The 72,089-nt window shown below is 37.1% G+C and overlaps 6 protein-coding genes and 1 pseudogene across 6 annotated transcripts in view; 2 read left to right on the top strand and 5 right to left on the bottom strand.

Moving 5' to 3' along the window:
• Nucleotides 1-22,132: 22,132 nt before the first annotated feature.
• LOC110856491 lies at nt 22,133-23,627 on the bottom strand. The gene is made up of 2 exons (XM_022104971.1): nt 22,455-23,627; nt 22,133-22,303 (listed from the first exon to the last, which is right to left on the bottom strand). The coding sequence occupies exons 1-2, from the start codon at nt 23,625-23,627 to the stop codon at nt 22,133-22,135; spliced, it is 1,344 nt and encodes a 447-aa protein (XP_021960663.1).
• Nucleotides 23,628-27,168: 3,541 nt separating this feature from the next.
• LOC110856510 (1-phosphatidylinositol phosphodiesterase) lies at nt 27,169-29,274 on the bottom strand. Its single transcript, XM_022104991.2, has 3 exons — nt 28,519-29,274; nt 27,366-27,951; nt 27,169-27,293 (listed from the first exon to the last, which is right to left on the bottom strand). Coding segments are annotated over exons 1-3 (960 nt in total). The 5' UTR covers nt 28,891-29,274; the 3' UTR covers nt 27,169-27,291.
• A 1,551-nt stretch (nt 29,275-30,825) lies between these two features.
• On the top strand, nt 30,826-34,023 carry LOC110856490 (annotated as a pseudogene).
• A 14,563-nt stretch (nt 34,024-48,586) lies between these two features.
• LOC110856489 lies at nt 48,587-50,938 on the bottom strand. The gene is made up of 2 exons (XM_022104968.1): nt 49,850-50,938; nt 48,587-48,796 (listed from the first exon to the last, which is right to left on the bottom strand). The coding sequence occupies exons 1-2, from the start codon at nt 50,936-50,938 to the stop codon at nt 48,587-48,589; spliced, it is 1,299 nt and encodes a 432-aa protein (XP_021960660.1).
• Nucleotides 50,939-51,675: 737 nt separating this feature from the next.
• LOC110856488 lies at nt 51,676-54,033 on the bottom strand. The gene has a single exon (XM_022104967.1). The coding sequence runs from the start codon at nt 54,031-54,033 to the stop codon at nt 51,676-51,678; it is 2,358 nt and encodes a 785-aa protein (XP_021960659.1).
• A 13-nt stretch (nt 54,034-54,046) lies between these two features.
• Nucleotides 54,047-54,937, bottom strand: LOC110856487. The gene has a single exon (XM_022104966.1). The coding sequence runs from the start codon at nt 54,935-54,937 to the stop codon at nt 54,047-54,049; it is 891 nt and encodes a 296-aa protein (XP_021960658.1).
• A 14,382-nt stretch (nt 54,938-69,319) lies between these two features.
• LOC118437761 (ovochymase-2-like) overlaps nt 69,320-72,089 on the top strand; it is a 5,023-nt gene continuing 2,253 nt past the window's right edge. The window contains exons 1-6 of the mRNA XM_035857094.1: nt 69,320-69,401; nt 69,471-69,623; nt 69,729-69,911; nt 70,466-70,575; nt 70,638-70,808; nt 70,879-71,046. Of these exons, the coding sequence (XP_035712987.1) occupies nt 69,481-69,623; nt 69,729-69,911; nt 70,466-70,575; nt 70,638-70,808; nt 70,879-71,046 (775 nt within the window). The 5' untranslated portion in view covers nt 69,320-69,401; nt 69,471-69,480. The remainder of the gene's footprint in view (nt 69,402-69,470; nt 69,624-69,728; nt 69,912-70,465; nt 70,576-70,637; nt 70,809-70,878; nt 71,047-72,089) is intronic.

Genomic DNA, 72,089 nt, shown 5'->3' with positions numbered 1-72,089 from the left:
ATTTGCATTAAATTCTTCTATTTATAGGCAATAAACCACTATTGTTCCTGCTGTTATACTTAGCTTTCTCCTTAATTATAATGGCAAAAATACGACAAATAATATTAACCCACTTCACCCTCTTTGGATTTTTCGTTCGTCCATCACACTGTCTATGGGAGGTATCGAATATCTTTAAAAATTGTCACATAATATTTTTGACAGGTGAATATAAGGTTTCCTCAATCAATATGTATCGGCATATACCATATTTCCATGAATTACTCCGGTCAAATCCTTACTCGCCAATTGTCCATAATTCACTTCAAATGGACGAATCGGACATGCTACTTCTAAGCAGAGACATATCAAGCCTTGGACCATATTCCGCCTCAAGGCGAATACCCGCCATATTTCTTAATATTAACACCATAGAAAAATTAAAAAATTTAGAAATTTCTTACATTTTCGAGGACATGCTAACCAATACTATGTCTAATTTAAATCCCTCCTACATATTCTTGCATACGGATCAACCAACAAGTTCACTGAATTTTAATTTTTATCACAAGCAACGCGGAATAGCGAGTCTATTTTTATTCAGTTACAATCAACCAGGTAAATTATTCATTCCTTGCATTTCATGTGGCCAGGTAGAAATGGTGGATATTGACGAGACGGATAGTGATCTGACAAAAATCAACTCTATCTGGTTTACCTTAAATAGCAATTTCCACACAGAAATGGTGGCTTTTGATGGTGACATTCCGCATAGGAATACTCAGTGTGATGCGAAAAAATATGAACCCGAACTGTCAAGTAATTTTCAAATGTGTTCCTTTTTGTCCCTTTCTCTCAAGCATAACTTTACCCTAGTAAAACTTTCTCAGCATCAGTATGATTATTTTTATCAACTTGATCTTGACATAATTCTTTACCCGAACTTAATTAGGGATATGGGGAATGGCGTAATATCGCATTATGAAGTACGTTGGCTTAATATACAATTTATCTTTGTCACCCCATTTCCCACTGCGCTCACTGGAATACGCGCATTTGTGCTGCCCTTCGACGAAACTGTTTGGGGAATTCTATTAACCTTTTGTGTAATTATTTCGTTAATCATTGTAATTGGTGACACCAAAAGGCGTAAATTTGTGAAGTTTCTCATTGAATTTCTTAATGTAGCGTCGATTCTACTTGGACACGTGAATGGTGACAGTTTGACAATGTTCAAAAATAAGAAATGGGTTGCAGTACCAATTCTCACGGTCTGGTTTTTGGGAGGACGCTACATAACTATGGATAATTTATATGTGGGATCAATTTATTCTTTCTTAAGTGCAATCAAGCCACCCAAACTTCCTGATACACTCAAAACACTTGTAGATTCAGATAATCCAATTATCACATTGGACTTTTATTCGTATACTTGGAACCGTAGTACACGTATTTCCACACTGAAGTCATTAATCATACCAAGCTATACCGAATTATACAAAGACCAGGAGACTTTCGTCAAGCTATTGGAAAATTTGAATAAAAAACTTATCTTCACAGGTAGGTATTTCGACATGGTGGATGTAGTTTTAGGTAGAATAGAACAATCGAAGTCGCCACTGTTTCAGAATGGGTCGCTGGGATTTGACATTAGCAAAACATGGGCAATTATGGGCCAGGTGGAAACCGTAAAGGGTTTTACATCGGATATAAAATGGAGTGGAAAGAAGAAAATTAGCACTGCCAAGGATGGAACAACACCATTTAGTACTATATGGGTCACCTATGGGAGTACAAGCTTTTTTTTCCCAATATTGAAGAAAGGTTTTGGACAATTGTCAAGTTTCGGTTTAATTATGAGATGGGAAAAAATGAGTTACTTATATTCTCCATTAAAAACCATTTATTTACGTGATAACAAAAACTACAAAAAATATTTCTTCAAGGTCATGTCAAATGCGAAAGAACAAATAACATTCCACGAATCAGATCCTGTTTCTATGAAATCTGTAAACGAAGTATTTTTTCTTTGGGGAATGTGTCTACTTATTGGGATCGTTAGCATAATAATCGAGTGTAAGGGTCTTCACTGTCTAACAGTAAAATGCGACAGCTATCATATGGAGTTTAAAATTGTTTTTAGAACTAAAAAATATCCCGAATAGCGTAACCAAAATGTACTTGCATTAGTTTATCATAGTAATTAACTTATTTAATCATAGCCAACAGCCTTTGCACATCATCATGAATGATTACATAATATGGATAATCGTAAAATTGTAAAAATAAATTAAATTAATTTTTGGTCAGAACATGTCAAAATATTTGGCGACTTTATGCCAAGAAAGAAATTAAGTGTATTCGTTTACATATGTAAGTATAAAATGTTACTTCTGGAAATAAAGGTATGCATTGAAAAGCGTAATACTGAGGGTTAGGCGAGATTATAGTACCTGTCACTATTTGCCCATACGCTAAACAATGGCGCTAATTCCAAATATTCGAAACTTTTCTGGAAGCTTGGTTCAAGTTCCGCCGTAACCCGAAAGCTCAATTTCGAAATTTTGAAAACGGGTCCAAAATTTGACCCGAAAGAACTCCACACTGTTAAAACAGTTTGCCAAGCAATAATGACGTACAAAAAAATTCTAAACCAACTCCAGGATGAAAAGATTATCATTTCTAAAGGCCCATTGTCTAAAATAAAGGATTTAGTTGAAAAAAGGATCCAGGCAAGAAATTTGACGGCGCCCCACCCGTCGAACGCATGTTCACCGAACTGTAAGAAACCCGACGCTCGGAGAAAAATTGATGTGGACAAGGCAATTGATGTGCAATATAATATATATATATGACATTGGGGGACGTGGCTTATGTATCCCTTCCATGTTAAAACTATAACCACTCCTACTTTCCTATCCCACAATGTTAAGCAAACCCCGCCCCAAAATGGGGTAAGTTGAAACATGGGGAAAATGAGACACATGAGGCAAGTTGAGATTCCAAAAGATGCTGGGGCAAATTGAGACTGAGGCAAGTTGAGATTCCAAAAAAATGCTGGGGCAAATTGAGAGTAGGGTAAGTTGAGATTCCAAAATGCTGGGGTAAATTGAGACTAGGGTAAGTTGAGATTCCCAAAAAATGCTGCGGCAAATTGAGACTGGGGTAAGTTGAGAGTAGGGTATGTTGAGACTGAGGCATGTTGAGACTGAGGCAAGTTGAAACTTTGAGACTTTGGGTAAGGTTTGAGATTTGATGGATTTTGACAAATTCAGACAATATGAAACTTAACTGAATCGATGTAAATTGAGAACAGGGGGATATTTTGATATGCTGAGATATGATGTGCTTACTAAAATACACGCAACATAATTCACATTATTATTTTCCACATACAAATTTAGAAACATTTTATTTGTTCGAAGGGTGCATATATAAATAAAAGAGCTTTATTTCTTTAAAATGTGAGGGCAAGAAATGTGGACCCAGAAAGGTGAAGGGAGAATGGTTCTCATGTCTACATATTTTATATTCCAATGTGAATTGTTGGAGTTTTTCTTGGAAATGAAAAAGACCCTTCTTCGTAAAAGGAATGCATGTTGTATAGAAAAATACCACCTCGCTTTACTGAAGATTCCAAACGTGCTGCAGTAGTAATGCATTTATTGTTAATTGTTAGAGTTTTTCTTGGAAATGAAAAGACCCTTCTTCCTAAAAGGAATGCATATTGAATAGAAAAGTGCCACCTCGGTTTACTGAATATTCCAAACGGGCTGCAGTAGTAATGCATTTATTGTTAATTGTTAGAGTTTTTCTTGGAAATGAAAAAGACCCTTCTTCCTAAAAGGAATGCATATTGAATAGAAAAATTCCACCTCGCTTTACTGAATATTCCAAACGTGCTGCAGTAGTATTTATAATGCGACACTGTGAGTAAAACATGCAAAAAGACGCACCAGTTTTTAGATCAACTTCTGCTAGGCAAGTCACTCATCCCGAAAAACTACAATAAATTGTGAAAATTTCAAAATAAAACCTACTTACTAGCGAATTAGCAAACGGGGTGGGATGAAATTAATTTAGATATTTTTATTGAACTGAGCTGTAAAATGAAATTCAAGAAAGTGTAAAACTATCGTGAAACCTTTGAAATTTTGAACAATTGACATGTGAAATTTGAACAGTGTTGACTTAAAATTGTAAAATTTTATTCATCAAATCCGTACACGAGAGATGGGTAAGTAAAATTGTATTTCATTATGTTTGACTTAAATTTGATTAATCCAATAAAATTAAAATATCAAATGCAAGCAAAGAGAACACACAGATAGAGAGAGAGAGAAAGGGGAAAATGAGATGCACAAACATGGGGATCTCATAAAAATACTTAAAATTGCTTTGCTTATATCTCATTTAAATAAAATATTATCCGTTCAAAATTAACGCGTAAATAAGTCAATAACTCATGGTAGTGAGTCGTAGTTCGACATTTCAATAATATCTTGTTGGAAATGCCTTTTTTTCTTGAAGATCATCCAACAATTGCATGAAACCACTGCGACATTTTCAATGATGCTTTCAGCAACTGAAAAAGTATGGAATATAATTCAGCATGGCATGATAATTGGCAAAATTTTTTGTTGTAGTATGCATTCATTTATGGATTATTTACGGAAAATATGCAAAAGCAGGCACGATCCTCCTGTTGTTTCTGGTACTGGTGGTGGTGAAGTAGGTGGTGGAGTTGTGGATGTCGACAAAGTCGGCCTTATTGTAGTGCTCGTTGTCGTCGATGGACAGATTCCACCGGGAGGAATTATCCAGGTCACATTCGGAGACGGTGGAATGCCGCACATACCATTTCCTCCATCTCCTCCTGCGTAGAAGCATCCTTCTCGATTGCAAATCTCACAGCTACTTGTGGGAGGGCACTCAGCTAGTCTCGCTGTATTTTTATTATTCAGTTACATTAGTTAATACTTCAAATTATTATTATTATTCAATTACATTAGAAGATGCATACTACTTTAAATAGTAAATGATTACCTAATGCAGTAAATTCATTTTGCATGTTCAGCTTACAATTTCTGTAATAGAAATTCAATTTGAAACACTGGAGCGCTGTTCTATGATCACTTATATTCCAAGGTAACAGAATAGTTGCGGTGTCAGTCATTTCATTTAATATTGCAAGCCGGCAAAGGGTTCGATTTAGCTTCATTTCCAACGTCTCGTAATAATCAGTCTGGCAAAATAGTTGACCCGCATGGTGAGTCTTATTCACGAGCTTTGGAAATTTAGGGACAATAATATTCGGATTTGGGTCAATGCTTGGATTAAAGACTTTGGAAATCTTCTGCTCAGTATCCGTGACTGTATTGTTAGAAATGATTTGGGATGAAATCGTGTAATTTGTCAGAGGCTCAGCATAACTTGATGAATGGTAGTCTGCATTTGTGTTATTCTCTTCCTTTTCCTCCTCTGGAGGGGAATGAGCAGATGAAATGCGTTCCGTTTGTACAGATTCAGTGGGTGATGCAGATGAGGTCAATAAAATATCTGGAATTAATGTTGTGGCAGATGTACTCTCATTTATCTCTTCATCTCGAATCGCAATGAATGGCTGAATTGAGCTTGCTGTGGTGGTGGCTATTGTTGTCGACTCCACTTTTTGTACAGATTTGGTGGTTGGATTTAATTTTAGCTTCCTGCATTTTTCCAATTTCATAATAATGCTCACTATCTCAAATTCTTCCACTTTATTCGCATGCAAGCAAATGAAACTATTATCAACTAACTTTGGGTACACAAAGTCATGGCTCACACAGCTTTCATAGGATGAAAAGTGACAATTTGAAATGACGGAAGAAAAAAATGAGAAGAGGAAAAAGAATATTTTCAGATACATTTTTTCTTTGGTTTTTTATTTAATTTTATGAGGGTAAGGACTGAGGAACAAGGACAGAAGAAGACTGACATTCTTACCATACATAATATTGCCAATGCTTATTTTATAAAATTTACAGTACAGGCAGAGAAGAAATTCAACAACACAATACTTAAAAAGTATCAAATTTCATAGTTAAAGACTACCTAATTCTATTGATAAACGACATGTTGACATAAGTAAATACTATCCATGCATTTCTCTCTCTGACTCAGTTAATCTCTCTCTCTCTCTCTCTCTCTCTCCGTCTCTCTCTCTCGCTCTTAATCTCTCGGCCAAGAACAATTAATTTTTATTATTGTTGAATAATATTTTGGATGGAAAACTGCTGCAAGCTCTTTACGTTGTTTTCCATTTGCTTACGGAGTTTTTGATGCTGCTTCTTGATATTTTGGAACGTGAGAAAGAGACGCATTAGTCTGGGATTACTTTCATCAGAATTTTCTATAGTTAGCATAGCATCCTCTACTAGTCGCAATTTTTTGCTCAATACGCTGACCTGCTGAATATATTGCCTTTTGGTTTCATTTATCATAGCATTAATTAAAAGTTGTTGTCCTTTAATTAAAAAAGTTTGCAATTGAGAAATTATAAAAAAATTAATACCCCCAACGCCAGGGCCTGCTCCATCAAGCAATGCTATTACAGTAGTCTCTCTTTCATCAGAACTAAAGTTTAATACGGATGATCCATTTTTAAAGTCATCTAATAAGCCGACTCCAGTGTTTGAATTTTGTAAATCGGGAGAGAATAGACTACATTTTCCATCTAAATCATTTCCACCGCCAGCAAATTTACTGATAAATTGTTGTGCAGCATTGATATTTAACGTAAATTTGCCTGTAGAATCAACCTCATTAACAAATCCCCAATTTTGAAGTGGGAACTCTAAAAATGTTTGCTTGGGATGTGGATATTCAACTCCATTAATTGTTATCTTCTTTACCTCTGAGATCATAAATTCATCAAAATTATCTCTCTCTACCAGTGCGTCAATCGTTTCTCCACTTTCCTCTCTGGCATTGACTGCTGATGCTGATGATGATGATGATGGTAGTATTGCTAGTGGTTGTGGGACTTGTTTTACAGCTAAATCTGGGGAAAGTTTTTTGTGCAAAATTTTTATCTTGTTTGCCACATTTATCTTCCTCTCCAATCCAGGTGTCTTTTTCCTCTTGCTTGGTGGAGCAGATGGTGTTTCTGTATCCGATACTGCCTCCAAATCAACAACCTGATACGGCTTATTGGTCGACTTATCCACTTCATGATCTAAAAATAAAAATAAATAAACAAATCATCAAATAATTTTGTAAAAATACTAAATGGCATAAAATCCTTAATATCCTCATATCATTTTTTCAATATTCCACTTACTCTCTCCGAATCCATTCATTTTTTGAACAGGTAAATTACTGAAGGAAAAATTTGACTCATCACTGCTCTCCTCTGAAAGAAGCAAAGCGCTGGATGTAGAAGGAGTTGGACCCTTTTCTTTCGCGTGGACTGCAGCATTGCAATGTTTGTTAGTATTTTTGATAAACTTCTTTTTTGCCGGCACACTGGGCTTGGTTGCTTCAATATTTTGTGAACTTGGTTTCGCAGGTTTGAAGAAAGATTTCATAGTATCGGCCATTTTCTTCTCCTTCTGATTTTCTTCTGAGTCAGAAGAAATAATTCTCCTTCTTATTGCTTTCCTAATAGTAATTGGCTGTGCGACGGTGTCTTTCTCCATTGAAGATTGAGATGCTTGTTCTGGTGGTGGTGGTGGGGATGATGAATTTCTCAAGTTTTCAGTTAACTTTAGGAAATGCGTAACTGAAAAATAACATGGTGAATTCATTTTGGTTCTAACTTGCACTGAAATTCGTAGAATTTAATTTAGGATCAAAAATACTTACCACATTCCTGGATTGCATTCACATGCTCAGGATTATTTGGCAAATCCGACTCAAGTTCTTCTGTATCGTCAATGAGATCTGAGATGTCAGATCCACCATCCTCCTCTGAACTTTCTCCCTCACTTTCCCCCGCTTTTCCCTCTTCTTCTGCCTCTTTACTTATAAACCTGCTCATGACAACTTATTTCTCTGAGCCTCTAACTTATAATGATACTTAGTCATGCTTCAATTCACTATTTTCATAAACTGTCCACTCTTTTTTACCAAATCCTCCAATCTGTTGAGTTTTTGCTGTGTTCAGAAGTTTACAAAACCCATTTCCTAACATGTGCATTGGTGTATGATTATCCTTTATAAATAAACAAAATTCATGTAGGCCTGGCAAGATCAATTTTCTCAATTTTCCTGGGCGAACTGCCGCCGTAATTAGGTCAACAACATTACTTCCTATTATTATCTTCCCATTCGAGACAACCTCGCCAATGCTATTCCAGCTTAGACCTTTATATTTCAGCAGAGTGATCAAATTGTTTGCCATATTTTTATCGTTCTTGGTAAATAAAGGGAGAATTGTAAATATGCTATTATGTTCATTATCCACATGTGAACTCATTTCGTCCTCTGAGGCAAGTTGTCCCTCATTTTGTGGGGTTTCGTAATGGATCTGAGGCTTAGAATTCTCCATTCCCCCCATTTGTATTGAATTTGTATTATTATTATTACTGCTATTGCTAGTGATTCTATTTGTGCCATATAAATCACTCACTGATTGACTAGCCTGATGGTCAGCCCTTTCTTTCATCAGTTGAGCATAAACCTCTAAACTTACTGCTTTGAACACTCTTATATTTAATTCACTCATTTTAATTATCAAGTGATGAACAGAGCCGAGCTTGCGTAATCTTATTGACTACAATACAAATAATACACATAATTTTGTCGTGATTTTTAGAATAGAACTTTCTTAGTTTCACTACGTTCCATTTTTGTTTAAAAAAATTTTTAAGCACACTACGACATTTCCCAAAATCTTTCTCTTCTTTCTTAGTATACACAAGTTTTGGACAATTCTCTATTATCTCGAAGATACATTTTATTTGCTCTGCATTGGCTTCTTTAATAATTTTCTTCTCTTTTCTTGTTGTGTTCGCATCAAGAAGTTCACAGAGAAACTCTCTTTCCTGTTCTACTCGATTACCCATTGGAGAATATAATACAATCCGAATCGGGAAAGAGAGAGCTTCGAAATCTAAACCTGGGGTTCTGAAACTGACTCAAGTCAGCGAATAAATAGGAGAAAGGTCTTCTGGTCGATAGACTATATGCTTCTTTAAAGAATTTAGATTTTCCGTCTCCACACAACTGCCTTGCCAGCATTGCTGGACTACCTAAATCACGAATAAACTTGAAAACCACACCAAATAGTCTGCAGAGAGCAAAGAAAGTCTCATTTTAGGCACTCCAAATATTGAATGCAATACGATGCACACAGAAACTCGTTTATGATGACATGTTCTTGTGACTAAATTTGTGACACTTTCATTTAAAGTACCATTTAGTTGTAAATGCATATCGTCTAGAATAATTAAAGAATCAGGAAATATTAAATTCTCATCGTATGTGGAACTGAAATTTACAATTGGATATTGTTGTGCAAAAGATAAATAATCAGCATCATCAATCCCGTGAAAGTATGTGATTTTAGTTATTTTTTTGCTAATTATCTCATCCCTACGTCGGATTAAAGTTTTTAAAACTTCGGTCTTTCCTGACATCTAGAGTAATAACAGAAAATAAAGATTTTTATTTCTACAGACTTACTTTAAGAATAAATTACCTTTGGACCGCACAAAATTAATGTGAAAGGATGAAATAATGTAAATAACACTTCATCGCTTTTCAATTCCATGGCTCTCTTTACAACTCAAATACTACACTCATACACACGCTAGGATTTTATTCTGGCTCCTCCAACACCGTTTCTCTCCTCCCCTTCCCAATGGCAAAGTGTCCAAAAGCGAATGATTCAACCCCATGTGGAGGGAGGAGAAAGCGAGACTCACTGAGTGGAGTTAATCTCAGTCTTTCTTGCATCACGTTGAACATTTGCAAATCGATACTTTTCATGAGATGAACTACTACTCTATCAATTTTATCTTTAAACATTGTGTCTCTATACGTTTCAAAGGAGCAATCTTTCATGAAGCTTTTCCCTACTCCTTTTAGTTTTATAATTTCACGAATGCATTTCTCTTTCATTGTTTCAGCCATTTCTTGAGATTTTTCTATTTTTTCCTTTTCCTCATTTATCGAGACTTTAAGGGCATAAGCCTTCTTTTTCAAAAAAATCCCAGCTTCGATGTTATCTTCACCCACCTCTGACTTCAACGTACCAGCTTTCCCAGGTTGATGAGGATTCCTTTTTTTATGTATGCATACTCACTGTTGTCATCGATCCAGCTCCAATCCATTATCTTCTCATCGTCTAGTTCTACTTGCTCCAGCATTTCATAAAATTCTTTCTGTGTTCCTTCAAAAGTCATACAAAAACTATCTGTGTCCGTATAATTTAATCTCAGCGACCCAGGACCTTCATTATTTGGACACTTTTTTTTCATTGCATAGTATAATTCATAAAATCTGCTCCTTGCCCTACTTAAAATATGACCTCCAACAATTGTGTGCGAATTTAGAATTTTGTTTCTTTTCTTTTCAATTAGTACCATTCCTTTGTTCAGAATAGTAAAAGTTTTAAAGTTGGGAGATTTAATTTCTCTCTCTGCTGAAACATGATCGAAAACAAAATTAAAATTTCTATAGCGTCTTGTATTCCTTAGAAAGCTTCCGAAGGTACCATTTGCAATTAATTTTAGTGTTTGGGCTTCGCTTTTTGTTGGCGCAGTCCTTTTGCCCTCATTCTTCTCTCTCATCCACGGCTCTACATAATCGGATTGATCAAATTCCCAAATCTCTAAAGGTTCAATTTCAAGCCCGTATTTAGCAGCTGTCTTGATAGAGGGGAGAAAATCGCAATAATCCTCTTTGTCATACAATGTTAATAAATACGCTTCTTTTCCGAAATATGAAGTCAATTGAGGGTTCTCTTTACACATTTTTTTCTGTAAATCAGAGGCTAGATATTTGTCGAGACATATCTTCTCTGGCAAAAATGGAAGGTCGTTATGCAAATTATGTAAGGAATTATTGTATTTTGCCCGGACTCTCAGCAAATACCCTTTCTCACCTTCTGTGTCAGTTTCCATTATTTTGAAGGCCATCACTTCCTCTTCACTAAGTTTACGAAGCCCACCGTGATACAATTTTTTCGTCTGCGCCCACAAATACATACTACTAACATCTAGGAATGCAATAGCTTTTAATGGCTTTTCTGGATTATAATTTAGTTCGCCTGGTTGATTTCGTTCGGTGTACCTTTGCGGGTTCGTGCAAATACCAGCTCGAATTGCTTTTGTAATCAAAATATGTGCATCAATATTTTTAACATACTCAAGTTTTTGTTTACTTGAGGCCATTGCACTCCTGAATGCAGCAGATGGTAAAGTAACAAATGCTAGACGGTCAAGCTTTAAGTGCTTGAATGAAAGTCGTCTATGTTCTTCTAAAGCATCTATGGTGGTGCCTACATCCAAAATATTGTAAATTCTCAAATAATCCTCAAGAGTTTTGCAATTAAAAATTTTGTAAATATCATTGGCTGCCTGATACATATCTGCACTTATATTCGCATTTTTTAATTTTGAATAAAACGCTTCAATCGGAGGCAAAGCATCTCTTTTTTCCTTGATGTTTTCTAAATTGAGAAATTCGTATGGTAGAGCTTGTTTAGAAATTAAAAGCATGTACTGTTCATCCGTAAGATCAGGGAGCATTTGCTTGGTTGCTTTGAATGGAGATAGATCTTTTTTTATATTCTCGATGAGCACACCTAATGCAAAGGGCATTAAATTTAAGCTGTCAATAAATCTCAGCTTTTTCCCCACAGTAAGCTGCAAAAAATTTTGACTGGATTTTGCAAGAACCTCTATATCAGTGATGCCTGCTTTATAACAACCTGTTATCACAAATCTGCTATCAAACTTGCTAAAATTATGAAATAATATCGTTAGCTTGTCTTTATATTTATTGAAGAAGTTGCAATAAAAATGAGCAGGGCCAAGATATGCGCCAGGTAGTAGTTTCTTTCCATTAAGTGGGTCAATCGTAGGGTAGCCTCCATGGTAGTGGTGTCGAACGACTTTTCTCTTGTTCTCTTTCCTCTTCATTGCCTTTCTTTCCCGTACTCCTCCTCCTCCTCCTCCTCCTCCTCTTCCATCTGTAGGGTTAAGAGATCTTCAGCCGTTAATTTTCTCAATTCCTCTTCTGTCAACATGTATTCTAGGTCTTCATCTTTCTTCTTTTTAAAAGGCTCTTTACATATTACACAGTTGGGGTATGAAATGTAGTGAAGCCAATCTTGTATAGACATTTTAATGCTGAATCGAAATTTATGGATTTTTCTTAAATATTCACCTCCAATTTCCATCATTTCTTCAATAAAGTCCTACAGAAGTATATGTACTAGTTAATAAGTATATGTAGAAGTATTTGTTGCAAATGCATAAATAAGTTAAGTCAGCTTACTTTGTCGCAATTCTCACCGACAAGAAATCTAGTTTTTTCAACTTTTCCACTTTCTACTAATCCATATGCGATGGAGAGAGGATAATGTTGGCCGTAAATTTTTTCATTTCTCTCTCTCAAAAGCTTACCTAGATAAGTTTCAAAGTCGGCTACGACGTAAGTAGGAAATTCACAACTGTCTCCACAGATTTTGTACGAAGCATATTTGTTCTTTGGGAATACCTGTTAATTAATAAATAATAAATGAGGAGAGGAAGAGTTTAACATTGATTCGGTGCATATTAAATTGACCACTACAAATACTTACAACTCTATCTGCTTTCCTATCACCACAATTTTGTGTATGAGCCGTCCTCGCATCTGCACTGTAAAATCTGCATAAGCATCGTTTGCAAAAATAGAGTCGACAGGTTGCTGATTTCGGTCGCAAAAATTGGTCGAAATTATGTATCAAAGCGCAGTGAAAAGCATCTTCTTCTGGAGAAGGTGAAAAGATGAGTAAATACATGTGGTGCTTTTTCTCCTCCCTGCTGATGAACCATGGATATACAGCCTTGTCCTTCTCATCATGAAGATATAGGTTAACACTGAACTGATTATTTAGGTCACTTTTCAAAAACTTCTCGATCTGAAAATCCTACTTCAATGGATAAGTTACCCGTTTGTTCTAACCTTGGATGAGGGTCTGCTGACGTTGAATGTATGTTAAAAACAATAAAAAAATTCCCATCTGTATAAAAATTTCTATCCACACCTATACTTATTTTCTTATCTATCTTTCTTACTTATATTCTTATTTTCCAAATTTAAACCTTTTATCAGAGATTGGTACGCCAGCAAATAAATATTTGATGCGACACTCAAATTTAGTTGACGATATTCGTAGCTCAAGTTATCAACCGTACATGAAATTTTACTTAATTTGAAGTCAACAAAGTTGTATGCATTTTGTTTAGTTTTACCAACAAATCCGTCTGCAGTTGTGAATGCTATTACTATTAGCGATGGAAGTTTAGCATTAGAAAATATATTTTCCAGTACGGTAGTAGTAGTTGCTTTTGAAATGGATAATGCTTTAATTTGCATCAGCGTATACGGATACATTGCACATTTTCCAGCTTGTAAATACTTGTCATGCAGTTCTAGAATTTGAGAATTGTGCAGTATTTTCTTGCAATAAAGTACCGCTTGAGTAAATTCTATTGAATATTTTTTATCTTCATTTGGGGACCACAAAACAAACTCCAAAGGTGCGAGTTTTAGTCTAATTCTAGGACTCACATTGCTTAATAACCATTTAGGATTTAAACAGAAATCCTCCATAAGATCTGAGATTAATTCAAGTTCGTTTCTTAAAAACGTTTTCCTACTAACATAACCCGCATTTGCAGAACCCATAAGCCCAGCATTTACATCCTTTATGTATAATGCAGATTTTAAAATGTCTTTTTTATATTGCTCTGAATAACTAAGTTGGGCTAAAATGTATGAACATACATTGTAATAATTTTTACTAGATACAAGAGTGTCCTGAAGGTAGAGTTCAAATACAGAAAACAAGCTTTGTCCTAGAAAGTTGACACAGGAGATATCTTCATCAACAGGAAGTGGCTTCCCATCCAACAATACTTTCACTTTCAGATAAAGAAAGCTCTCTCGTAATGAAATGTACAGTTTGTCGAGTCCTGGTACCTGAAAAATTCAAGTAAAAATTTGCACGTAAGCATATAGCTCACAACTTCTCAGATCGTAAATACTTTACCATAAATTCAAGTGGATTGCCTCCAGATAAATTGGTGATAGAAAAGTATGGAACAAAAGATGCATTGGCAATGGAGACGTAAGTAATTCCACCGTCAAATAAATTAAGTCCACTAGTGATCCCGGCCTTCAGATGAGATTCACTCATTTTTTATTACTTTTTTCCCCTTCTTCTTTTGCTTCTTCTTTCCCTTGCCTATTTGATAAATTGAAAACTTATTTTATTTTGGAGTTGAGCTAAGATTAAAATTCACTCACGATTCTTTCTCCCAAAACCAAATTGAGCTTTTGTTCTCGGCTGCTTTTTCTTCCCACGTTTCTTTGTGACAGTTTTAGTTTTCTCCCGTTTCACGCTTTTCTTCCTCTTTTTGGGAGCATAAGTAGTAGACCCACCAGTTTGCTTCCTTTTTTTTAGTATTTTTCGGTTTTTGCAGCGTTTGAAACACTTTGGCTTGCTCTTCTCCAAAAGGTAGCATGTAATTTGCCCCCGGATCCAAAAGTCCTTCTGCCTCCATCATCTTCCAAATACCTCCCCGCTACTGCGAAAAATAAGGAGAACCACCAGGTTATAAGATTAAATTGCTTTCACGTGAAGAACACATGTAACACCGTAATTTGGGTCAAGCTCAAGCAACTCAAAGTTTTCGTCCATCACTTTCACTCGAATTGCATCTATCTCTGTCTCTAGACCAAAATACTGAATCGGATTGAATTCAAGATTAACAATAGTAGAAGGAATGAATGTGTTGGGCAGCGTCTTTAGAATTTTCAAGAATCGTTCTCCAAAGATTTGTGGTTTCATCACATCACATCCAATAAGAATGAGATTACTTTTCCGTTGAAAGTCCACATTTGTTAAAATGGTTTCAGTCTCTTCGATTTTATCGGAAGAAATTCCTAGAAGTTCCTTTAATCTCGGTGAAAATGAAATGGTCGTTTCCTCTTTTGTAAGTTTTATTGTGATTTGGTTGGATTTAGCAGTAAATAAAACCGGGACTTTATTCTCCTCGATAAGTTCATTGGATTCACTTACAAATGACGGAATGAATGGTTCACTAATGTCGCTTGCTAATGAAAACGTGCTTTTCAGCTTTTCTGTTCCATTTCCTTTGTACTCTACGTGAATTAAATATTTGCTTGAATGTGAAGAAAATACTGCTGGATTTAGTTTGAAAATTATTTGAGAGAGTCCAACTTCGTAGCTAGCTTTAGGGAAGATTAGTGTTTTGTAAAGTTGTGTGATGAAATCAGAAATTGTTCCTTGAATTCTATCCTGGAGAAACGACGAACTCGATAAAGCCAGGGTGAGCGACTCATCTATCACTTTCTCCATTGTCACCCGCGTATGGTATCAGCTCATTGCCATAAAATGCACCTAAAAGGAGAGAGGAAATGCCGGAAAGGGAAAGTGAATGCAAAGCGTAAAATAGTAATCGTATGTACCTAAAATCTCGTCTCCCTTCTCGCCTTGCAAATAATATGTTGGTGGCTGAGATTTTATGACCTTTTTCAGTAAAGAAACTCGAACTTTCTGCCCCAAGTAGTACTCTGGCTTTTTAAATTTGCGTTTGACAATTAAATCTTTGTAAAGATATTTCCAGACTTCATATTGACTCTGGCAGTGATTAGAGGTAAAACTTTGACGTATTTGTGATTTCCTTGATGTGTAAAATATCTGCTCAGTTTGCTCATAAGCGTTTGAATGACTCTTTCGGCTAAATTGGCGTGTGAGTAAGTAGTGAACCAAGTAATTCCCTTACTTTTTAGATAGTTCTGTACAGGCCTACCTAAAATAAGATATTTAACATATTATTTATTTATTTTCTAATCTCCTACGATCTACCTGTAAACTCGCTTCCTGCGTCAGAATTAGCATATTTTACCAACGGATTAAAATTTTTTAACGTCTTCTTTAGTGCTGTTAAAACAGATTTATTTGTTTTGTCCTTTAATGGTACGGTAAATAATTTTCTGGAGAAAGAATCAATACATACAAATATATATCTGTATCCATTGTTTTCTTTTGCATATTTTTGCAAATCCTAGAAAATAGTTAATAATTTAATATACGTGATCCCATTTCTTTATGGCACGCACCTACCAGTAGATCAAAAGAAATTTGATAACCTAAAAAATGCACAATGGTCCTCCTTCTTGCAAATTTATTCCTTGTGAATTTATGCAAATAATAGGCTGGAAGTTTGTAGAGAGCTTCCTTTACTTCTGCTTTTGGTTCTGTCAATTTTCTGTTTTTATAAAACGATTGCAAGCCTGAAAAAGCTGCTAGAATAGATGGAATATAAATTGTCTAATGCATATTAGAATGATGGAAAAGATGATATAATTACCAGAAAATTTTGGATTTAGATAGAGCTTCTTTATTTTAGACATTAGGTATAATTGGTGGAGATGGAGACGGTTCTGCTCTGCGTATGAATCTTTGGTAAAATCGGTGAAAATAAGTATTTCCTTCAGGCAAAGTGAGACAGACACATTAGTTTTATTCAACGTACATTACCAGACAAAATGCATGCATTACAAATACCTGTTTCAGTCTTTACTAATATGATCGCAATTACAAAAATTATTTCACAATTCCACAATTTCGGTACACAAATACGTAGAAAATTTTTCAACTGTTACATAAGTTTTATCTTTAGCGCAGAACACTTTATTTTTATCAAATATTTTTGTAATTTTTTTGTCCTCCAGATACACACAATCAACACTTTCACAAACATCATATAATATTAGCGAATAGTTATTAATTGATGAAGAGTTTAAAAAACAAGTATACTCATAAAGAGGAGGCAACCACGTTGATTTAATAAAGGTACCATTACGTATGTCAAGACATGAAATGCAATCTCGCTCTATATACGAAAAATTTAAACTAGAGACTTTTTGAAGAAAGAGAAGTTCAACGATGAGCAGAATCAGCAAACACATCTTGGGAGACGTCATGTTCAGTTGGGAGATGAGACAAGAGAGAAAGGTAGATAGAATCAAACTTACCAATCGCGATCGCTTCGTTTCCTTTTCATCGTGACAGGAATTGGCGAATTTCCCTGCTCTTCCTCACTTTCTTCTTCTTCTTCCTCTCCTTGCTCCAAAACCTGAGGATCATCACCTTCCTCATCCTCATCTTTGTCCTCCTGTTTAAAACGAAATTTTAGCTAACTGAAGAACCATAGAGAGAAACAGAGGAAGTGAAAGTGCACAAAGAAAGTGAAATGAGAAAAAAATACCCTCTTTTTTTCCTTTCCTTCTTCTTCCTCCTCTTCCTCCTCCTCGTCGATAAAATCCTCGACGGTTTCTTTTCCCGTGCCACTGCTCTCTCCAATGGAGACATTATCTGCATAATTCTTCTTCTTTGCCTTCTGTTTCTTTAGTAATGCAACGAACTCGTCTTCCTCGTAGTCATCCTGGTGTTCCAAAATGTGATCATACATTTCCTGGTAGATTCCTCCAAGTGTGGAGACTAACCATTGAAATTCGTACACTGAAATCCAAATGCATTGATCTTGTGTAGGTCCTACACGCTTATGCAGACCCAGATACCAAGTGCCTTTGTCCATTGAGCAAATGGAGATGGAGAGTGATCCAACCGATACAGCATTCCATGACGGAGTTTTTTTCGCTTGTTGCTGCTTGATCTTGACAAACACGTTCTCAAGCACGGGTGGGTCCTTCAGCAAGACACCTGCCTCGTCGACTACTCGTCTATCATGTGGGATTCCGTAGCTTGAGAAGTTGAACGGTGTAAATATAAATTTGTCCACCTCACTGGAAAATTTCGTGGAAGCAATTTTCGTCAAGTAAAACTTTGCTGCCTGGGCAATCCCTGGGATGAATGCCTGAGTTGATGAGGCTAAAAAGTGATGAATGTCTATAAAAGACATTCACCCTTTGGCATGCACTTTTCCCATTTAGCTTAAATAGATCCACCGTTGTGAAGCCTTCGGTGTAGAACAGCTTGATCCCATTAATGTGCGCAAATGGCTTCCTAAATACTAGAAACATTTGCTTTCGCACCGCCGAAAGAGTATACTTCATTTGAACTTCATTGTTGGTAGGAGGGAGTTTGATTCCCAAGAGTGGTGCTGCCGCTATTTCAAATGCAGGTGGAGTAATATGGTGATCATCATTGTACTGCATAATGGGAAAGTTTTTCTTCTTTTTAACTTCTACTTGTTCTTCTTCTTCCTCTTCCATTTGGTGGTTCACTTTTAGTTTCCCAGCTTTCGTTTCACCTTCCTCTACGTCTTCTTCAAATTCTTCTCCTTCTCCCCCTTCTTTTTCTTTCATGATCACCTTCAACTTCAGTACATCTAGGTTGTTGGATCTGGAAGTGGTAGTCAATGGGACGTCACTCTCCTCCTGTATCCAGAGCCGTTTTTGCGAATTCACAAATTCAGTGGGTTGGCACTTGGTTGGCACTTTCTTCATACGTTTCGTCGCTTTCTCCTCTCCACCATTATCTCTTTTCACAGGTGCTGATGCTGATGACATGTTGATGATGATGATGATGACAACAAGGTCTGCGTGTAGTTGTGTATATGTGTGTGTGAGAGAGGAAGAGTGGTAGTGATTTGGTGTGTGATGCGTATAGAGGGTAAAAGCTTACTGATCGCTTTCAGTCAATGAACCTTATTCTTTAAGGGTGACCATCAATGGAGAGGGGGGGGGGGGAATAAAAAGTTCGAGTTTGAGTTCTTCAGCAAAGTTTAACAGGATATTGTACTAAACAAAACGCTTCCTTTCAGGAACCACTTTCTCCTGTATCCTATCCCAATACCTTCTCTCCAGATTTAATTGCTAGGAGGTTTAAAATTCACATTTCATTACAATTATAATGTAAATCTTCTCAAATTTGATTCAATGGATCATTTTTAATCTGAAATGTATGCGTATACCATATAGCATACCAAGTCTCATTTTACCTCTCAAGTATCATTGTCTTATTTTGCATCTAGAGGCTAGTCACACCTAAGTTTCAAGTTGCAGATTGTCTCGGGAGTCTCATCATGCCTCGGACTCAATTTACCCCAGCATTTTTTGGAATCTCAACTTACCCCAGTCTCAATTTACCCCTGCATTTTGGAATCTCAAGTTACCCCACTCTCAATTTGCCCCAGCATTTTTTTGGAATCTCAACTTGCCTCATGTGTCTCATTTTCCCCATGTTTCAACTTACCCCATTTTGGGGCGGGGTTTGCTTAACATTGTGGGATAGGAAAGTAGGAGTGGTTATAGTTTTAACATGGAAGGGATACATAAGCCACGTCCCCCAATGTCATATATGTATATTATATTGCACATCAGGCAATAATGTTTTTATCAATACAAAATCAACTGGCCACGAAGTGTCAGGTGCCTGGGCGTACACTGAACTGAATTATTCACCAAGATATGCACAACTTCAGCGAGGATCAGAAGACATGAGGTCGACGCGAAACTTTTTCTCTGACAACGTTCGGATTAGTTCGCAGCCAGTCTTTTTTTATATTCGGAATTTAAATTATTTTGCATAAAGATAAACTAGTTACGTCCGATTACGCGCCTGTAGTGCTTTAATTCTGATCTGAAACTTCAGATCGACACTTTTTTCAAATGGACATAACATTTTTTTAAATTTGATATAATTTGTATGAAATTTGCAAATTGAACAATCCTCTCAAGTTTAGTGGAGATATTTGCATAAAACGAGGAGAAAATGTACCCCCACGGCTGGCAAATTGTTCATCTTCCAAAGTTGCTGTGCATTTTTCTCGTTTTGGAAGCAAAAATATCTCCATCAAACCATCGCATTGGCAGATAGTGCCATCTTCAAAATTCATACTAATTATATCTATGATCGATTGACGCTAGTTTGGTTCAGATTTGTGAGCGTAAGTTGGGAGACCTCAATTGTAAGTATAATTAAGTATTATGAAAAGCTATAAATTATTAACTGTACTATATAAATTATGTAAACCAATTACATACATAGATGTATTCTCGGATTGATTTGGACATGTTCTGTGCGGTTCGAGCCTAAATAATGAGAAACCCTGGCCTCTGTCTGGGCCAAACAAACTCAATTCGAACCATGAAACCAGTATAACATAACTGTTAAAGTTAACAGTCACAGTTCTGGGACTGTTGTGTCTGAAGAGTAAATATGTAGGTTTACGTAGCTTATTTGGCTTACGTATTTTATCTACAAACTTCAATGTACACTAGGGTGCAATATTATTTGGGTAAGGGAACCTCAAAATTCAAATGACAATAGGTGAGTAAGGGAGCGTCCATAAATCACGTGATCGATTTTTGGACAATTTTGACCCCCTCCCCCCCCTTGGTGACCGTTGGTGATAATTTCGACCCCCCCACCGGTCACGTGACAGGAGATGATGCTTAAATCAACTTATGTTGTCCAGAATAACCATATTATTCCAGTGTTGTTTAAATCATTAATCAAATTTGAGCTACACAAATGTGTAAATAACCATTTAATGCGCCAGTTTGACATACATAAGAATTTTAAGTCGAAGCAAGTTTTTAAATATGCAAAATGAAAATCAAATCTATATAACGTGCGTGTGGTATGCCAAGTACCAAGAGAATTTATAACTCTCATGACATTTATTGTCATATCGTCGTACTAATTCATAAAAGACCTAAGTGCAGTCAGGGCCCGTGAGAGGGGCGGGCAAGCCGGGCAGTTGCCCGGGGCGCTGAGACGCCGAGGGGCGCCGAAAGGCGCCTACAAGTCTATGATATGATGCCAAGTTATTTATTAGCAATTTATAAGCGTAGTAAATACATTTTTGGACCTGATTGATGTAAAATTCATCTTTTGAATATTCCCTGAAGCAATGAGTGATATTTTCAGTTGCCTTTGAGTAAGCCATCACTGGTGTTTGTAGCTTAGATTTCTGTGGTTCTGTCATCAAACCTCCAAAGCTTATTCGGAATTTTGCTCTTGTGGGATTTTTGTACGTCTTGAGGCAAATTAAAATAAACTTGTTTTAACTGTTACGATAAAATTAATCAGTAATAATTAAATGTTCGGACTCAAATTTTGAACATTTTCATGCGTGACATGAATTTTTAAGACCATTGACATGTTCTCAAATCCTACTTAGATTCTTGAATAAATCGAATTTTTTATTAGTAGACATCTCTGCGGTTTTTGAGGATAATACTTGATTTATTGAAAAATTGCTAGCTTTCAGTGACCCACAGTCATCTTCATCAGGCATGTACAAAGATTTTGGAAATCACAATCATTGCTTATTTTTAAAAATATGATAATCTGTTATACATTTTGCTACTTGGTTACTGGACGTAATTTATAAAAAATTTAATAGTGTTGCGCACCATATCGGGTTGATGTTAATGCCTTTGGAAACGTTCATTTTGTTGTCCATTTTCTTTATGTAGAGGGATTCTTTAAATTTGCGAAAGAATTTCCGGTGTTCAGGAACTATGAGACGGAAGGATGTTGTGTCTAATTCGTGATTGTTTTCCAGCATGTGTAGTGCAACAGGAGAAGTTATACTGGCTCTTCTAATATCGTTTTGGTGTTCATTAATTCTTATCAAAAAGTCTCGTTCGGTCTCACCAATGTACACATGTGGACAAGAGTTGCATTTGATTTGGTACACTCCAGCTCTTGGTCTGTTCAGCTTCTGCTTAGCATTACATAAAATTGAACCCAGTTTCGGTCCGGGATAATATCCTATTTCCACGTCCATAGTTTTTCGTAAGTGGGATGCAATTTTTGACGTTACATCTCCAGCCCACGGAAGAATGATCCTTTTCTGTATGTCAACCGTTTTTTCCCGTTGATCTTGTTGACATTTTATCCGCACCCTGGTCAGACGGTTATTAATAAGAGATGAAGGATAATCATTTTTCTCTAGTATGATTTTGGTAAGTTTGATTTCATCATAAAGGTGTTCCACGTCTGAAAGTCGGATGGCTCTGGTAAGTAGTGTGTCGATGACACCAATCTTGTGAGCACGAGGGTGGAATGACCGGAAATTGGGATATTGGGATGTTTGAGTTGGTTTTCTGTAAATGTAATGGCCTAAAGAAAAGTCATTTTTAGGTTAAATTAAAATGTCAAGGAATGGTATTCTTTCATCAATTTCTTCCTCCATTGTGAAATGGATGGATGGATGAAAATTGTTGATCATTTGTAATATTTGGTCTTTTCTCCGTCTGATTATACACAATACGTCATCCACAAACCGTCTCCAAAAGTAGATGTGGGGGTTGCTTCTGATAAGTGTTAATTCCAGTTTTTGAAGGAAAAACTCTGCCATCACGGGGGAAAGAGGAGACCCCCTCGCTGTCCCATGGTTTTGTTTGTAATATTTCTCTTCTAATTGGAAATATGAAGCGGATGTACATAATCTTAGGAGTGATATGATATCTTCCACGGACAGTTTTGTTAATTCCGCGAGTTGTGGATATGATTCCAATCTTTCTTTGATGTAATCTATAGTCTCTGGTATTGGGACCATTGTGAAGAGAGAGGTAACATCGAAAGAAACTTTGATGTCACCTGGTCTTGATTTTAATTTCTTTAGATCCTTGACGAGTTCAGTAGAGTTTTTGATTGAGAATTCATTTTTTGAGGCGACTGGAGTTAGAATATTTGCTAAATATTTGGACAATTTATATGTTGGGGAGCATCTGTAATCCACAATTGGTCTTAACGGGATGTTGCACTTGTGGATTTTGGGAGCACCATAAATTATTGGAGCTCGAGGATTCTTTTCTATTAATTGTGGTAAAATATTTTCGGGCAGGATCTCATTTTCTTTCAAGATTTGACACTTTTCTGCAACGTTTTTCGCATGAAGTGGGGTTGGGTCATGGTTTAGCATGGTGTATGGACCAGACATGATCATTGCAGCCATTTTTTCTCTATACGTTTCTCTGTCCATGATGACCACGCAATTTCCTTTGTCCGCTTTAGTAATACATATTGTTTTGTCTTGAAGTAAGGATCTGATTGAATTATTTATCCACTTTTCCCATCTTTGTTGGATTTGTTCTTTTTTAATGTGTTTGGCCATTATTCTTGCTACTCCGGTTCTGATTTTGTTTTTGTCATTATCTGTCAGTTCCATATCCATCATTCGAAGTTCCAGGGTCGCTGCAGTGTCAATCATAATGTTTCCAACATTTTTTATGGGAAGAGAAAAGTTCAGTCCTAGGTTGAGTAATTTTTCTTCCAATGCAGAAAGAGGCCGGGATGACAAGTTTTTAATTGTTGGTTTCTGGAGTAAATCTTTATTATTTTGATATGCTGTGGTACAGACATTTTCGGCTCTTTTCTCCATAAGTCTATTGAACTTATTTTTCTGCGTGCTGGAAATTTTCAGATGAAGGGAGTTTCTCATATTGTTCATTAAGTTGCATAGCCAGTTCCATAATGTAGGGATTGACTCTCGAATGGTTGTTCTTAATTTCTTCATTTCTGATTGAATTTTCTTTTGCTTGGTGTAGTTTACATTGATAAGACAGTTTAATAAGTTTGACTCAGTTCGTTTTTGAAAACTTTGGATCTTATCATGAGGTCCGAATCTTATGGAGAAATCTTTGAGTAGTAGTCCGGTTGGGATAATGTCATATTTTTTTTTTGCAACGTCGTAGAAAAATAGTGTTGTTTGTTAAATGGACTTCTTGTTTGTAGAGTGACTCCAATTTCTTCATCTTTCCAATGACTTCTTCACTTGCTTCACCGCGAAGCCTTCTAAGTATATTGTAGAATTTGTTCCATCCTCCGACATAATTATTAGTAGACATCTCTGCGGTTTTCGAGGATAATACTTGATTTATTGAAAAATTGCTAGCTTTCAGTGACCCACAGTCATCTTCATCAGGCATGTACAAAGATTTTGGAAATCACAATCATTGCTTATTTTTAAAAATATGATAATCTGTTATACATTTTGCTACTTGGTTACTGGACGTAATTTATAACCTCGGTTCTTTTCGAAAGTTTCCTTTGAGTTTAATAAAGTAATACACTCGACCCCTTCATACAAAAGCACGTGCGCGAAAATTTAAATTGTTTTTCCCACACACAATGCGACTGTTTAAAATGAAAAATTCAGATTTAATTGGATGAATTTTATTTTATCAAGGTGCGAATTTTAAAAGGTTTTCCAGTTGTAAACTCGTGGTTTTCAAAAGCCTTGAGCTTTTCGAATTTTGCTGCGTGTTAGAAAGTTCGAAAGCATGTTTCTGTATAAAAAATTGAATCCTTGATTAATGAAAATCCAACCTTAGCGAAATTTTAAATTAAAGATATTTTTGCAAGTTTATGAAATATCTAAAAGCAAATTCCGGCGAACTTTTAAATTAAAAAAAATATTGCAGACGAATGTCTAATACCAATGTCAAGTAACCAATCAATTTTTCGAAATTTTCAAATTGGAAAAGTTCCAAAATTTAAAAAGCCACATGTTTTGGCTAGAAAGCAATTTAAAATGAAAATATCGGGCTCAAATTAGCGAATTCTGAAAGGAAAAAAAAATTGGGAATGCTTATTTTCCTACTGAAAAAAGTAAAATTGGTCCCATATGCATCTGGATTTTTAAATGTATATAAAAGATCTGCATTTAGATTTCTCTCGCTGTGCTCGTTAAAAAATCGAATTATTAGTTCTTTGACGATTTTAAAATATGATTACAGCCTTTAGCGCCTCGGAAAAATTATTTGCATAGAATATAAGAATCACATTAGATAAATATGAAGAAAATGTGAGAAAATTATGAGAAAAATATGAAAAAATATGAGAAAAATCAGGGGCGCTCAAATATATTTTGCCCTGGTAATTATTTGGGGTCGCACGGGCACTGAGTGCAGTCAATGCTAAATTCAGAAAACACCTAGGTGCAGTCGGTGTTTAATTCAGAAACGACCGATGTGCAGTCGATGCTCAATTAAGAAAAGACCTAAGTGCACAGAAAAAAAAGTAAAAAAAGACCTATGTGCAAGTATGTATTTACTTATGGCTAAATCTTGCCAAAATGATTTTTCATATATATCGCGCGATTTAGCCATAAGTAAATACATACTTGCACATAGGTCTTTTTTTACTTTTTTTCTGTGCACTTAGGTCTTTTCTGAATTGAGCATCGACTGCACTTCGGTCGTTTCTGAATAAAACACCGACTGCACTTAGGTCTTTTCTGAATTTAGCATCGACTGCACTTAGGTCTTTTATGAATTAGTACGACGATATACAAACGTTAGAAACTTTACTCTTGTCACGTGACATCTGACCATCTACCCCCCCCCCCACCGTGATAATTGGTGACAAATTTCAGACCCCCTCCCCCCTCTAATCGATCACGTGATTTATGGACGCTCCCTAACTGGAGTGAGATATGAGGTATTTTGAAATTTTCAAATTGCGTTGTCTTTCCATTTTCATTGACTTTCGAATGCTATATCATGAGGCCGAGTACCGCAATGATAATCTCTCCACCCCTTCTTCCGATGAACTTGCTAGTTTCAAATGTATCAAATTAAGTAGACCGTGACATGGTTAACTAAAGATGGGGAACAGTTTTTACTAATCACTTCAGTTTTTTATATACATTAGGGTTTTTAGAGAAAAAAAACGAATAATTTTGCTCTCTTTTTCCTGACTTTTTCACCGATATTTGGTTTATACAACAAGTCAACGCGGCATTAACAAAATTCCGTGTGGGTACACTCTTAGAAAAATTTTTACTTTTTTGAAAAGTAAGAGCACTTTTTACTCGAAATGAAGTAATGGGTACTAAATCCAGAGTAACGCGTACTTTATTGAAAGTAAAGTTTACTTTGGATTTAGTTCCCATTACTTCATTTCTAGTGAAAAGTGCTCTTACTTTTCAAAAAAGTAAAAATTTTTCTAAGAGTGTAACAAAACTTTGTATTAATTTCAAAATTCCGAATTAGCAACAGGACATATCAGGAATCCGTTGTAATCTTAAACAGAAACTCATTATTCATACTATAATTTAGATTTCGTTCAAATCTTGTCGTCAAATTTGTTGTAACTGTGGTCTCCAAATTTAAGGCTAAAATTCCAAACGTCGAAGAGTTACTTATTTATGTACATAATTTCGAATTATTAACAATATTTCAAGTTCGTTTAAAAAAATTGGAATAAGCAACGGATTCTATGTATCTGACGATTTCGCTCTATTATTAGACCTCTGGGTTACCTTAAATTGCGAACCAAAATTCAATAATTCGATCGTGGAATACTAATATCGAAAATGCAATTATTTTGCAAAGTTCAACATATTAGAAAATTGGGGTTATAAATCAAGGCAGCGGCCAAATTCTGGCACAAAATAATTTTTAAAATTATTTCCGGTGATATTTGACCAAAATTTGGACAAGTTTGAGTCAAAATCCAAAATTAGCAAAAAATTCGCACATTTTTGCTCGTATCGCGAAAACTGTCCATGCGCTACCCCAATATTATTTCAGATTCTTGATGTACAAAAAATTACGGAAATTTTAAGCCATCGGAAACTTGAAAATCGCTCCATTGCGAAAAAACACTATTTCATTGTATATATCTATCTTAAAAATTTGAACCTTTTCAAAAATATGCTTAAGATCACTGAAAAACTACTACGTAAATGGTACATAAACTACAAAAGAATTGAAATCGATATATTTGCCAGTTACTCACTTATTGTAATTTGAATTTTGTGGTACCCCTTACCCGAATAATATTGCTCCCTAGTGCATAATGTAAAATAGAAGGAATTTCTAAATATCCCGCTGTGTTTTAATATCTGTTAGAATTAGTAATGTTACATATTGACTAGCAAAGTCATGGACCACATAATCTCCTTAATTAATTAAGTAACATAAAATTTGTTAAGGACAGAAACATTACTCAATAAAAAAGTAATTGGCCGGAAAATGTATCCTTGTACGGTAATCTCCTTTCTGGCGAAACATTTTTGAAATTAAAACTTTTATTCATTTAAAATTCAAATTAATCAAAGTGTCAATTAATCCATCTCCAGGAAAATCAGAGTACACAATTCCTACAAATTTGATGTCATTATTTTTAATAAAATCATTCATTAACGTATTCATTCCTTCAAAGTAGTACATACAAATTCCTAGGAGACAATGCCTTCGGGGAAATTCGGGAGGGAACATCTTCTTCCCGAGGGGATCCGTAACTCCGGTAAATAATTGGTCCGAATTCGGTCCCGAGGTGGCCCGGCCGCTCGCCACGAAATAGGGAAAAACTCCGGTAGCGTCACCATTTCCGCTGAGATGGTTCACAAAGTAGGACGATCCCCTTGAATTATTCGCCTTGAGGGCCTGGTTTTTGACAAGTTTCCATTTCTTCGTCATTTCCAGGGGAGTTTTTAACTGGTAAAAATTCTGAGAGTCGAAAAGTTCCCGGGATTTGTAGGAAATTCCGTAAGAAGTAAAATTTTGTGGGGTGGAGGAAGTAGAATAATCGTCGAGAATTACGATTTTACCCCGAATTTCGGATAAATTTGGATTTGCAGAGGTGGGGATCCAAACGGATTGATTGACGGGGGCCACATAATTTTGGTAAATTTGCCAGAAACTTTTCGTATTTTGAGAGGAATCATATTCTTGTTTTATTTTGAGGAGGATGGTTTCATTGGGATTGGAGTGTAAGAAGGAGACCACGGTTTGGAGAACGGAGTCGAAGTAGGTTTTCTGAAATTTTAACATTATTAATTTATTTCACCTCAATTTACTCCGTTTTAAAGAAATATGTATACGCAAATAAAAATCTGAGAAATTATCTAGGAGTTTTGTTTACACGGGGAAAAAAATAAAAAATGAATGTACAAAAATTTATAGAATTTTGGATGCACAAACTTGACCCAGCCTTCTACAGAAATTTGACTTAACCGTTTACACAAAAACTTTATGCAGGATAATGATTTGGCCAGAAAATTGTTAAGGATTATGCACATTCCGTCCTGCAGAATCAAAGCGATGGAAATTTTTTTACGGGTTTTGTAAAGTCCAAAAAATGTGCAGAATGCATTATGCATAAATATTTTGCTAATTGGTTTCTACAGTGATTTCTACTCTGCTGTTTTTTTGCGACAGAAATGTATTTATGTAAATTAATTTCGGTTTTTCGACTTTAACAAAACTTTGCACTCTATTAAATTCGACACATTTGCATATACACTCGAAGTTCACCTAATATCAGCCTTGTTACAGATGAAAAATTGCAATTTATTTCATGTCAAGAATTTTGTATTCCGTTACCTGGAAGATGATACCATGATGAATCGGAAAACTGTCCCTGTACCACCGACACCGGATATCGATCGCTCTAATCCCAACTTTTAGCTGATCCTGTAAAAACAAGGATTGCGTTTGAGCCGCAAATCCGCCGTGTAGCGACATTGAATCATGACTTCCCGGAATTGTGATATCACTCAGACGAGAAGAATCTGGTAGTTTTGACATCCAAGTGGAACGATCCATGTTAGAGTAACTTTCATGATTGTACGCTTGAGATTCGGTTTTGCCAAAGAAATACAATGAGAGTAAAGTTATTATTATTTCCAAACTTATAAAGTATGTAGTTTTCATTTTGTTTATTTTGTAAATAACAAATTGGGTGAAAAATTGCATTTGAACTATATAAGAAGTAAAGACAAATAAATATGAGAGGTTATCTGGCAGAGGTTATCAAAATTGTAATTTGAAAAAATTAGAAATCATGTAAATTTCAGATAATTGATTTTATACGTAGACTAGACACAAAAGGCACTTAAAATATAATTTAAAAATATGTACGTATGTATTGCTCGCTCAAAAATATTGATGCAAAAATCTGAGACGTTATCTGGCCGAGTTTCCTTACATGGCTAAAGCAAATTAACTGTAACGAATTTTTGCTATTTTGTAACGAAGATTCGTATTTTAAGAAAAATATGTGTTTTTAGAAGTTAAGAAGTGGTTGAGCTATTAAGAAGACGCAACTGTGTGTCGAGAATATTACGATGCTAATTGAAAATTAAGGCAGAGATGTGAGTAGCAAGCACACAAACACGAGCGAAGAATGTGTTTCCATCTCATTAAAATTAATCACTTCTCAAAAAGGATTACAGGACGTCGTAAAATAATAATTCGGCTTGACCACACTCTAATAAATAAACGCTAAAATGTGCCAGTCGTAAATAGAATTTGAAACTAAGCAAAAAATTGATGCAGCATTATTTCAAAGTTATATTAAGTGTATTATTTGTGTAAATTATATTTATGTATGCATATTGATTTTTGGAAGCAGATTTAGTTAATAATATAATTCTGTTCGGTTTAGAGTTACCATGTTTACAAAAAGATGAATGGACGGACGGAAGAACAGACAAAACCTTCTCGTAAAATAGCCCTGAGCTTGTTACTAAATATTAAATTGGATTACAGTCGCCAAATTATTTAGGGTGCAAGTTAACATAAAGTATGTTGTAAACAGCAGAATAATTAAGAAAGAAGCTACGCTAATTGTTTTGCAAAGTGGAAAACATGCCATATAGATTGTAGATATTTTAGTCACCTGTGACGTGACTCACAGGTTGTGAGTCATCCTATTAACAGAATTAGTGCTTAAATGTAATTAAATGAAAAACGTAACGACACGTGCAAAACAAAATTTAAGACTGCACTTATGTAAAACAACTATATTCTCAATAATTTTTTGACGATATCGTTACCGGCGGAGGAAGTATGCAATTCTACCACTCGCGTAATAATTTATCACCGAATGGTAACATATATACAGAGGCTAAATCCTGCTCGACCCCCAATGTCAACGTTCAGGTAATAAAAATATTACCGATACCGGAGGTAATTTCTTACCCTCAGAAGACAATTTGTTACTATATTGTTACCACGCGGTAGAGTTGCATAGTATCTCCGCAGGTAACAATTTTGTCAAAAAATTATTGAGACTACGCTTAAGGCCATCAATATCCTAAATTTTTAAAGCTATGAAATACTTATTTGTAGTGGTAAGAATGCATGAAATTTTATTTTAATTCTGAAAAATTTAGCGTCCTTTATTTATTTTAAAATTAATTTAGAATGCAATTAAATTAATAACCTTTGCCTGTAGGATAAAAAATTATCAAAATCTCGGCAACATTGAATTAAGCAAGATTCAATGCCATATAGGTAAATAAATAAACTCCAGGGCACGACAACCCTGCTTTATGTTTCACATTGTTTAATAATACATAATCGTCAAGGTATTTAAGCAACCTGTTTACGTAGCATAAAGTGCATACAAAACGTAAAAAATATAATCAGAGGGCGGATATGTATTTACATACGAAATGAGAATTTATTTAATATTGGCAATAAAATGGGCAAATAAAGATTTATGAATTAATATTTATTTTTTCAAAATATGTTTCTATGAATTTAATTCTTATCGGGTCCAATTATCTTGTAAAACTCAAAATTCAGCTCAAATTGTTTAAGTATTTATAAAAAATGTATTTATGAAAATACCCAAAACACGTTATTTTTTAAATAATGGCAGAAATATTTTTGAATATTTACATATACTTCTGAAATCTAGAAATATGCAGCAATATTTACAAAAATTTCAAAAAACTTTTGAGTTGAGGAACACACCCACAAAATTTATGTAACGATCGGTCTACATCAAAGGCAGAAGTCGAAAATAAATATGTGCATATCCGTCCTCTGATAATAATAAATCTTTAAAAAAGCAAAAACCGATATTTAATGGTTGCATTGTTAAGGAAAGAAACACTTAATTAAAAATTACCAGTTTTATATCAGCCTTCACTTCTAAAGTAAAGCTACACTTGGACACATTCTCACCCAAAATTTTGCCAAGCAAAGATGCAGCCACACCCAATGATTTTACTGTGCGTTTCATATCTTGCACTCGTAGCAAGCGGTAAGGAATTAAAGAAAAAAGATGTGATTTTCAGAAATATTTAACCTCACGGTGACCATAATTTTTTAAGAAATCTCCCTTAAATTGAACTTGATTTCATAATTACCGATTAAACCAACTAGAGTTTTCTTAATTCCTTGCAAAACATTAAATTAGTTATTTGACGAAAAGCATGAAAACCCAGTTTTTAACGTTTCTTGATATTTGGAAAATTCCATAATTTAGGATGAAAAATGTATATAAAGGTTATATGTTTCTACCCTATTTTCCACAAAACTCCAAAAAATACTCATTCTATGACGTGTTCGGAAAGTGTTTTGGAGCCCGTTATGTGAAGAATTTAGTCACATTTTAACATTTCTTGGTAAGAGGAAAATTCCAAAATTGGGGAAGAAAAAATATATAAAAATTACATTTTTTCAACCTACTTTTCCACAAAGTACAAAAAAATACACATTGTTTTATTACATGTTTTGAAGCCCGTTATCTGTTTGACGAATTTGGTCACAATGAGATTAATAAATAAGTTGGCATACTTTTTTTATTTTTAAACAACTATGTAAACAGCTGAAGAAAATGGGGAAGAAAATCGGTTTTCCGAACTGACCGGCACAGCCCTTCGCCGAATCGTGGGAGGCAGTAAAGCCCGACAAGGCGAATTTCCCTGGATCGTCTCGATGCACTTGGATGGCGAACATTACTGCGCGGGGACAATTATTAGCGAGAATTTCATCCTTGGCGCGGTTAGTTGAAAATGGATATAAAATATTTGATGGAAAATGCCCGATTTGTTCTTTACCTTACGTCATAAAGAAATTAATTTTCATCTTTGCGCTAAATACATAAATTTATTTAAAGAAATTTATTCGCTCGAGAAAATTGCAAGTGCACAATATGCGTGCTAAAACTGAGTTTGATGGGGAGCAAAAAAATCTCTGCCAAACTTTCCCACTTTTTCCAAAATAAACTAGTAATTTTTTAAAGATTGTTTTGTGGAACTACAAATTTCATGAAAGTATTTATGTCAAGACTCGTGAAATTATGTATTGTCACTTTATAATTTTGCACTTAAACATATAGAGATGAGCTAAGAACTCCAGTTGCCCCATGAGTTCAACTGAGCTGAGCCCGGGATTTTTTCTACTCTAATTCGAATAAGCCTAGCGTTTTTAGCTTCTTGCGAAGCGGGCTTGAGCTAAATAACCGAGCTTATAAAAAAACCTAATCGACTCAACGATCAATCGGAGTGAAGTGGATTTATAAATGGATGTATAAATTTTGGATGTAAATGTATAAGTGTAAAAAAGTATAAATGTTGGATGTATAAATCGGTTGTGGAGCTACTACTCTCTAAGCAAATGATTACTGATTTACTTGCAGGCGCATTGCAAGTCCAAGAACATTAAGATAATCGTAGGAGAACACGTGCAAAGTGGTGACGACGGGACAGAGGTTACTGCCAAAGTGGCGGAAATTATTGCACATGAAGATTTCGACCCGTAAGTAATTATTCTGATCCATGTACATATGAAATGAAATAGTTTATTTGACGTAAGACGGGCTAATTAAACTAATTAGTAAGCTAATTAAACGGGGAAACCTGTTTTTTCTCCTTTCAGCGAGCTCTATGCGAACGATATCGCATTGTATCGATTAACGCATCCATTAAAGTTCACGAAGTTCATCAAGCCCGCCAAACTAGCCAAAAAGTCTACGAAGGCGGACAGGTTCATGATCGCTGCGGGTTGGGGAGCCACTCATGAGAACAATGCGGGATTGAGTGATATTCTTCTCAAGGTTAAGGTCACGTGGAGGACGGATTCAGTGTGTGAAAAGGCCTACGAACCGGCGCCAATGACGTACTCTGCGGTAAAGCAGATCTGCGTGGGTGCGGGAGGGAAGGACAGCTGTCAAGGGGACTCGGGCGGTCCGCTGCATAACGGGAAAAATACGGGGGACTATACTGTCTGTCGTGGGGATAGTTTCGTATGGTAAGGTCAACGGTGCAGGCATGCATTATTCTATATAAAAAAGCTGTTCTGAATTTTATTTCCAGTAAATTGTAAAAGATTAATGCGCTGAAAACTGTTTAGATAGCTTTCAGTTTACCTATTTTAAATTTCCGTTTCGTTTGCTTACCACGCGACAAATGTGCATATCTCGACGAAGGAATGAAATTGTTTCTTGGATATTTAATATTCAACTCGTCTTTATAAAACATAATATGTCGGATTTTATTCTCAGGTAAAGGCTGCGCTAACAAAGAGTTTCCCGGCGTCTATACGAAAATTTCTGCCTACGCGGATTGGATTGAGAAGCACATGAAAAAAGGCGGGCATCACGGTAATGGAGGCGGCAGTGGCGGACATACGAGCAGCCACAGCGGCGGCGAGCATCCTGGCGGCCACGGCGGCGGGGGGCATACTGGCGGCCACGGTGGCGGGGGCGGCGGAGGGAAGGGCCACTCAGTCTACGTTAATCTTGAGGGAGATGGGGAAGAGGTGGATTTCGTGGAGGGGAAGGGAGAAGGAGAGAAAACGGCGGAAGAAGAGACCATAAATGGCGAAGAGGGTGGACCAACGACAGAAACTGCGGGTGAGGAGGCTGTAACGGTGGTCGAAGACGAAGCTGCAACTGTGCCCGAGGAAAGTGCAACTGTTGGTGACGAAAGTGCTGCTGCGGGGGAGGAAGGCGCCACTGAGGTTGTGGAGAGCTCAACCGTGGGCGAGGAAGATGCAACCCCAGTTTATATCGGTTCAAATGCGGGTGAAGAAGCAGCAAATGCGGGTGAGGGAAGTGCAACCGAAGAATGACTACTGGCGAAGGAGACGCGCCAACTGGCGAAGAAGGTGTAACAACAGGTGACGAAATAATAACAGATGGAATTGAGAGTTAAACTATGGGCGAGGAAGGTTCAAATACAGGCGAAGAAAGTGCGCCTACTGGCGAAGAAGGTGTGACAACGGGTGACGAAATAATAACAGAAGGAGTTGAAAGCTCAACTGTAGGGGAAGAAGCTGCAAATACAGGCGAGGAAAGTGTAACGACTGGAGGGGAGGATGCCACTGCGGGTGTGGAGAGTTGTAGAACTGTAGGCGACGACATTATAACTGCGGGGGAAGAAAATGCAACCGTGGGACAAGTAGGGGCAGGGCATGAAGGGGAGAACAATGAGGGGCAGAATGACATTGCGGGTGACACCAGAACACGCATCGATCTTCCAGACCAACATTCAAAGCATAAATAATTTGTCAGCATTAAAACAATTACTTATTTCTGAAATCTGAGATTGTAAAAATAAAGAATGAATCTATCTAATATAAGCGACCTTGTGTATGCCAATATTTCTATGAACGCTGGTGTTAAACAAATTGACACAAATAAATCCGCAATTATTGAATCTCCATTAGCGAGACGTATGTTCATACATACATACATAATCTAAAAACGAGATTAGGAAATATTTATCTAAATGATTTTGGAAACTTTATTAATTTTAATTTTTAATTTTAATTTTTAGCGTATTTCAATTTTTTTCGGACACAATTGGGCAATATAATTTTCAATTATGTAATTTACCAGGAATCAAATTCTCCCAATATTTTGGGTGGTACAGACTTAAACAATCCTCGATTTAAATACAGTCAAAATAAAATAAAATATTTATAAGTTTATTCTACTTAAGTACACATTTGAACAATGGAGTAATTACCACCAAAGACAATGCACGATTCACTGTATCACAACATACAAACTTAGTTACTTAAGAACTAGCTTGGCATTATTAAAAAAGATTATATTTCGCGTGATGTCGCAATGCACTCTAAAAAACAAGGTTGCCCATTCAAAACGTATTTAAAAGTACTCAAAATTTTATGTAAAGGAATTCTATGTAATGTAATATTGCCTAAGCTTTGCCAAATCGAGAGTAACGTTAACTCAATAAATTGTAAAGTTCACTCTAAATTTTGCACGGTTTACCATATTTTAAAATTATGCCGTGATTTACAGAATTTTGATGGGGACTTTATTTTTAAGGGTGCGAAAGCAATATTTGTGTTTAATATTCCCAGTTTGGAGTTGAATCTGGTCATTCGTAGCTGAGAACACATGCATTTCTTATAAGAAACTGCTTTCTGACAACTGTTTAAATTTTAAAAACAATTATGACAACTTTTTAGGAATTAAGCCCTTTTTGACAAGATATTGATGATATTGGGACAATTTATGAACTTTCGCTGGGATTTGTATTGTAATAAAAAACCCTGTGTGTCCATTTGGAGGTGGAAATAAATTTGTATTCAAGTTGCAAAGTCCACATCCAGGATTTGTCATTGTTCCAGTTGCACGCCTTTATTTCATACCCTGTAAACAAGATAAGCTTATATTTGTTTGTAAACTTTGCAAAATTAAGTCAAATTTTTCATATAATAGGAATGTGGACTAAATTACCTCGTTTTATAAATAATTATATACTCCTTAAATTTATGAGAGACGAATGCTTTAATTTTGTATGTATGAACGACAAAATTTAATATATGACGAAGCATTTCTGCCGTTTTTACTTGATTTTAATATAGACACATATGTATTTTTGTGTGAAAACGTTACAAAGTTGCGAAATATTGAGCCAATTTACGCAGGCATTAATATCCGTCCGTATCGGAACCAAATTATTATTCAGACTTTCACAAAATACATAAGAAGCCCTCGATCTGAACCACTTGAATTTAATTTTGCTTCGAAATATGTATTTCAAAAATTTTGTAAAAGTTTTTAAGTTTACAGATTTAACTCAGTTACAAAACTCTGCGTGAATTGACTAATTTTATCAAATTGGAGGAACATATAAATGTAGGTATGTATGAATTAAAATGACGATTTTTTTCCAAAAGATGATCCTTCCTTGTTTTTGATTTTAGTAAAATAGAAAGTTCACAAGGCATGGCGTGAAGACATACCCATTTCTGCCAGGACGTTAAGATGTCCGACGGCAATGTGGAGGATGAGATCGATATTGTTCATGTTTGACGTGTTGAACCGCGCCTCGTCCGTCGGCCTGATGGCGATCGACATGTCGTTATTCTTCAACCGGAAACGGGCACTTGATGCCGAAACGTATCCAAGTCGATGGGAAGGAGTCCGTGGATCGTGACAAACCAGCCGGGCGGAGACGTCGAGTAGGACAGCCTGAAAAAAATTTGTAGTGGTCCAAAATGAAACTATTTGCATACATATGTAAATTACCGATGGTTTTCGAAATTAAGTATTTTATTCCTGGTTTTGGTTTATTTTTTTAAAAAACTGTGAATCAAAGTAGTGTTCCTTCCAAAAACTAAAGGCATAGGCCCGAAATGTTTTCTAAAAGGTTAAGATCTGTTGATTTATTAATCTGCCTTATAACCTCTAAGATATTTTGTATACTTTTTTTAACAAATATTAGCTTGTAAGTTATAAATTGATTCATAATTTAAAATTTTTTGAAATGATTTGTGTATTTATAAAATAAGCAACAATTGGATTTTCGTAATTTTGTAAACCTTTCCAGCATTTCGGGTCTATGCGTAAAGGATGGTATGGAATTAGCGAGAGTTATCTATTTACAACGATAACGTTATTAATGTGATACATAATCCCTGTATATGATAAGCTTTACCAGGATTACCGAGGTAAAATGACCGATATGTTCCATACCATTTCGCGTCGATTTCATCAAATTAAATAGAAGAAATTGCAAGTGATATTATGGATACAAAAATAAATGTAACATAACATTTTTTTAATTATGTCCAACCACACCCCCTGTAAAAATATAGGAAGAAAATAAGAAAAAATGAGAAAGCCAATGTACATCCTGTCCCGTGCAGTTCATTCCCACTGTTTCCATTAGGGAGAACCCAATGGGAAACAGTGTTGGGAAAATGGGAAGGATTCCCCATCACTTTTCTCAAATACGAACCCATTGATTCCCATTCGAAATTTCCGCAGAAAAATTCCACTTCGGCATATATGATATCGGTGAACAGTATCCAGTATGATAATATAATATATGAAAACCATCAAAATTCCCTTTGGATATCTTAAAATAAATCCCAGAACAAAAACAAAATATCGACTATTAAAAATTCAATGTATTTATTTATACAAGAATCCAATTAATAAATTTTATACTATTCTTAATTCTCCTCTACCAAGTTGAGATACTCCTCAACTCTCGTTTCTGAATCATCGGAATTCGAACAACTGAATTCCGGCGACGTGATCGTAGAATTTCCAGCCAGACCTGTGAGACGATTCATCTTCTTTCTGGCATCCCCAGGAATATTGTGAAGCTTCTTTTCAAAAGTTAACCACTCAACAGTATTTGGCTTCAGGTCGAAAATTTCCGTTGTGTAATCTATAAAAAAACAGTACATTTTCTTTTAGGTTTTTTCATGTTTTTTTAACCATATAGATCAATAATATGATGAATATCAAGCTCACCCTTTAATGGTTTAAATCGGATAGGGTCGATACATCTTCGAACGTTGTTCCGATTTCAAAATAGCTTTCGTCCTCCCAACATACGACATTGGGTCATGTCACCGCAGGTATATTTCAAAGAATAGAAAATTGACCAGAGCGAGTAATTTAGGCTGACCAAAGAGAAACTAAAATAGCATGACGAGGAGTGAATTCCAAATATGCCGCTCAGTATTTATCGGGGATGCTTGATATACGTGGGTGTTTTATTATTAATTTTCAAAATGTATGTTCCACACTGTTTCTGACCAAACTTTTGATGAAATAACAGACTTCAAATACTTTTAGAATGCTGTGATTTTTTTCAGTTCTGTAGGTTAACATTAACACTAGCAATAATTTACGACTTGACTTCATTATCATCCGAAAACCGTTTTCCCCTGATGTTTTTCTTTAAGTTTCGAAACGAATAATAATCACTAAGGGTCAAGTCCGGACTGAACGGGGTGTGGTTTGTGCAGGTAAAGCGATTTTCGTCTGCACTAACCCTCGCAAAAAGCCAGGTATGAGGTGGCGCGTTGTCGTCTAAAAAAAGGCCAACTCTTTATTTTGACCCCACGTTTCTTTTCAACCGGAGGACCCAGCGCCTTCGGGGTTCCTGCATACACGGCCCCATTTATTGCAGTATTACCAGCAATAAATTTTATAAGGAGGGGACCTTTGGTATCCTTGAAAATGGTCATCATCATTTTTTTGTCAGATTTTTGCACTTTTCAATTCACGGGCGGTGGCAACCCCTCGTGCTTCCATGAGGGAATTATTATTTGGTCACCGGGTCATAATCGTAAACCCAAGTACCATATGCAACTAATAAAATATTGAGCAGGTTCAAGTCTTCATTTAATAGGTTAAAATTGGCATTGCAAAAGTCGACTCGATCCTGTTTTTGAGATGCTGAAAGCAATTTTGGTACCCAACGGACGGAAACCATTTTCATACCTAAGTCTTCAGTTAACATGGAACAAATTGCTGGTTTTGGAACACCCATCTCATCTGCTAAATAGGACAGTTTCAATCGCGGATCTCTCATTATTTGTTCCTCTAGTTTCCGGAGCCTTTCTGTGGAAGAAACGGATTTTGAGCGTCCTGGCGACTTTTTGCCCGAGACCTCGTTTCGCCATCAATTTTAAGGATTCAACCATAAATCTGCGACACGTATTGCCGATCCAGCATTAAAAATTAAATCACACTACGATATTTAATTTGCAAATCTAGCATTTTTTCCGTCGAGGTAAAGTTTGCCGATTTATTGCTAGTGTTGACGTTAACCCACAGAGCTGAAAAAAATCACAGCCTCCCAAATGTATTTGAAGTTTGTTATTTCATCAAAATTTTGGTCAGAAACAGTGCGGAACATACCTTTTGAAAATTAATAATAAAACACCTACGTATTTCATGCCTTTTCGTCTAAATCCAATATGATTAATTCAGATGGGATATTGAGTTTTGTAATGCAAGTATGTTCCAATCAGATCCCGTTAACGTTAGCAATTCCATTGGGGACCTAGCAGTCATTTTCCTGTATAAAAATTTCCAATTGGATTTTTTACATGAAATGCATATATGCATCACATCTTATTGGAAATATACTGTAATCATAAGGGATCCGTAAGGATCCATCTACTGTTCAGATTCCCCAATGGATCCCAAGTCTCAGAAACGCACGGGGTAGGACAAGAGTTAGACCTATACTTGCATTTCGTCTTATTAATTCTAAAACGACGTAAGTGCAGCCATGTGTTAACTTGAAAACGACGTAAGTTCAGTCGTGTGTTAATTCGAAAAAGACGTAGGTGCAGTCGTGTGTTAATTTGAAAAAGACGTAAGTACACAATAAAATCTGGTAAAAGGACGTAAGTGCAATTATAACTTTAACAACTGGTCAGTTTTTGTTCAAAATTACTTCGTAAGTTTAAATACATATTCATATATTAATAATGGAATGTGCAACATATTTATGCATTAAAGTAACTCTTTGGAGTTTGCCAAAAATTAAATTATATATATTTGAATATACATATATAGAACTATTGGTTGTGAAATTTCAAAATTAACAAGTAATTTTATTAAATTGTCAAATAAATATTATAAACAATTATTACAAATCTAGTACATATGCACACATATGTACTTGCACTGCGTATTCTAACTTTATGAAATGACAGTACAAAATTAATTACGCGTTGACAAACTTTTATAATACTGCTGGAATTCTTCTGGAATCACATGTAGCAGGTCCTAAAGGTCATCGTATTTTCGTTTTGGGATTGGTATGGTAGTCGAGATAGGTATAGAGTATTATTCTTCAGAGTGGCAAGATAGAATGAGGAAATCTCAATTATTTTATTTTTAAATAATTCAGATTCGGCAATCTTGGTTGCCTTTGTTGTATCGCATTCTCAGCATTTTTGCGCTACTTGTGTACCCTGCGTTGCCGCAGTTTATTCGCAGTTGGAATTATTGACGAAAGTGAAAGATTTACTTCAATAAATATAATACATACATATATTTTAACTTACGAAGTAATTTTGAACAAAAACTGACCAGTTGTTAAAGTTATAATTGCACTTACGTCCTTTTACAAGATTTTATTGTGTACTTACGTCTTTTTCAAATTAACACACGACTGCACTTACGTCTTTTTCGAATTAACACACGACTGCACTTACGTCGTTTTCGAATTAACACACGACTGCACTTACGTCGTTTTCAAGTTAACACATGGCTGCACTTACGTCGTTTTAGAATTAATACGACGATTTGCCATTTGACTTCCCCCTTGAATACGAACATTTTGATGCATCAAGAGTTTCAAAATTCGAAAATTGGCGGTTTTTTGACATACACACAAATCTTTAAAAATCCCATGGTCCCAGCGTTTCTCTTCGGGCTACTAAAGGCCAGATTGTTCTACTTGGGAAGAGCTACATTTTCAGCTTCTGTTGCCCGAAGGGATACGCTGGGACCATGAGATTTTTGGGGTCAAAGTTTCTGAGGGAGTGGCTTATACGGCAAGTGCCGTAACAAACGTAGGCCAATGATATACACACATTTAAGTTTTTTGTATTCTGATAAGCCAACATTTAAGTAACCCAGTATAGTTCATTAAATGAAACGCATGATTGAGTGAGCGCGACAAAGTGCGACGGATACGACACTGACGCGCGACGGTCGTGGCGGATACCTACCAGAACCCGTGTTTAACACTTGCTCTCGAGAAATATGGAAAATGCTTTTATGGAACACTTGGTCTGGTTTTCTTCTAACACACAATAAGTGACATGCTTTATGCAAGGCCCACTCTCCCAAGAAAAAAAAATGTGATATAAACCCGCTCGCATTGAGGAATCATCCTTTCTTTAAAGCTTTTTCGCATCTCAAAACCTGTGCAATTACAGAAAGTGGATTCACGCAGACCTTGGTATCATTATAAAGTTTGTAAACTTATCAATTTCAAACTCATGCATATTTAGAACAAAAATTAGTTCATAAGTTTATGGAAACTTAAATTATTTGATCTCTTTCCGTTGTAAAAGTTTGTAAAATTAAGCTACAAAAGGCACGAATTTTCCAAGGTTTTAACGGCGGCGTGAATTGTCTCCATGAGTTTTTGTGGATTACAATCATCCAAAAAGATGCGTGACCTTGATTAAGAAACTAAACTTGCGTAAATTCGTAAAATGCAACAGGTTTGAGGACGATACAGGATATGTAGATGTCGGCATTGCGAAATGGTCAAAAAACAAAATTTTCTCATAATATTTAACGTTGAAAGGTAAACTTTGTAGGACAGAAAAGGTCGCATTCTTCATGCACTACCCCCTCCAGATACATACATACTACGTATTCAAAACTACTTATACATTGAAGAAACTTACGACAACGTGCAGATCCTCATTATGAAGATGAAATTGCACAATTTATAATATGTACACTTTATTCGTCTTGTTACGTAACTGCGTGGAAGTGTTTTGCCCAGTTTTATATGCAAATCGAAGTTGTAAATTTACTAGAAATTTCGAAGACCGTGTATGTAGTTCCGCCGCCGTGGAGAAAGTGAGTGAGCGAGGGCAGAGAAAGTGGGTTCGAGTAAACTAGACTACAACGCTCACTTGTTGAACTTCATGGGTAACGAAGGAGGCCGAGATCAATACGGGCAGACGGACGCGTGTCATGTCCTCGCGGGTCGTGCAGAAGGGATGACGCCACTTTTGTATGGAACTTTGTTAATTGTCGCCATGGAAGTACATACACTGTAAATAATTTTGAGACAAATCGTCTCCCACGGAGGTACTATACTGCTCTATTTTTGGGTAATGATTACGGAGACCTTTGTCACCAACGGGAAAGAAGTCAAAAACTCGTGCACGAAACACACGTGACGTCCTAATTTAAAAAAAGCTGTGAGCATTTTTATTTGACCATATGATTTTTTTACATGAAAGTATTGCATTTTTTAATGGCGACGTCACGCGTGTTTGGTACACGAGTTTTTGGCTTATATCCCGTTGGTGACAAAACATCTCCGTAATCGTTACCCAAAAATAGAGCAGCATAGTACCTCCATCGGGTGACGATTTGTCTCCAAATTACTTAGAGTGTACATGGTGTACGTAAAATTTCTAAGCAGCCTGAAAAATCTATGTACGTCTTTATTGGCTCCTTTTCATGTTTGTATGTAGCGCTTTAAAGCAATTTTTGCAGGGGACACCTTGCCACCAGAAATCAGTGCGAAAAGAAAAAAAGTTGTGTGCGAGGGTAGGAAGATTTTTCCGCGTGCTAAGAAATTTTATGTGCACCTTGAAAATATTTATGTACATTTATTGATGATGATAAATAAGTATCCCAATGTGCCCCCGCATTCGCCACGAATTCTGTTTCAGGTCGGAATCGTCGTATTTAGTTCGTGAGAATTCGCCGACTTCATTCCGATCCAACATCAGAATTCAAATTTAATTCGAAATCCCGAAGTTGATACGACTCTTAATAACGAATTCGGGCCAAATGCTGATTTGGGGAGCAGAATTCGCCGACTTAGTAACGACATAAAACAGAATTAGGATTAAATGCGTAGTATCGCATTCATATCGAATTCGCTTAAGGGTTTCCTTTCAGATTCTGAATCGATTCGAGATATTCATATGCGTTTTGGCATCGGACATGAGAAGCCGGAACGAATTCGGCTGCACGCTTTACATCAGAATCCTCGTCGCTGAATCCGATCCGACTCTGTATCATCCTCCCCAGGAGAGAAGAGAACACGTGCATTAGTGGCATATCACTTTGATTCTTCCTCCATTCTTCCCTTGGCTGTAGTCTTATTTTTTGTCGATAAATTTAATTTTATAATGAGCAGCGAAATTAAAAAGTACTCCGTTGTCAATTTCCATGACGAAAATACAGTTGCGGCCGTGTGCTCATCGTGGTTAAATGAAGACAAATCCATCTGTTCGTGGCCAATTGGGCCAAACGCAGGGGACAAATTGCGTAAAAATCTTCCAGCAGATTTAGATGCGCCAAAATTCCCTTGTCAGTGGCTCATGTCTTATAGTAAGTAATTTGATAACAATTTAATATCGAATATAAATTGTAATGACAAAAAAATTATAAATTACACAATAATACAATAACCATGCATTTGGCTTTGTGAGCAGATTTGGGGATTCAATACTTTTATATTAACCTTTAGAGATATAATTTCAATTATTGAAACATTTGTCGGTTCGCAGAAACAACTCATAAAAAACAGAGAAATACGCGAAAAGGGCAATCCGCAGCTAAATCTACTCCCTGTACAAAATATTCCGAGTCGACCAGTTCTGACGAGAGCAGCTTGTCGTCTGAAGAATGTGAAACATTACCGGTCACATCATTTATCCCGACCAGTGAGCAATTTTTATTCTGTTTCAGTACACATTAAATTGGGATAAATTTATATAATAACATTGTGGTAATGTTCCAGCACCCAGCATTAGTCTCAGCACAAATTCTCAAGTTCAGCCTTTGTCGGCCCTCCCACAATCTCATAATTCTTCCCAGGCGGAGGAGAATTTGTTTGATCAATCAGGCAATAACGAAACGACATTCTCCTATGTTGAGATTACGAATCCAGAAACTGTTGCAGAACTTGTGACACTGGTTCGAGATCTGAAGACTGAATCTCAAAGTAAGTAATTATTTCTACTACTCGTTTGTACTAATTTTTCCTAAACAGTGTCATTGAATAATGAGTACAATCTATGCCGTCTGTGTCCGTAGACTTACAGGCAGTGGTGGTGAAGGAGTTAGTAAAAATTAACGAAACATTGGTCGAGTTGCTTCGTCGAACTTCAACACTTGCTCCACGTGTACCACGCGTGCCCAGCTGGATCATCCAAAACTACCGGTTTGTAATAAAGAGGATTTTTACAAATTGAGTGACTGGCTTAAGCGGGATCAGTCGAACATTGAAGAATTGGTAGGTGAATCATAGGCAATTTATGAATACAACCCTAATTTTATTACTTACATAAGTGTCATTACTTTCAGAGTATTCAACTTGGTTATGTTGGGGGACGAGATTTAGACGATATCATCGCGAGACTGTTATCTGGCCTAATTTCCACAGAATTAGCACAGACCTGCAGTCACAGTGGGAAAGGAAAGAAGTCTGAATTTGGCCTTGTTGGTGTATTTTTGGATCTTGTGTATAGTAAGGGAGCATTTCACTTTTAGTGCCGCTACATCTTACATTCTTAACTCGTACAGTATAAATATATTTATAGGAAGTGTGCGGCATAACTCAGCTGAAGCAAGTACAACTAACGCCACCATCGACGTGAAGATCCGAACTTGGCTGAAAAACCAGAAGGACCCGAGGAAAATTGCCAACAAAACATGTCCAACATCTCGCAACGTTCAAGACAGCGGTCAAGACAACGGTACCGAGTAGCAATTTCTCATGCCTTGCTACAACAAATACGAGAACCAAGACTGGGTGACCGCAATGTAAATAGCTCCATACGTATAAGTAATTGCCCAGATAATAATAACGTAGTTACTAGTAGTAATAGCAGTAATAGTAATAATTTGTCACCACCCCAGACAAATTGTGTCCCAAATGAATTCTCTTGCGACACGTGGGTTAGTAATAATATTTCCCAGGATAATAGAGTTAGTTTAGAAATCGAACCAATTGGTTTTCCAATAGACATAGAGCTGCGTGAATGGACAGTTCGTCATAACATTAAGCACTCAGCTCTCAGGGATTAGTTATCCATTTTAAATAAAACCCACTCATTTAGTTTACCTATTGATCCACGGACTTTGATGAAAACTCCTAGAAAATTGAACATTTCAGTTGTTAGCGGTGGTGATTTTTATTATTTTGGCATTGTCTCCCACCTTGTAATCCACGTCAAATATGGTCTACAACAGACAGCCAAAACAGCAATTTATAATACTTTAAGGGCAGATAGTTCTAACCCAATAATAAGCATAACTGTAGGTATTGACGGTATTCCAATTTCTAAGAGTTCCAATAAGCAGTTTTGGCCAATTCTGGGTATCGTGGATCAATCGTGTGATCGCACGCCTTTTGTAATTGCACTCTACTATGCAGAACATAAGCCGACAAATTTAGATTTGTCACAACCATTTGTGGAAGAATGTAAAGCTTTAGAGCAGGATGGGATTATAATTTCAGGGAAACTATACACTTTTAGAATTTCTAGAATTCTTGCAGATGCACCTGCACGCAGTTACATTAAAGGAATAAAAAATCACAATAGTTATTTTTCCTGTGAAAGGTGTCATGAGGAGGGGGAATGGAATTACGTTGTTGAATACAGAGTTTAGAAAACGAACAAATGAAAATTTTGTACTTCAAACTGACACACAGCATCATAAGGAAATCTCCCCCCTCACAAAATTATGTATAGGTCTTGTTTCTCAAGTTCCGTTGGATTATTTACATTTAGTATGTCTGGGTGTGACAAGGAAACTTTTCCGAATGTGGGTGAAAGGTCGTATTCCTTTTAAACTTCCAGCTGGAAAAATCAGCAATTTCTGAACGCCTATCTAATTTTCGTGAACATTTTCCTTCGGATATTCCAAGAAAACCTCGATCGTTATTGCAAATTGACCATTTTAAGGGTACTGAGTTCCGAACCTTACTACTGTATACAGGAATAGTTGGGTAATGGCACTTCGAGATATTATTAAGCCAAGAGAGTATAGAAATTATTTGAGATTTCATGCAGCAATTTATATTCTTCTGTCGCCAAGAGCTGATAATAGTGAATGGAACCTTCAGGCAGCGGCTTTGTTAAAGAAGTTCGTTAAAGGGTGCATGAATCTATATGGGAACGAATTTATGGTTTACAATGTGCATGGGTTATTGCATATTAACGATGATGCATTATTGTTCGGTAGTTTAGACAATGCGAGTTGCTTTCCTTTTGAGAACTACATGCAGAAAATTAAAATTCTGTTGAGCTCACATAATTTCCAATTAGAACAAGTAGTTAAACGGATTATAGAAATGGATTTGGTACGACAAGATATGAATGCGATACAAAAAATATCTGAGAATAAAAAATTCTCCCCTAAATCTAGCTGTAAGAATGGAAATAACTGCTTCATGCTTAGGTCTGGTGGAATTGTAATTTTACAAAATTAAACTTATAGAAAGAATGATTCTGTCGAATATACATGTCAACAGATTTTAAATCTACACTCTGTCCAATATTATCCCTTCGATAGTTCTAATTTAAAAATTTACTTTTCATCCGGTTTATCAGAACCGGATAATATGGTACTTGAACCAGAAGATTTCTTGTTTAAATATATTAGATTACCTTATAACAGCGAGTTCTTGTTAGTTCCATTGTTACATTCAATAAAAATATAAATATTCATTAACGTGTGCACTGACTTTATATTTTATTAAAAAGCATCATCATAAAGCATATTTTAAGATACATAATTCACTAATCCGAAGAGCATCGGAATGGAGTCGGCTCCCGAATTCGTACTGAGTTCGAAGCCACGATGACGATCAGAATTAGCATTTCGAATTCGTTCCGAGTTCGAGAATTCGTTCCCTACGCAGGCGATTCGAATTCGGATTTCGAATTCGTACCAGGCACAACTAGGGCGACAAATCCGGAGTGCGTTCCGAATTTGGGCGACGACTTTAGAACGAATTCGTATCGAATGCGGAGGCACATTGGGATAATTGTATAAATTTGTGCAAGGCCCCTTCAAAGGGAAGCGTTGTCAAGCTTAGTCTAATTCTGAGCAGGAGACGACGAAATCAGATCAATCTTTATTATTTGAACAAGTTTTCCATGCGAAATCTCTCTGTCAACAGGTGAAGGATTGAGTGTAATCCGTAAGTCGTGCGGATGATTGGGTTTAGTTTGTCCAATGGGTATTGTACTTTGTTATAAACTAGGAATTTTGATAAGATTTTCATACAGAATTTGCATGATCCATCAAAGTAAAACTCGCATTGTCCCGATTGAATCAGGTATGTTTTAGAATGGATGGAAATATAAAAGGGAAATCTATGGAATAAAGCATATGCATGCATGAGATATATTATTAAAATGCATAAATGCGTACATACATCAAAATTTTTTAAATATTACTTTTTTATAAATAATTTTCCTGGGTTGAAATTCACCGATGTATCGAAACTGTAAACACTTAAATGTGCTAAACTGTCTTGATAAGGTATTTGGTTAATTTCGTAACTGGTGTCATAGGGGTATTGTTGACTCGATCAGAGCGAATTTTGCAATTTGTTCATTTTCATATTTTTTTGCAACATGTTTCAACAAAAGGACTGAAGTTGTGACATTGTTCTTCGTATTTTTGTTATTTGATTGCCTGTTTCCGTGAATATTTTCGAACATGTCTTCAAACTGGTATGGTGCCATCGTGTTAAATTTGTATGGTACCCACGTGTTAAATTTGTATGGTACCCTCGTGCTTAAGTTTGTATGGTAACATCGTGTTAAATTCGAATGGTATCCACGTGTTTAGTTCGCATGTACCCAGTGGGTACTACCCACGTGTCAAATTGGTATTCTACCCACATGTTTAACTCGTATTGTACCCTCGTGTTACATAAATATATCCAATGGTACCCTTGTATTTTTGTGCGATTACCCGTTCTGTGCTTCTATCTAAATGCATTACGTTGTCAACTTTTCCGGTTCCCAGATTTTTTTTAAACTCCGGTGTTTATGGGAGTTTAAATCCTGCGTGGTGTACACATACACAAATAGGAAAAAATAGAAGAATTATCATAAATGTGGCACGTATTTTTTTTACTTTATTGTCTATTTATTAGTAAAATATTGACAATTTATGACGTAACAGAATAAAATTTACACTGGGTGTAAAAACCAAGCTATCACCTACCCGGAGTATAGTGTCTTTACGTATATTTAATTGTGCTTTGCTCGATGGAATTAAAGAAAGTGACTTGAGTGAATATACGATTATTTTATCTACTTAAACTGGATTTTATTTCCAACAAATTACTAATTGTCAACACAATTCAGAGCTCTGCACTAACACGAGTTGATTGGCGACTAACTATAACGACAAATTAATCGTGGACATCAATAACAAAGAATTAACAATTCTTACTCTTGATTTCCTACCACGACGACTAAAATCCAAAATGTCTGACTTTGACAACGACTAAAACTCGACTGTGTAGAATTCTTCTACCTACTTACTTACTACGACTTATAACAAAGAACGACGCGCACTCAAAATCCCACTCTGACGTCACCATGGCAACCACCACCACGTCACGGGGCAATCTTACACGCATATTCAACAATTTACAAAAATACATAAAACAATTTCATAAATACATCATTTTACATTTAACACTGGGCTTTTACCACGGATTTTCATGGCGAGTGCTAAATCGCAGGGTTTGATTGTAACTCGACCGGCATGAATGGCACACAAATTGGTGTCTTCCAAAACAGAGACCTGATAAAACTCCCCAATTACTTGAAGAGCCTCCAGAGCAAATTTATTGAATGGATTAGCCGACGATCCAATCGAGGCCAAAATATCCTATAAAATTCAAATAGAGATGTAGTTACATATGTTTGATAAGCAAATTTGTCACGTCTTGACCATAACTGTTCAATTTCATTCATTTGACTAATTATGATTATTGAATTATAGTGAACAAAAATGAATTCCGCGTCATTTGAATGAAAAATACTGAACATTTCCGTCATTCAGATGAGTGAATGAAGGGATTTCTCACTCCTTTCATTTTTCAGCTTATGCTTATTAATATGTACATGCGGTGAAGTAGGAAATGAAGCTGGATGAAGCGAAATGAAATTAATTTAAAAGAGAAAGATTAAATTTGAATGAAAATAAGGAAGAAATCGGGACGACTTGGTTTTGAATGAAAACAAATTATTTGAACAGGTATGTATGGTTTCTAACGAAATTGTCAATATTTACAGAATAACGCAAAATTTCTCACCTTGCAAAGTTTTTCGAAAGGAATCTTGCTAAGTTCCCGCTTCGTTGGAAACTTGTCGGGTTTGCAGGAGAGCCCTTTGGTCGGGTCGGTAACGCCGAGGTGGGCGTGGAACCCTACTCCCAATCCGCGGAATTTCCAATGATGCCGGGCGGGCTTGGGTGATGTTGTGAACGATCGGTTCGTTTCTGATAAATGACCAATGAGATTGTTAACACAGGACTCAAGTACAATTATAAGGGGTTTATTATAATGCACAAATATCAAAATGACCCACAAATAATTGTTATTTAATACTTTAATTGTACTAAACTCACTAGACTTTTACTTCAACAGACAGACAAAAGAGAAGTGAGGCTACACTAGAAAGCTCCACTCCAACTCACGAATTCCACGAGGCGTTAATTACCACTTAAGACATAGATACCTCTCACGACTCTAAAACTAAGAAAGAACCAACATTTCTGACATTACTCCCACCTTTGACCTTAGAAGAAACATGAGAAGGTCAAATCAAACCTTGAACAGAAATTATATACAACAATAAGAAACTATTAGTAGGAATAAACATATTAACAAATGCCCAATCTCTCTGGGACTTTCACTTTCCTACCACTACGAGTAATCACTGCACTATCACTTTCACCAATTTTCTTGACAGTGTCTGGAACAGAAAGATGAATGCGTTGCTGGGTCGAGACATCCAAAGGGAATACACGCTGCACCGGTCGAGTTAACTCTCCATTCTTGGTCTTGAGCTTCACGACTCGAACAATTCCATCCGGTCCAGGACACGTCTCCATGACCTTCGCCAACGGCCACTCCACACGCTTCCTGTTCACAGCTTCCAACAGAACAATGTCACCCAACTTGATTTCAGGGCACCTTTTCGACTTTCCTCTTCCTTTTTGAACAAGAGCCCCCAAATACTCATCTCGAAACCGCTTCCGAATATCTTCTCGCAATTGTTGTCGGTAGCGATATCTCTTGTTGAAGAAGTTGGCCTCCAAATCATCAACTTCTGGTAGTCCATAACTTCTCATCTCATTCAAAAACAATGCGGGTGTGAGAGGGGCCAAATCCTCCGGATCATCAGACAGGTAGGTGAGAGGACGCGAATTGATGATTTCTTCACAATCACATAGCACGGTCATCAATTCTTCATAATCCAAACTTGCTCGTCCCAACACCTTCCGAAGTAGGACCTTCACCATCCCGACAACTCGCTCCCACCATCCACCCCACCACGGTCCTGCTGGCGGATTAAACTTCCACTTAATTTGATTGACTGATGTGGTGGTGGTAATCTCGTTCCAATCCAATTTTGCAAAAGCATTGTTTGCACCCTCAAAATTTGTCCCGTTGTCCGAGAAAATTACAGACGGACGACCACGATGGGATACAAATCTTCTTAAACTCTGAAGAAACGCCTCCGTTGACAACGACGTCACCAACTCCAAATGTACGGCTCGGTAGACGGCACAGGTAAATACGACGAACCAAGCCTTCTGTCCTCCTTTCAGATAAAGTGGTCCTCCCAAGTCGATACCAACAATTTCGAATACACCCGCATCTCGTACACGATCCAATGGGAGTGGCGCTTCCTGTGTGGTCACTTTCTTACTGGAAAATCTCTTACACTTCACACAGCCAGAGACAACCTTCTTCACTGCTTGTCTTGATTTCAGAATCCAAAATCTTTCTCTCAAAATGCTCATCAAGTATTGGATTCCACAATGATTTCTTGACTGATGCACATGCATAATTAGCATGTCGACTACTTGATGAGACGAAGGTAGTAATAAGGGGAGCTTGAATTCCATGGTGTCTGCTCTCCTCATAATTCGTGTCTCGACTCGTAACATTCCAAAGTCATCTTCAATCACATCCAATTGCTTGAGTACGAGGTCATTCTTACGGAAGGATGCACTTTGAATCAACTTGATCAATTTCAGCTCCGCATCCGCTTCCTCTTCACATGTCAGCGGTCCAGCAGGCTTAGGACTTGACTTAATGATCTACTTCCATCGAAGGATCCATGCCACCATCCTCACGGTTTTACGGTATGTTGAGAAATGGTCCAAATACCAAGGTCTTGTTGTTTCCAGAGCGAGGTGACTGACTACTGTCTTCTTCTTCTCCGCCATCACTACATTCAGATCACAATTCACTTCTGACCTCGGCCACTCTTCTGCAGGTTGTCTTAGTCAGACTGGTCCCTCCCACCATCTGAGGTCGACGAGTTTCGCTGCTCCGCACCCTCGAGATGGTAAGTCGGCAGGATTATGCACGCCAGGAACGTGCCTCCAGTCCGCCACGTTACTGTTCTTCCGTATCTCTAGGACTCGATTATTCACAAATGTTGCCCAATTCTCATTCTTATGAATCCAATATAACGAGCAACTTGAATCTGTCCAATAATTAATGGGGAGGTCTTCCGCCTCCAACATCGTCTTCACGGTGTTTCCCAACCCAAAAGTTCCAAACGAGGGATGGTCATCTTCTTTACTGAAGCCACGCGAGCTCTTGACATCACCAATTGCACATTAACTCCGTCGACTCCTTCACTTCTCATAAATACGCAAGAACTGTATTTGCTGGCATCTGAGAAGACATGAATACTTCGGCTAGTCGTCACATCTCGAAAAATACATCTGGGAATTTGAATCTTCTTTAACGCTGCTAATTCTGATCTCCACACGTCGAATCCTTTCTTCACTGAGTCAGGCACGCCCTCATCCCACCCGGTTTTCAGCATCCACAATTCCTGCAGTAATAATTTCGGCATTAGCGTGACGGGACTGCAGAAACCGAGAGGATCGTAAATAGAATTGGCGGCTGACAGAATCTTCCGTTTGGTAAGAACTCCGTCGAGTTCTTCATCTTTTACGTCAAGTGAGATGCAATCTGATTCTAAATTCCAGAATCCAAGCACTGGTGTGATCCGAACATCATCCGAATATTCTGGTTCTCCACTCCAAATCCAGCCTCTTAAATCAAATCTTCCTTGTTCCATTATAGCAGTGGATTTTCGCACAAATTTCTGCAACTCTTCTTTATCATCTAAGCTGGCGATACAGTTATCCACATACAAAGACTTCTTTAAAAGTTGAGCGACCTCACGATCTCCTTCTCCAGCACTATCCAAATGGTGGTTGATAGTTGACGCCAACAAGAACGGACTGGATGACACTCCAAAAACAACACGGCAGTGTCGAAATACCTCCACCTTCTTCGTTGCAAAGTCCTCCCACCATAGGATTCTTAGGAAATTCCGGTCCTCTCTTCTCACTGATATCTGCAGAAAAGCCTTCTTCACATCCGAGACTACTCCGTACCGTTTTGCTCTGAATCTCGTTAATACGGACGGAATCAGCTCGATTAGGTTCTCCCCTTTCTCCAAGCAATCATTTAATGAGGGGAAGTTGCTCGTCTTTGCAGACGCATCAAACACTGGGCGAGTGGGAGTGGTCGTACTACTCGGCTTAAACACGGGTCTGTGGGGCAGGTAGCTTCCTACACTTTCAATTTCATCTTCTGGTACCCGTTTAATTACGCCACTCTCCAGCCATTCATCAAAAATCTTCTGATATTCTTTCATCTTATTGGCACTTAATAGCTTGTTGGTCGCGGACTGAAGTCTCCGTTCTGCTAGCAGACGATTCTCTGAAACGGGCTTGTGACCCTCAATCCATGGCAAAGCGACCTCGTATCGATTCTGGCTATTAATCTTCACATTTTCGTTAAAGTGTGTTGAGGCTGATTCCATGAGTTCTTCTCTTGTTTTGGTTTCGCAGGGATCCTTAATTCCAATCACATCCAGCTTCCATAACGCCTGGATATCTAAGTCCCCAACATGCAGTGATGTAGCAATGAGTGAATTTCCATCTTGACCCATTTTCGTTGACTTGTTCTTCCCCATGAGTGTCCATCCTAATCTCGTCTCAATTGCTACTGATCCACTCGAAGTCCTATATAAATTTCCAGTCAACAAATCTCCAGCTACATCCGCACCAATTAACACATGAATGTCTCTCAGCTCATCATCCACGTCAACATCAGTCAGCTCAATACCTGCACCTTTTAACTCTTTTACCCATGGTCCTTGTGGTACTCTCGAAATCTTGCCACATATCTTCTCTTGATGTAAGACCATGATTTTGCAGTGAAACTGACGATCCTTACTTTGCAGAGCAATCTCAAATAACTTGTGGCGCTGCTCATCTGTCTGTTGTCCCCCAAATAAGGAATGCATAACCTTCTTCTCTCCAATCGGCTTGAATCCCAAAACTTGAACTGCTTTCTTGGACACGTACGACCTCTGCGACCCGGTATCAATCACGGCACGAACCGGTCTCTCTTCATTCTTCGCTTTGTTGCTGATTCGTATTTCCAGCGTCTGCAGCATTACGTCGTGATGACTGTAATTTGACATTGAGGTGTCCGCACTTGCACTCTCACTCGTAGCAGATTCCACTTTATTCTTTGGGTTCTCGGGGCACATTGTGGCCTGATGCAAACGCCCACACAAAAGACACTTCACTTTAGACTTGCACGATTTCGAAATATGTCCAACTCTCAAACAGATGAAACAGGCTCTCTTTTCTTGAACTTTCGTTTTCTTGCTATCGAGACTCATCTTTGCTGCTTGATAACAATCTTGACTATTGTGCTTCTTTTCACAAAATATGCATGTTTTCTGGGCAGGCGAATCTCCATTATACAACTCAGCTGCTGTAGAGACTGGATATGATTTCTCCGACCAATTCTTTTCTCTCTTTGAAGAAGCATTTCCAAATCCAGATTGCGCCATCTTGATTCGGACGTCACTTTCCACCTCGACTCCATTCTAGAAATTCCATCAAATGAGAAAGACGGTTCACCTGCTCTTCTTTGCTCTTCTGGCGACTTCTCTCCCAAATCCTCAGCATGTCCTCTGGTAATGACGACTCCACCAACGGGAACAACATGGCCGCATACTTATCACTAGTCACTCCTGATGACTCTAAAGCTCGTAACTGAGTTTCCAACTTATCGTACAGCACTGAAATAGAGACTCCTTTCTTTGACACATTGCCCAGCACTAGGCTCAACAAATCACGCACATAAACTTCGATAAGGATTTCATCACGTCCAAATCGACTTCTCAAACTTTCGATCACTTTAGGATAGTTCTCAGCAGTAGGAGGATAACTACCAACAATAGCTCTCGCTCTCGAATTATCCGTGGTGGCTTGACACAAGTACTGGAACTTTTCTTCTGGTGACATTGACTCGTTCTCATGAATACTCTTAAACTGTCCCCAGAAGCTTAGCCACTCTCTCGGATCCCCTCCATACTTCTTGAACTCCAACTTTGGTAGCCTTATCTTCGACTTGGATTTGCTGCTACCACTACTTGACGCCTCGGACGTTTCTTCTTCCTCCATCACTTCCTTCAGTCTGATATTGACATCCGTGAACTTTTCTTTATATTCGACAACCGACGCATATTCCGATGCAAATTCCTCTGCTGTGGTGTCCCCGGCCTTCAACAACGCCTCCTCGACCTCATCATTCACTTGTAGGAGCTTGCTATGATGACCCTCTAACCGCAACGCGAGCTGCTGTAGAATCGTCCCGTCTGGTTCTTCCTTATCAAGTTCCGTTGTCAACTCGGTGATGGCCTTCGTGAACGCCGTCCGAATCGGTCCTCGCTGAGTCTTGTACGCACTCATTGTCACTTATCCTTCGGTTTGATTAGTGCACTTATCACTTAAAGTCACTATCCTGTAGACTGCGCCAAATGTTGTGAACGATCGGTTCGTTTCTGATAAATGACCAATGAGATTGTTAACACAGGACTCAAGTACAATTATAAGGGGTTTATTATAATGCACAAATATCAAAATGACCCACAAATAATTGTTATTTAATACTTTAATTGTACTAAACTCACTAGACTTCTACTACAACAGACAGACAAAAGAGAAGTGAGGCTACACTAAAAGGCTCCACTCCAACTCACGAATTCCACGAGGCATTAATTCACATTTAAGACATAGATGCCTCCCACGACTCTAAAACTAAGAAATAACCAACATTTCTGACAGGTGACACTGGTCGCCGCGGGGGCACAATTTGCGGACGGAAGTTTGACCGCCGTTTGAAGTCGAACTGTTTCCTATTATGCATAAAATTTTAAGAAATTACATTAGTTAGGTCGTCCAAAAAATATTATACACGAAGTTTGCAACAATTCAAACGCTCAAAAAATTAATAATTTGACGAATAAAAATGATTATTATTTTGCTGGTAACAATGCGTTGGTATCAAGTGTAACCCTCCGATTTGGTTGAAATTTTGAAATTATGTCAATACAACCAACGTCTCTTCCGGCATTTTGTGCGCTGGTCAGAATTTACCAAAATTTTTTAGGTCAAAGTTGAAAAACGGGTGATTTTTACCAGGCGGAGTAACCAAACTCAACTTCCATTCTCTTCCCGTGCTAAAAATCGCATGTTTTTCAACTTTACGTTCAAAATGTTTGGCAAATTCTGACCATCGCACAAAATGCCGGAAGAAACGTTGGTTGTATTGACATAATTTCAAAATTTCAACCAAATCGGAGGGTTACACTTGACACCAACGCATTGTAATTATTTTTGCGATCAGTTACGTACCTTAGTCGGATCCATTGTGCGATTCAGCGTTTTAAATTAATGATTTGTAGATAAAGCGGGGAAATCTCCAGGAGCGGTGTCGAGACGATGCTGCGGGCTTGACTTCCAAATTGTCACTGGGGCGAGGATCGTACGAGAACGTTGCACAGTGGTCCGGATTACCTTATTTGTTTGCCAAAACCTCTAGCTCTCCAACCATTCCATTTTTTCGAATTCTGCCTTCGGGGATCGAGATATGAAGTTCCATGGGGCATAAGTAATGCAACTTTAATTAACCACCACCCCCTCTTGGGGGTGTGGTCACAGGTCAATATTTATTTTCTCGAATTACCCCATCAAGTGGGGTGTCATTTGAAAGGTCTAACCAAGCTCTAAACAACTCAGACTATTATTAGGTCATTATCGGCACACCCACCGTCAGGGGGTGTGGTCAAAATCCGAATTTGAAAGTTGTGTTTCGATCATTTTGAAGTTGTATTTTCATGAAATGACAATATTCTATAGTTTTATTAAGTATTTCTGCCCTCTAAATTAATTAACAAAGAAAATAGGGCCAAAATTATAAATTTAGTGATGCCTCCTCAGGGGGCCACCAATTCCTAAAATTCCCCCCACTTGTAATGAATTTTTTAGAATTGTGTGTTTTATCATATTTCCTTCCCCAAGGAATGTGCAAGATATTTTGAAGCGAATGTGTTATTTGGAACACTCGAAAATTTCATACGTGACAATGATTGGAGCACTCCAGATATTTTGCTTATGGCAATTTGCAATTATATAAATTCAAATTTCTCTGTCTATTTGCAATAGGTGCAGCTGGGTGGAGCAGTTTTTGTACCTGAGATATGGGGGATTAATAATATATTTACGGTTCCTCGAAATCCCGCAGGACTAGACAGGATTTTCAACTTGAAGTTTTTCCCATTTAGCCCAATGTTAAAGGCCAAGTTGAGGCATACGCCACGCTATAACCACTTGAACAATTCAAATGAAATTTTCCAAAATTCAACATCTATGTCAAAGGTACAAAAGACGGTACTTTGTTTTCGGATCTGTGAGGATAGGTTTTGGCCAGCAAATTGAGTATTCCGGACCAGCGTGCGTTGGTTGCATTAAAGAGCGGGAGGGGCTTGGCATGAGGCCAGACAAACAAACCGTCCTCAGGCCTGGCTCGTTTCCTACTGATTGGAAAATATGTACGCGTCCTAGATTGATTTGAATTTCAGTCTGCTCGTTATGCTAATCAAGTGGGCACGTGTTTTTGACGGGTAGAAATTCCATGACGCTTAAATATTTTCCAATCAATAGTTTCGTTCAAGCTGTCTCGCACATTTTTGGAAGATACGCGCAGGCGCAGCTGGAGACAGGAGTGTCTTTTGGGGGGCACATAATAGATATTTGGCCCTAGCGGGAGGATGCTAATAAAATTTTGGGGTATGTTGGACTGGACTACCTAGCGGTCAGCGGGAATAATGGCGAACATAATTGTTTGAGGAATTATGTATGTATTTATGTAATTGGTTCGCTCTATTGCTACATTTTTAATGAATATGTTTGTAAACATTCATCACATACAGGGTAAGGAAAACCCCGGGGTTTTACCTGGGTTATGCGGGTAGTCGGGGTACTCGGGGTAGTCGGGGTTTGGGGACCAACTGAGTCAGTGGCTCATGTACGTATTAAGTTTAGAAATTAATGAAAAAACTCAGTTTTTCAGGAATGTCGCAACAAAATTGCTTATTAATTGTATTTTAATAAGTAATTACTTTGTTGAATTGCTAGTAATACCCTGTTATCTTATTTTTTTAAATTTGAAAACCACGACTACCCGAGGGTATTACTCAAATTTGCTACCCAAAACCCACCAAAACCCGCAATACCCCAAAAACCCGGGGGTAGCATACCCGGATCACATATGTATGTAAATAAGTATATCTCGAATATATGTGTACGAGTTTTCACTTTCGCCAAATGTGAACAATAATTTCGCCATTTAGTACTTTCATGACAATTTTTTACCACACTGGCGAAAACAAAATTTTCGCCAAACTGGCTTTCGCCAAACTGACCGTCAATCGGATGACAGGTCCAAATTGTTCCAAGAGATTAATTTCAATTAAATAGATAATCATTACTTAATTTGTGTTCGTGTAATTACCAAGTTCTGATTGCCTTGTTTCTTCGAGGTTTAGTTCATTTCTTGCCTATTTACTTAACCCTTAACCTCTGCCATTGGGAGTTGGTTTTTCAAATTTTTTGATGGCTTTGTCATCCTTGGGTTTGCAAATTTTACAGTAAAGATTGTCCAGTAAAGATTGGCCAATGAATTTAACACCATTAGTCAGCAAGGGGGAGGGGGAGGGGGTTAAAATATGCTTAAAATCGATCACGTGATTTATGTACGCTCCCTACGTCGCACCTAGCATTTCTTGCAGTCAAAGTATGAAATTCCAAAAAAAAAATTCATGGTTACTCTGCATATCCACAATTTACATACCATATGTAAATTTACACATATATGCAAATATGTATCTATGTATGTATGCATACCTCATGTGAGACTGCATGTGCCTACATATGTAAATAAAATTCATGCGACGCAGCGGAGACAAAGCGTGGTGGTCGTACTTATGGCCCTTAAGGCACAAATTGGAACTTAACCTTCCCTTCCTTTCACTTTGCACGGATTTTGTTCGACGATATTTTGCGTGCTAATTAATAAACACGAATTAACATAATTACTCGAGTAGAGTCCTTCCAAATAGTGTTTGACAAGTACGTTCTTCATGTCTGACGGGGCAATAATTTCAAATGTGAGTGTTTTTTCTTGAACTTAAGAAATTATAAGCAAATTACTATATTAAAATAATGTAAATTGCATTATGTGGATAATTTTTTTCTACCAATATTTAAGGGAAATGAGTCGAACAATGGTTCCCTTGAGTACGTCGCTGACGAGACCGAGGCTCCCACCATCTTCATTTCAGTGGTAAAATTATTCAGTTAATTGTGACAAGCTGTCACTAATTACCAATTAACGTAGGACGCAATGAATCATCACTAAAATAAAGAATTTTAAATCGTTTTTTGCTCGGGGAATTTATTTTAAAGTTCTAGACGATAAATTGTGGAGCAGAGCGTTTCCAATTTTTGAGAAGTGTAAACTCCAAATTTTGACACTTCTTGAAGGAGAAGGCCTCAAGGTTAAGAAACCTTCAGAAAAATTGGAAGTCATCGAAACTTGCTTAAAAAGGTCAAATTTGAGTACAAATTTGTGGTTCATAATTTTAAAATAAATTTCCTGAGGCTTAAAAATGTCTTGACTTCGTAATGAGTCAAGGTGCTCTGAATAATCGCCACGTTAATCTAACGTTTTTCAGATTATTCGCCACCTCTGCAAATTTCTAAGCACTCCCCAAATTAAAGAATGTCGGCTAATTTGCTCCTCTTGGAATTTTGGAGCTACCCCCGCTCTCAAGGCGAGGACAAGGACGACTCTCCGCCTCTACCCGGGGGAAGCCTGGGGGGCCTGGAATATTTGGGGGGATGTGGTTGACAAGCTAAAATTCAGCGCGATCCACGTCCACCTAACGGTTCCTGCCCCCCATTCGTACAATTTACCCCCCGTGGATTTATCAATATTCCCCCTGATTAGCACAATTAGATCGATCAGTGTCAATTATCTGCCAGGGGAACAGTTCAACTGGGTGAGGGAATTGTGCAAAAATATTATCGTTGCTTCGGCAAGTAGTTTGCAAGACCTAAATTTTGAGTGGGAACAACCCGACCCAGATTTTCCCGGACTAGAAGGCACCCTTTTCGCGAAATTGCACAAATTGGGGTTAAATTTCAAGCGGAATAAGGTTCTCGGAAGGAGTGACGTGGTGGAGCGGATTGGTCGCGCGATTGCGGAATCCTGCCCGAAATTGGTTACTCTGGAGACCACGTGTGCACACTTGTGTGAGATGGGAAGGGTCGGGGTGATGCTGAATTTTCCGGGGTGAGGGGACCATTTTGTAATATTTGGGGTAAAGTAAAGGGGGATGAATTGAGGGGACTAAATGTTACGATAAATCTTATCGTGTTTACCAGAGGCGCGGGTACATTGCCCGTGGTAGTTTTAGTCTCGAAAAGTTTTTACCACTTTAAAGCTATTTAAAATTTCACGGATTTCTACAATTTTACCGCAGATTTCACAATTTCACTTTCTAAAAATGCACAACGTTCTACAATTTTATTACTTGTTACAATTTTGTAGCTTTTAACAATTTTACCAGGCTTTACAAGTTGTCAACTTTTTACGATTTTACCATTACCACTTGCTATAATTTCAAACCCTTTTACCATTTTACCACCAGCTACAATTCCACATAATTTAAAATTTTGCAATCTTTTACATATATAAGTACCACTGCTACGGTTACAAATCAACCAAAGCGATAAAAGTTACAACACTTCTGGTACATTAAATATTTACATATGTAGCTTTAGTTCCCCGATTATTTAGAGAGCGTATGTAAATTGTTAAATTTTTCCGTACAGGACCCTTCGCGGCTTCACTCTGACCGGGTCGCTGGACGCGCGCGGGATGGAGGCCCTCCTTCAAGTGCCCTTCGGTCTGAGACAACTCCTCCTTGTGGACAACCATCTCCACGTGGACGACCACGTGGCCACAAATTTCTACAAAGTCTTAGCCAGGCATTCCTCCACCCTGGAGGTATTGGGGATCTCGTTCTCCAATTTGGAAAATGTTCCCTGGAAATTTCCCGTATTTCCGGCCCTGAAAGATTTAAGACTGCACATTGTAATATTAGGCCAGGTCAAGTCCCAAAAGTCCTAGGGGGCGTAACTATGTATATGTATACATATTTGTAATTCATGGGAGGCAGGGAAAACACTTTTAAAAAAATTTGGGGACCACACCCCCTGTGGGGGTGGTTAGCCCCCCAGGGGGTGTGGCCCCAAAATGTTTATATTTTTACAATCAGCAACTCATATGGACTTTAGGTGCAAAATTTTGTGGACTTAAAAAACTATCTGACCAAAATATACCATTTTATATGCCAAAAAACATGGGTTTTCGGGCAACTTTGAGGGGGGGTGGCGCATTCGGTCGGGACTTCCCGACCTAGTTCTTCCGGTTCCTGATAGTCATAGTGGAGTTCTATAGGCACCATAAAAAAGTCCGTCGGGAACCACCGACCAAGGAAGTTATTAGGTGTCAAACTTCTCAAAAACCTGTTCTGCGATTTTACAGAAAACGGCAGTTGCTCTCAATGTTTAAGAGTTTCAGTCGCATATATAATTATTCTAAGCATGTACAAGCTTAAAGTGTTACATCACCCCAAAACGTTTGAAAACAGTTTGTTACAATTTCAGTGTGCAGGAAATAATTTTAAGCGTCATTTTGTTTAAGCCCACAGGGGAAATATGCCACGCCACCTATCCGTCCATACCGCTTTATGTTATTCAACGTATTCACAAGAAAGATTTAGGGTCAGACCCTACCGACTTGGTTTTGGTCTAAAAAAAGCTCCAGGATGTTCTTCGTCTACTCCCGGCTATAAACACTTTAAAAAGTTGCTGAAAATGTTTGAATTAATGTATCAAAGTTTTCAAAAAAAATAATTTGCATTTCGACCAACTTTTAAAAAATGTTTATGGCCGGGATTAGAAGAAGAATATTCTGAAGCTTATTTTCAGACGAAAACCAAGTCTGTGAAGCCAGTGGGTGTGGCGCTCAAAATTTTCTTGTGACCTAGGTCCTAGTTTTTATTTTTTAAACAGCTGGCATTTCAACAATTGTGGATGAATTTTATTCATTGTTTTTGAAAAAGGATCTGAATGAGTTACATTTTTCTAAGGCGAGACACCAAACGTAACCATGCACCCAAAAAAAATACGTGCATGGTTACGGCGAAGCCATAGTATGCAGTTAAGTGCCCACTTGAAAACAGTCAAACGGGATTGTGAGAGAACCATACGTCGTAGAGACATGATGTTTCGACCATGGGAGTAAATTCTTTGTAGTATTGCAGATTTATCTCTGGGCTTAATCGGTTCACACCTTCATGGTGTATTTCTCGTTTTAGTGACTTTTTTTCTGTATCTCAAAATATTCAGCTGAAAGTGAAAAATCGGCTCAGGGAAATCGAAAGGACTTAAAAAAATATTAAGATCATTATTTAGGGTCATGAAAATCAGGTGGAAAATGACGAAGTAATGGAGGTTTGAAATTTTTAAAATTCAGTTACATCCATGGCAACTTTTTTTAAGAAATTTTTTATATGTGTAAATGATGACCCGAACCAGGGCACGATTGCTCGACTTTTGGTATCTTAGGAATTCTATTACAATGCCAGTTCCTAAGATACCAAAAGTCAAGCAATCGTGGAACCAGGGCTTATCGTCATGTCCGTCTGTCTTTCAATAACTCTCTGAAGCGTTGCTCGATTTAGACATACTTTTGTACAAACATTTGTCTGGGCAATGCAACGATCGAGTTCGAAGATGGGGCCAAACAAGATTAGGACTTGTGGGGGCCATGTATATAAGTGGATGGGGTACATTATATCCCAAAATTTAAAAATTGTAGCAGAGAGCCGAAATTTGACATGAACCTTGATAATGGGTCCAAATGAAAGCCTGTGAAGTGAAATTCTAAAATTTTTCAACGCGAGGGGTGGTGTGTAGGGAGATTTTCAAAATCATCCAATCGATCTGAAATTTGTTACAGAGTTGATAATGGGTCCGTTTGGACGAATATGAATTGCAATTAGAAAATTTTCAACTGAAGGGACATTAAAGGGTGATTTGGATTTTTTATGACGGCGTTAAAAAATTGTTCACTTAAAAACGACAAAATAAATAAATTTAAAAAAAATAAAACTAAGGCGAGAGGCGCTATTACAAACATGAGACAAGCCCTTTTAACTTTTAACTATTAATACTAATGTAAACTGCATTTAATTTGATAAATGTTTAAATTTTATATTGCATTTCATTTTTAAAAATCACTTGCAAATTAGGCAAGAAAATAGAAAATAGACTAAAATCTATTGTCTGCATTTCTTGCATTAATTTCAATTTCAATATGTAGCACTAGCAATATGTAGCATTCATCAACGGAGTCTGGATAAATTATTAAAATCTCCGAAATATTTATGTAAAACGTTTAATCGAATCAACAAAGTATGTGTAAAAACTTTTTTTATTGATTTGTTTAAAGAAGATCCATACCAGAAGCAAGATCTCAAAGTTTCAATTCAATCGGTTGTTATTGAAACAGTTTAGAATAACCGAACTCTTTCTATCAACTATTGTACAAAAAATTAAATGTTTACTTCTTAAAAACAATTATTTTAACATAGGCAATCATGCTATGATTGCCATGCTGTTAAATACATTCCAAATCTGCATTCAGAAATTTCAGAATTGAGCTAGCTGCACCGGTAAACGATAAATAAACTTTTGCAGTTTGATTTCAGACATTGGTGCGACACACACGAAAATGAAATGCACCCATGTTGGAATATATACCCCACGTGGTTTTTGAAATTCTTGCATACGATACAGGAAAGAATTGTAAAAATAAAATTGTGGTTACACCCCCCAAATATAAAAATATTAATGGGGCCACGGCGAGACGGGGGTGTTGATGGGAGGGCTTGTTTCGTGTTTGTAAAAGCGCCTCTCGCCTTAGTTTTATTTTTTTAAATTTATTTATCAAAGTTGTAATTGTTTGAAAGTTAAAAAAAATTAATAAGCAAACGGCAAAGGTCGCAAGGTCAAATCTCACATAACCCCGTAAACGGGGTATAGTTGGAAAGGTCTTGGCAAGAGGATTTAGAATATATATACTTTATGGGGTCTGGGACCACCCTCTGATTATTTAGAGACCGATCAGCATTATTGAGTTTTCTTCGGACTTCTGCTGTGTTAGCTCTCAATCTGCTCCTGTGTTAACGTTTGTATACCTTCAAAACCAAAACTCAAAAATGTTCACTGGCCTCTGAATAATCAGGGCGTGGTCCCAGACCCAACAAAGCATATATATTCTGAATCCTCTCATCAAGACTTTTCCCATGATACCCCATTTATGGGGCTGTGAGCCTTGACCTTGTGACCTTTGTCCTTAATACATTCAATTTTTTGACCTTCGAAAAAATTAAAAATTCTCAATGGATCTGAAAATACAACTCATTCAGATAATTTTTCAACAAAAACGAGGAATATTCATCCAAGATTTTTGAAATGTGAGCGATTTGAAAAATTATTAACTTTGCAACTTTGCTCAGTCCTCTTAATTCAAAACACATAGACAAGTATGTAAAGGGTTCGCATTTATTTTCTCCCCAGTAAGTTTTCACTGCCCGCGTGGAGACAAATTCAGCCGCTATTTCTGAACCTGTTAATGCTTAGTTTTGAAAATTTTACCATGAGAAGTTCAACACCATAGCTCGATCATAGAACCCTGATAAGAAGTTTAGTTCTGCAGCACTTAAACATTTTTTAAATAGCAAACTATTTAAAACTAGCAAACTATTTAAAACTAGCAAACTAGCAGCTGAATTTGTCTCCGCGCGGGAAGTGAAAACTTACTGGGGAGAAAATAAATGCGAAACCTTTATCTATGTGTTTTTAATTAAACAAAATGACGCTTAAAATTATTTCCTGCACACTGAAATGGTAACAAACTGTTTCCAAAGGTTTTGGGGTGATGCAAGACTTTGATGAATTTAAGTAAATTGATGAGTTTCTTAAGCTTGCACATACTTAGAAAATTTATATATGCGACTCAAACTCTTAAACGTTGACAGCAACTGTCGTTTTCTGTAAAATCGCAGAACAGGTTTTTGAGAAGTTTGACACCTAATAACTTCCTTGGTCGGTGGTTCCCGACGGACTTTTTTATGGTGCCTATAGAACTCCACTATGACTATCAGGAACCGGAAGAACTAGGTCGGGAAGTCCCGACCGAATGCGCCACCCCCCCTCAAAGTTGCCCGAAAACCCATGTTTTTTGGCATATAAAATGGTATATTTTGGTAAGATAGTTTTTTAAGTCCACAAAATTTTGCACCTAAAGTCCATATGAGTTGCTGATTGTAAAAATATAAACATTTTGGGGCCACACCCCCTGGGGGGCTAACCACCCCCACAGGGGGTGTGGTCCCCAAATTTTTTAAAAGTGTTTTCCCTGCCTCCCATGAATTACAAATATGTATACATATACATAGTTACGCCCCCTAGGACTTTTGGGACTTGACCTGGCCTAATATTACAATGTGCGTCGCCTAAATATATTAAACTAGCCTATAAGCCCGTCCTGACGACGGGCCACACGAAATTTTTAACATTGCTAATGGAATTTTCTTACGTTGCAACGTAAGAAAATTCCCTTACCAAGTTACTTACCAACTTACTTTGCTGAGGGAATTTTTTATGTTGCTAAGGAAATTTTTCTATTTTGCTAAGGAAATATTTGTATGTTGCTAAGGAGAATTTTTTTATGTTGCTAACGAAATTTTCTTATGTTGTTAAGGAAATCTTTTTATGTTGCTAAGGAGATTTTTTTTTAAATGTTAAAAAATTTTTTTATTTTGCCAAGGAAATTTTTTTATGTTGCTAAACAATTTTTTATGTTGATAAGGAAATATTTTATGTTGCTAAGCAGAATTTTTATGTTGCTAAGGAAATTTTTTTACGTCGCTGAGGAATTTTGGCAATCATATTCATAATCATATTCATATTCATAATCATATTCATAATCAGAATGATGAATTCATATCACTTCTCTGATTGGTGGAGCAATAAAGGCAACAACCAATCAGAATGCAGGAATATCACGGGAAATTTCACGGGACGGACTTTTCGAAATTATAATATAGATTAGTGTAGAAGCCCGTCAATCGACGTGCAAAATAGGCCCGTCGATAAGCCCCTTACTCCAACATTAGTGAAGTTAGCCTCTCCTGCTCTGTCTGCAGGGTGGAGAGAGAAAAGGAGAGGCTAACTTCTCAACTATGCCACCGACCCAGCCAGCCAGCAGCGATACACTCGCCTGCTTTATATTGTTTAGATTTTTAAATTAAATGGTAAAATTGAATTAATGATTTAAATTAAATTAATGATTAAATGATTGAATGATTGATGATTTAACTTGAACAAATTGGAATAAATTCGTGCGTCATGCTAAAAAATGCATAAACAATTCTTTTCCTACAACATCCAATATTCATCCAACATCCAATATCCATGGGGGCAGAACTCTGAATTTTCATGAAAATTATGCATTTTTGAAGTTTCACGCTATGTACACTGTTAAGAGTTTGTTTTCCGAGCATTGCTTTTTATAAGATGTACATATTTTTAAGCATAAAGATATGTAACAAAATAAATAAAGTTTTCGCACGTTGTTTGTTTAATATACAAACATATCCCCACGGTCAAAATTATCAATCTTCTGCGGCCACTGTTATCTACTCGTATTTGTGTAAATACCGCCTGACTACATACATACATATTATCATCAATGAATGGGTACATTTATAAAACACATATATACATAAATATAAAATATGAACATAGGTAAGCACATATGTACAGCTTCCAAGACGATGTTTCTTAATACGTTGTCACAAGTAAATTAAAGATAAGCCAAGACTTGATGTTCATGCTGCTTTGGCATGCTACATATGTACCGAGCATAGTAGACACGACACTAACCTGTTTAAATCATTCGTCTCAAATTGCGTTGTTTGTGCTGGCCTGACGAAACGACAGAGTCCAGCGGAAAATTTCGCGCATAGTTACTTGGTTTGTACATACATACATAGTGAAGTTATAAATATATTTCTTGCATTAAATAAAAAACTAAACACGAGTAGAGCTTGATAAGTGAATGTCCAAAGTTTGATGATGCCATTAAACTCTACATACCACTGAATTGAATACGGAAATATGCATATGTGTATATATGTCGTGCATACTAAAATATGTTCGCTAAATAAGTATAAAGTTATAATGGAGGTCTCCCAACGTATGCTCACAGATTTTAACCAAACTAGCGTCAATCGATCACAAATATCAATACTATGAAATTTGCAAATGGCAATATCTGCCAATGCGCATGTTTGGCGGAGATATTTGCATAAAAAGAGGAGAAAACGCACTCCCGAGGCTGCCAAACTTTTCATTTTCCAAATTTGCGGCGCATTTTTCCCGCTTTGGATTCAAATATCTCCGCCAAACCTGCACATTGGGAGATAGTTCCATTTGCAAATTTCATACTAATTATATTTGTGATCGATTGACGCTAGTTTGGTTAAAATCTGTGAGCATACGTTGGGAGACCTCCATTATAACTTTATACTTATTTAGCGAACATATTTTAGTATGTACGACATATATACATACATGCATATTTCCGTATTCACTTCAGTGGTATGTAGAGTTTAATGGCATCATCAAACTTTGGACATTCACTTATCAAGCTCTACTCGTGTTTAGTTTTTTATTTAATACGAGAAATATATTTATAACTTCACTATGTATGTATGTACAAACATTTTTGAAGTTCTTTATTCACAAGCTTTCAGGGTTCAACTGCCCCCTTCTTCCTGTGCAAAAGTGTACAAGAAACTAATTTCATGAAAGATAATATTTTCAAAATCAGACGAGTTGAAAAGTTGTTGACATCATTGGGGTCGCTGGGTAACCGGGCTTGTAGTTGGCCGTATAAACGTTGGCGCTAGGGGCAGGAGTAGCGATGTCCAAATTGGGTTTATTTATATGCCTAAATCTTTATTTATTATGTTCCTGGTGTTTCTGATTAGTAATCCCTCCTTGAATTTCATGTGGAAATATCGTTCTTCCCGATGAATGAGAGTTGCTGACTCTATTTGAAACCTGTGACCAGTATTTTCAATTATGTGTGTTGCAATCTCAGATTTAACATTTGTCTTTGTTAAATCTCGGTCGTGTTCTTTTATCCTTTCCTCCATGGGACGTGATATCTCTCCGATATATGAGGAATTGCAGTCTCATGGAATTTGATATATCCCAATTTTAGAGGGTGGTTCTTTTTGTTTATTTGAGCTGATCTGGTTCCCTATTTTCCTCCCGTAAATGTAGCCAAAGTCACAATTTAAAGATAAAGATACTTTTGGAAAAAATTCAAGATACTAGATAAAGATACTTTATTATGTTTACGTAATAACGTTAGAAGTATGTATGTAGCTCGACCTGTAATCCATAAGTGAAAGAAATGGATGGAATTGGTAGATAATTTTGACATACATAATCTTCACTCTTACGATATAAAATATATGCATGCATGATACATATATTTATATCGAATGTGATTATGCTATACATATGTAGGTACATACATAACTTCTACCTAATTAATTATTTATTTTCAAACAAGATTAGAAAATCAGACAAATCCTTCTGTTTATATTCGGTAAGAAAGCCTTACTCAAATTTGTATCCGATATCCCTTCGTCGATCTGAATATATCAAATTTAAGAGAAGACAACTACCAATCAAGATTACTGATATCCACAGTATCAATAAAATCTTAAACAATTCAGGCAACCTGACGGGGTCTTCGTCCCCGCGCAGGAAAGCCAAATATAAAACGTTGTGCGCGATGACAAGAATCAAAAACAATCCGCTAGAAATTACTAACAACGTCATAACCGAATTACCTGAGGGATCATATATAGCCAAATTTGAGTAAAGTATGCCATCATAAATCTCGGCTATAAAATTGCCCAAACAGAGGACCAAGGGAACTACGATATAGCAATAGAAGCAACTCAAGAAGATCGCAGTGAACACACGGAAGGCTATATGTACTGAGGGAGAATCAGCTGGTTTAATAAGAATGAAATCGTCCTCCTCCTCGAAATCGTCCTCATCAGAATATGTCGGATCTTCTTGTAAAGAATAGTTTTAATGTGGGTGAATGATATCCTGCATTTTGGTACGACACATCCTGCCCAGTGAATCACTTCGTTAATTGTTTTATCAAAATTTTAATGATTTAGTTCGGTACCTGATCAAATTTTTAGGAAATGTTTCGTTTATAAAAAAAACAGTTTATGTACAAGATTTTGGCTTGTTTCATGGGTATACGTACTTAATGGGAAGTCGATTAATAATGACCGATTGCACAGAAATGTGAGAGGAACAAATAAATGATAAACGCTTATCTGTGCGTGATGGCTAATCCCACCAAAGTGTTATCTCGGGCATGGATTTATTTTATAAAATAGATACCCATATATCCTTCCAGCATCGAGGTTTTTAGACGTATAAAATTATTGTAATGGTCCTAACAGTGTGAGGACTTAATTTCAAAACTTAAATAGTTTTATTTTGAGTACCAGGCTTTCAAAATGGATACATCAGCGCCTTTGCGGGACTCTGCCGTAATGCAACGAAGCAGCCCCCAAATTTTGGTCGTTCATGTACTACATGACTCAAACCCCACGTGGGAGCAATCATAAGGGTTAGTATTTTTGAAGTTGCTTCCAAAAATTATATAAAATACGATCTTGTAAGAAAAAGTTGGTGTAAGGTCCCAGGTCATGACCTTGAAGGTCACAGGTCATATGGACGACAAATGTGTCCTCTTTACCCCCCTCAAAAATGATGTCATTCGAAAGATAATCTCAAGAGCTTCAACTTTAGTCCTTATCACTTATGCTCTCCGACCACACCCAAGGCCTGTGTGAGTGGTTAAAGTTTCTTCAATATTTATTTGTAAGAAATTGATGCAAACTGACCCGCACGAGTTCAAGTTTATGGTCATGGTCGATATGCGAATAATCGGCAGGGGCTTCTGCGGAGGTGCAGTTATCAGTCCAGACTGGATTATTACTGCGGCAAACTGTGCCACGTGGCCACTAAGCGGTTACAAAATCACCGCTGGAGATCACAACATCGATGTGGTTGAAGGCACCGAACAAACCCGAGAAGTCGTACAGATTGTGATTCATCCGAATTATGAATCCGAGTCGTAAGTATAAATCTACACTCTCAATTAGGGCATCCAAAACCGGTTTTTACGATTTTGAAAACCGGTTTTCGATATACCCGAAAACCAGTTTTATAATTTTAAAAAAACGGTCTCGTAGAAAACCGGTTTTATTACACACGAACATCGGTTTTAGATTTTTGATAAAAATTGTTTTAGAACTACAAAATATAGGTCATTTCTTGTTTTTTTGTGCAAAAATAAATTGTTCTGAAATATTTTTCTCCAAATTAATGACCGAAGTTTGTTAAACTTTAAATTTTACCACATTACACCTATTTACCACATTTTTAAAATCTTGGACAAAACAGGTTTTGGAGAAAATCGAAAACCGGTTTTACGAAAATTTTAAAAACCGGAAAAATCGAAAACCGGTTTTACAAAAGTTTTCCAAAATCGGAAAAATCGAAAACCGGTTTTACAAAAGTTTTCCAAAATCGGAAAAATCGTAAACCGGTTTTTCATAATTTTCCGATTCTGAATGCCCTACTCTCTATAACCTAGATATGACATACATAAATAGCTGAATTATTTAGGGCTTCTAAATTCGAGAACGACATTGCATTGATGAAGGTGTCACCTCCGTTCGAATTCAACGAGTTTGTCCAGCCCGTCGTCATTCCAGAGGCAAACTTTACTCCAACAGGTAAAAAATTACTTTCCTTCTCCACTCATATATTTACTTTTATTCTATTCATCTCTACTTAGATTATGCTACAATTACTGGTTGGGGCATGCTGTCAGCAGGGGGCTCATATGCATCCAACTTGATGAAGGTGGACGTGCCCTTAGTTGACGATACGACTTGCGATGTGTTTGGGTTCCTAGTTCCATCCATGGTTTGTTACGGAGGGGGAGATAAAGATGGGTGTCTTGGAGGTTGGAGGAAATCGTAGTATTTATTATTTATTGACAACAATTGCGTTTCACTTTTTAAATATTCCGATAGACGATGGAGGTCCCCTAGTTTGTGGGGATAGCCAAACTTTATGCGGAATATTTTCCGTGGGCCATTGTGGCGATCTTCCCGGCGTATACACCGAGGTTTCTTATTTTGGGGACTGGATTCGCCGATCAGTCGTGCCTACCGAAGAGGATCCATGGCCAGTTGAATCCAGTAAATTATGAATATACTAGTGTAGAAGCCCGTCAATCGACGTGCAAAATAAATAGGCCCGTCGAGGCGTCGATAAGCCCTTTGAGACAACATTAGTGAAGTTAGCCTCTCCTGTTTTCTCTGCAGAGTGGAGCGAGAAAAGGAGAGGCTAACTTCTCAACTAACAAGGGACACTCACGACCTGTCGTTTGAGTCCAGGGTACCCACTATGTTTTTTGAATCTACTAGGACCCCAGATGAAGGATCCATTCATATTTCCGTGTAAAACTCATATTTGGCGCCATGGCGTGGCGCCAAACTTAAAAATTTGCATTTTCGACCAACTTCAAATCCTCATAACTTTTGCAGTTTATGTCGGATTTTCAAAATTTTAAGCTTAAAATGATCACAAAAGTCGAAATTTTTGACAAAAAAATAAAAATAAAAAATTTCTAATTTTTGCAATATTTTTAGGATTTTTTCGACGAACCCCCATTTCGAAGAAAATTACGAAATTTTGCGAAAAGTTAAAAATTTCATGGAATAAGAAAGTTGAACTCCTTGTCATGATTTTTGCCAAAAATTTTGAAAATCCGTCCAGGATTTCAAAAGTTATGACGGTTTCAAAAATAAAAACATTCAATTTTGGCGAATTTGGCGCCACGCCACGTCGCCAAATATGAGTTTGACGAATGAATCCTTCATCTGGGGTCCTAGTAGATTCGAAAAAAACATAGTGGGTACCCTGGACTCAAACGACAGGTCGTGAGTGTCCCTTGTAAGCCACCAACCCAGCCAGCAGCGATACACTCTTCTGGCCTTTATATCGCTTACATTAGTTAAACTTGTAAATTTTGTTGAATTTAAGGGTACGAAGAATTCAAACTTGCGAAATTTTTTCGATTTTCGCAATTTGCAGAAAATTGGCAAATGCTTGCATCACTTTTTGCATATTCGTGATCGGGCTGAAATTACACGGACGGGTACATATTTAATTTTTCAATATTCCATAAAGTTCATTTCATCATTGTAAAGGCTGGTGGCTATGTTAAAAGCATTGGGAA

Source organism: Folsomia candida, unplaced genomic scaffold, assembly GCF_002217175.1.
Source record: "Folsomia candida strain VU population unplaced genomic scaffold, ASM221717v1 Fcan01_Sc016, whole genome shotgun sequence".
Taxonomy (NCBI): Eukaryota; Metazoa; Arthropoda; class Collembola; order Entomobryomorpha; family Isotomidae; genus Folsomia; species Folsomia candida.
This window is presented reverse-complemented; position numbering and strand designations above follow the sequence as displayed.

Excerpts from the sequence above, each read along its gene's own strand:
- LOC110856491 (XM_022104971.1), bottom strand. The coding sequence starts at position 23,627 with ATGAGAAACTCCCTTCATCTGAAAATTTCCAGCACGCAGAAAAATAAG. Across the intron at positions 22,304-22,454 it reads GGAGACGGTTTGTGGATGAC|GCCATTACATTTACAGAAAA; the intron begins GTATTGTGTATA and ends ACTTTTCTTTAG.
- LOC110856510 (XM_022104991.2), bottom strand. The coding sequence starts at position 28,890 with ATGCAATTTTTCACCCAATTTGTTATTTACAAAATAAACAAAATGAAA. Across the intron at positions 27,952-28,518 it reads ATCATGGTATCATCTTCCAG|AAAACCTACTTCGACTCCGT; the intron begins GTAACGGAATAC and ends TTAAAATTTCAG.
- LOC110856489 (XM_022104968.1), bottom strand. The coding sequence starts at position 50,938 with ATGAGCATTTTGAGAGAAAGATTTTGGATTCTGAAATCAAGACAAGCA. Across the intron at positions 48,797-49,849 it reads TTGGTGAAAGTGATAGTGCA|GATATTTTGGCCTCGATTGG; the intron begins GTGATTACTCGT and ends TGAATTTTATAG.
- LOC110856488 (XM_022104967.1), bottom strand. The coding sequence starts at position 54,033 with ATGGCGCAATCTGGATTTGGAAATGCTTCTTCAAAGAGAGAAAAGAAT.
- LOC110856487 (XM_022104966.1), bottom strand. The coding sequence starts at position 54,937 with ATGAGTGCGTACAAGACTCAGCGAGGACCGATTCGGACGGCGTTCACG.